The sequence below is a fragment of the Juglans microcarpa x Juglans regia genome, chromosome 8D, assembly GCF_004785595.1.
Source record: "Juglans microcarpa x Juglans regia isolate MS1-56 chromosome 8D, Jm3101_v1.0, whole genome shotgun sequence".
Lineage (NCBI taxonomy): Eukaryota > Viridiplantae > Streptophyta > Magnoliopsida > Fagales > Juglandaceae > Juglans > Juglans microcarpa x Juglans regia.
This window is the reverse complement of record NC_054608.1, coordinates 34,330,186-34,400,939: the sequence shown is the minus strand read 5'-3', so window position 1 is coordinate 34,400,939 and position 70,754 is coordinate 34,330,186. Positions and strand designations below refer to the sequence as shown.

Below are 70,754 nucleotides of genomic sequence, written 5' to 3'. Positions count from 1 at the left end.
GCCTAAAGCAGCCGCCTCCAGAGACAGCTGGAAGACACAGAGACGACCGAATGTTATTTTGTCATCTTGTACCCAAAGCAGCCGCCCACAAAGACAGCTGGAGAGACACAATGATGATACTCTGAGCCCCATGCCTAAACAGTTCCCACAGTTCACTCAAGAGTTGATTTACTGTTTTACTTTAATAATTATAAATAGGAACTCCTTATGCTATAAAAATAGAACCTTATTCTGAGCTGAGGCAGAACTCAAACCAGAACTCACTCGAGAGAAACACTTCTGATCCTCTCTACCCTGTTCTTGAGTCTCCTTATTTACCCTGATTTCTGTAAATACAAATTTGCACTACCTTGCGCCTGTAATTACTTTAAGCTTGTTAATTTAATAAAGCTTATATGTTTTTACAATTAATTTTGCATACTCATACATGCATATCACTACAACACAATTGGTTTTTAGTGACGGTTAGGAAATTGTGACGGTCTCTAGACCGTCACTAAAAGGTATTTTCTGTGACAGTTTCTGGAAACCGTCACTAAAGATAGAATGAGATTTTTTTACGTTCCAACGTATGGGAAATATGCGTTCGAACGTTACATATACGTTCGAACATTATGTCTGTTTACGTTTGAACGTAAAATGTTTTGGCGCAACCGTTCGAATGTTATTAATTTTACGTTCGAACGTAAAATGTTTGCACCAATGTTCGAACGTTAAGTAATAACATTCGAACGTTCATTGTAAATTTAAATTAAATGACTTTAATTTAAAAATTATGTGGTTTTTATTGTGCATAATTTGTGAACAAGTCTAAAAAATTGAATTGTATATATTTATATATACACACTTTGTAATATATAAATATATATTATTGATTTATATATATTTGAAATGCAGTGATTTAGTATTAAAGTTGAAAAATATAACATCAAAGAAGGTTAAAAATTGAAATTAAAAAACGATAGAAATATTCAATAATATTTTTCATTACAAATATTAAAAATAAAATACAAAATTTGATATTAACAGTCAGATGATAACGTTATCCGCAAAAGTCGAACTCCGTACCTCCTCAGTCAAGGTATCAACCTTGTCGTTGAGGATAGTTACACGATGGGTGAGTTCGGCAACAGACGCCGATATAGCCTCGAGCGATCAATCGATCTTATGATCGATATGCGCAGTCAGCTGTGAGATGACCGCATCAACCCAAGCAGGCCGCACATCTCCTGCAGATGTACTCGGCGTATGCTGACTACTACTCCCGACATGACCTGGCTCAGGCTGCGTCGGAGGAACTAGATCCTCTACAGGGGGTGGCTGACGTCCCCTCGCCTGTCCAATGCTACGTCGATGCGTGGTCATGTCGAGGGGGCTCATCTGATCTTTGACCCGGTCCTCTGGCTGGGTCGGCACTCCCCGTGCAAGTAATAGTCGGCTGATGAGGACATCATATGGGAGATTATCCGTGGAGACGATGCTCGCCTCGTAACGGATCCTCTGAAAGATGTGCAATGGCAAATCTATAGGATCTCCACGTGCCACTCGTATCAAAAATTGTGCCCGAAGCCGACTAAATGTGGTTTTATGAGCCACAGGATCGACATTTGTTGCAACAATAAGGTGCAACATGCGGAAGAAATGCAGCAGATGGTTCTGGTTGAAGGCGTTCTTCCGCTCGATCTGCATGCGATCCCTCCCGGTGAGGATGTAGAAATCCTCGTCTCGGTCATCATCCCGAGCCTCGACGCCAGTATCCTCAGCCTCTGACTGGCCTGCATCTCTGGCTGATACTGGCTCACATCCCCGACCAGTAGATGATGTAGAATTGCCTACATCCTCACGGGGTGTCGAGTGTGCAAATGTCTCCACTCCTCGACGAATCCCAAGGTGCTCGCCGATGACATCTGCTGATACCTCAATGGAAACACCGCGTACAGTCACGGTGTGAGAGGATGCATCCTGAGGCATGTCACACATCCCCATATAGAATTCTTGAACCATTGAGGGTATACCTTCCCCCTCAATGTGCAGATATTTCCCCAGCCTCTACTGAGGAAAACATCTCTCAGGTTCGTCTGCTGCCAACAGAGTTCGTCGAACTCATTAATTAAGATCTCTCGCTCTACCATAACAGTACGAGCTCCAATACGGGCAGTGTCCGACGTGGCTCCATCCCTCCCTCGTTTCCTAGTATGCAGTGGAAGAGCCATATCCTGAAAATAGAAAAGGAAAAAAAAAATTATTTACAATAATGCATTTTTTTGTATTAATTCTAAGATGCTCTGCCGTAACGTTCGAACGTTTTGTCTATAACGTTCGAACGTAAAGATAAAACGTTCGGATGTTTATTTATACATTCGCACGTAAAATAATGTCAATATATTTACATTCGAACGTAAAACAAATACGTTCGAATGTAACAATGTACGTTCGAACATAAGCAGTAAATAAATATTGGCTGACGTACGTTCGGACGTTAAAACAAATACGTTCGAACGTATTTGTTTTACGTGTGAACATAAATATGGACGTCCGAACGTCGAAGAATGAATAATGTAGAAAATCATTACGTTCGGATGTTATAATCAAACGTTCGAACGTGGAAGCCGTAACGGTTGTGTAATTTAAACGTCGTACGTTCGAACGTCTTGGTGAAACGTTCGAACGTTTCGACGCAGAATGGCTGAGTCGACTCAGCCATTATTGAAATCTCAAAAATTTCTCTACACGGTTCTAAATACCGAAATGTCACCGTGGAAATGAAGTATACACTTCAAGAAATATTTCTACGGTGACTATTCGGCAAATGACTAGCCGTGGTGGCCGGAAAATGAAGTTGAAAATCCGGCATCACTTATCCTGTTTAACACAAAACTCAATCCAAATTTCAAAAAAATACATGTTACTTGAATAAAAGATGAATGCCTACCTTTAGTGACGGTTGTGGCGGAGTTGACGGCGGCGGCGAAGGAGGCGTGGCGGCGTGAAACGGAGTAGACGATGAACGTAATAGAAATGTCGTTTCGACGTTCGGTTTTGGCCTTATATACACATAACGTTCGAACGTAATTATTATTACGTTCGAAAGTTTTTCAATTTAATATTATATTATAAATGTTTATGTTATAGATTACGATGTTATATAATATTATTGACAATTAGATTATTGGTTTTTTTGCGAGTGCTTGTTATATTTCTAAAGTTTAGCAATATGTTTATACATGCATGTTGTTGTGATTTTATGCTTACTCTTGAAATAATTGTGATTATTGTTTGTGAATTTTGTGAATAGTTTATGAGCTTGTGGTGTTTATTGATTATTTAATAAGTAGTATATAGATATAAATAGATATATAAAATGTAGAATACATATTATATTATAGATTAGTATATAATAAAGAATTTAATAAGTAACAATTTAATATATATTATTCATTTATATATATGGTATAATTTATATATTATATACATTTATGTTCTCATTTAAAGTATTATGCTATCATACTATACAATGTAGTATATAGTTATAGATATATAAAATGTAGAATACATATTATAGTATAAGTTAGTATATAATAAAGAATTTAATAAATAACAATTTAATATATATTATTCATTTATATATATGGTATAGTTTATATATTATATACATTTATGTTCTCATTTAAAGTATTATGCTATCATACTATACAATGTAGTATATAGTTATAGATATATAAAATGTAGAATACATATTATAGTATAAGTTAGTATATAATAAAGAATTTAATAAGTAATAATTTAATATATATTATTCATTTATATATATGGTATAGTTTATATATTATATACATTTATGTTCTCATTTAAAGTATTATGCTATCATACTATACAATGTAGTATATAGTTATAGATATATAAAATGTAGAATACATATTATAGTATAAGTTAGTATATAATAAAGAATTTAATAAGTAACAATTTAATATATATTATTCATTTATATATATGGTATAGTTTATATATTATATACATTTATGTTCTCATTTAAAGTATTATGCTATCATACTATACAATGTAGTATATAGTTATAGATATATAAAATGTAGAATACATATTATAGTATAAGTTAGTATATAATAAAGAATTTAATAAGTAACAATTTAATATATATTATTCATTTATATATATGGTATAGTTTATATATTATATACATTTATGTTCTCATTTAAAGTATTATGCTATCATACTATACAATGTAGTATATAGTTATAGATATATAAAATGTAGAATACATATTATAGTATAAGTTAGTATATAATAAAGAATTTAATAAGTAACAATTTAATATATATTATTCATTTATATATATGGTATAGTTTATATATTACGTTCGAACGTTAAATAAGAGTAGGACTATTACGTTCGAACGTTTAAGGTTAACGTTCGAACGTTAAATAAGAGCGGGAAATTTCCCGCTCGATTAAGGTATGTGTGTGATTATTCAGACGTTCGAACGTTTAGACTATGCGTTCGAACGTTATTTAATGAAAATCACCAGAAAATTATGTACATCCGAACACCAAATATGTTAACGTTCGAACGTTACTTAAATTAGTGCGGAAAATTTAACTCTGAAATATGGTGACACTTTGATGAAATAAACGTTCGGACGTTTAAGTTAAATGTTCGAACGTTTATCTCTAAATTTACAAACGTTCGAACGATAAATTGTGATACATTCGAACATATATGAGGAAAGTGCGGGAACTTTCCCGCTAGATTTTATGATATAAATAAGAAGGGTACGTTCGAACGTGTACTGTAAACGTCCGAACGTTATGAGCGGGTGAAATTTTAGCATATAACGTTCGGACGTACAACTTAAACGTTCGAACGTTTAAACTAATAATTTGCGGTATTAATCAGTACGCGCACGGGAGGAAGCGGATCATTTCTTCTTCTCCCGTGCGCGCAACAGAGCGAGAGAGAGAGAGCGAGAGAGAGAGAGAGACAGAGAGAGAGAGAGAGAGAGGGTGTTAGTGTGAGAGAGAGTTGAGTTAGAGAGTTAGAGAGAGTTGAGTTTTGGTAAGAAAATATTTTTATTTCTTATCTTTATTTTAATTTTATGATATTTATAGAATGTGTTTTTGTTATAGAATATTTCTAATAAGTTAGTGTTGTATTTTTTTGAAGGATTGCTTGTTTTGGGAAGTTGGAAGATTTTGATTTGTAAGAGGATATTGTGAGTGCTAGGTATATTTCTAAACTTTATCAATATATTGTTGTGATTTTATACTTACTCTTGAAATATTGTGATTATTATTTGTATAGTTTGTAAATAGTTTGTGAGTTTTTGTAAATATGTTGTGATATGAATTTGAAATATTGTGTTTCTTATTAGAAATATATTTTCATTAGGCTTTGTTAATACATGTTTATTACTTACTCAATTTTAAAAATATGTTAATACATGTGGCATGTTATTTTGTGAATATATTGTGAGTTTTTTCTAGTATGTTGTGATATGAATTTTAAATATTTAAATTATTATTTGTGAATGACGTTTGAATATATTTAGATTATTACAAATAAGTAAGAAGTTCGTATGGTAGGAATCGTACGTTCGAACGTTTCAAGTTAACGTTCGAACGTTAAATAAGAGCGGGAAATTTCCCGCTCGATTAAGGTATGTGTGTGATTATTCAGACGTTCGAACGTGTAGACTATGCGTTCGAACGTTATTTGATGAAAATCACCAGAAAATTATGTACATCCAAACACCAAATATGTTAACGTTCGAACGTTACTTAAATTAGTGCGGAAAATTTAACTCTCAAATATGGTAACACTTTGATGAAATAAACGTTCGGACGTTTAAGTTAAATGTTCGAACGTTTATCTCTAAATTTAGAAACGTTCGAACGAAAACTTGTGATACATTCGAACATATATGATTAAAGTGCGGGAACTTTCCCGCTAGATTTTATGTTATAAAGATATTATTACGTTCGAACGTGTACTGTAAACGTCCGAACGCTACGAGCATTTTATCAAATAACGTTCGGACGTAAAACTTAAACGTTCGAACGTTTAAGTTAACGTTCGGACGTACAACTTAAACGTTCGAACGTTTAAACAAATAATTTTAGAACTTAAGCAGTGCGCGCACGGGAGCGCCATTGAACATTTTTTCTTCTCCCGTGCGCGCAACACAGAGAGAGAGAGAGTTGAGTTGGAGAGTTAGAGAGAGTTGAGTTTGGTAAGAAAAAATTTTTATTTCTTGTCTTTATTTGAATTTTATGATATTTATACAATGTGTTTTTGTGATATGGATTTGAAAAATTGTGATAATAATATTTTAAATTAAGTAATAATAAATAAAAGTAACTCTTTAAGAATTATAATAATTAAAATTATTATAATACCATTGAAATTTAAGAATGATAGTGTAAGTATAACAATTAAAGTTATATTTTAAGAATGATAATAATTAAAATTATAATATAACCTTTAAAATACTCTTCAATAAAAAAGTCTTGAAACTACTAAATAAGTAGAGTTTGAATATGTAAATATACTTATTTATTATAAACTAAAGAGAAAGGAAATAAGGATCAAATAGATTCTTATATAAAAATTATATACTTATTGTCTATATAAGTAAATAACTCACTAAATTAAGTATAAGAATTAAGATTATAATTGTAGAATGATAATAATTAAAATTATATAATAACATTTAAAATTATATATAACAATTATAATCTCTAAATTTCGGTCTAATTGCTTGACTGTCATAGTCTCTTCGGCCTTGAGAGGAGTGTCGAGGTCGGACAGTTTGTGACGGTTAAGTAATTAGACCAAAATTTCAACATTTCTTCAAGATCATTCTCCTTCGTTGTGTACAAGACACGAAACAGGGGGTCACATAATCTTCCATCCCTCTTTAGTTTAACAAATATGGAGATATTGTTGTATGATTATATTGCTAGATGCGTGTGTCATTGCATAAATACCCTTAGACCCGTTTGGGAATCAGTGTACATTTATGTGTCCACTGATTCCTGAATTGTCCAGTGTGGACAGTTTGAGATTATATTATCTGTATTGCACATTTTTGTTACTCGCTACTTTCCACGTTTAATATGAAGTTTCGGTGTCTTCTTCATTGTTCTTCGGGTATACTGTTCGTCGGGTGACAATCCCGATATTTGAACATGTATACTTGGAGAATTATGGGGAGGTGCTGCCGAAATTTCTACTAACGTAGAAATTAGTAGAGTGACGAGATTTGTGCAATATGGAGAATATAATCTCGAATGGGATAGGACCAACTACCTTATCAACAAAGTAATGAGAATTGGAGCATGACATGCATGTGAATTTTCAATGTACGTGTTATTAATATATAAATGTTTTTAGAAATGGATAAAAATTGGATGCGTCTGGACGATAGACTTGGAAAGGATTACGTACCCTATGCATGTGGAGTAAGAACTTTCATTGATTTTGCACGGGCTTCTGCTGATAGTCGTGGTTACATTAAGTGTCCATGTCGAGGGTGTAAAAATTTGTGTGCGATAGGATTGGATGAAGTAGAGCGTCATATATTTGTAAACGGTATGGATCTGGGGTATACGCGATGGGTACTGCATGGTGAGCCGTATGAAGGGTCAGCAGATGTATTGGTCGATCATCACAATTATTTGCGGCACATGGATGATGATTATGAGCATGATGAGATGGAGGAGATGTTGGGTGACATTGGAGCTGGGATGTTTATGGATGAGGTTAACGACAATGCCTCAACTGGTGGATCAGGGACTGATTGTGAAAATTTCCCTTCACTGTGGGAAGATGCAAAGCGCGAGCTTTACCCAGGTTGTACAAAACATTCCAAAATGTCGTTTATTGTGCGGTTGCTTCACATTAAATCATTGTGTGGGATGTCGACGAAAGCAATAAACATGGTATTGGACTTATTTAACGAGGTGCTTCCCGAAGGGTCTGCATTGCCTAAGAACTTTTATGAAGCGAAGCAGTTGAGAAAGGGATTAGGATTTGAGTACAAGTCCATACATGCATGCAAGAATGATTGTGTATTGTTCTGGAAGGAGAACGAGGAGAAACAAGCATGTCCTGTATGTGGAGAGTCGAGGTGGAAAGGTAAGAAAAACGTTCCGGTTAAGGTGTTGCGGTATTTTCCCTTGAAACCTAGGTTGCAAAGACTATATATGTGTAAGAAAACAGCTCATGATATGAGGTGGCACGAGGAGAAAAGAGTTAAGAATGACGGGTATATGAGGCATCCAGCTGATTCACTTGCGTGGCAGTCTTTCGATAATCAGTATCCAGAGTTCGGGTTAGAAGCTCGGAACGTGCGCCTGGGACTCACAACCGATGGATTCAACCCTTTTGGGAATATGAGTACAAGTTATAGCACTTGGCCCGTGGTATTGATTCCGTACAATCTTCCACCATGGAGGTGCATGAAGGCGCCAAACTTTTTGTTAACTTTACTCATCCCTGGCCCTAGATCACCTGGGAATGATATTGACGTATTCATGCAGCCGTTGATTGAAGAGCTGAAAGAGTTATGGGAAACAGGGGTTAGAACTTATGATGCATCTAAGTCGACATCTTTTCAGATGCATGCTGCGGTAATGTGGACCATAAATGATTTTCCGGCGTATGGGAATCTTTCCGGCTGGAGTACGAAAGGGAAGTTAGCGTGTCCGACGTGTAATAAAGAAACTGCTAGTGAGTGGCTAAAATTTTCTCAGCAGTTGTGTTTCATGGGTCATCGACGTTATTTACCAGCAAATCATACATGGAGAAGAGAATGTGCCAAGTTTGATGGGAGAGTAGAGGATAGGATTGCACCAAAAGAGTTATCTGGAGAAGAGATAGTGGAACAACTGGAACATGTTAGAGCGAACAATTTTGGCAAAGGTCGGGGAAAGAACAAGAGAAAACGAGCCATACCAGAATTGAATTGGACAAAGCGTAGTATTTTTTTTGACTTGCCGTATTGGTCGTCATGCAAGTTGCGACATAGTTTGGATGTAATGCATATAGAGAAGAATATTTGTGATAATATACTGGGTACATTGATGAGTATTAACAAAAAGACGAAAGACACGATCAAGACGAGGAAAGATCTTGAGAGAATGAGAATTAAACATAATCTGCATTTACGGGTGGAAGGCAACAGGGTGGTCATGCCGCATGCATGTTTTACGATGACGAGGGAGGAGAGGATGGATTTCTGCAAATGGTTGCAAGGTGTGAAGTTGCCAGATGGTTATGCTTCAAATATTGGTAGATGCGTGAGTCCTGATGATTGGAAAATCAATGGATTGAAAAGTCATGATTGTCACGTATTTTTGCAGAAGTTATTACCTGTGGGAATTCGTGGGAAGCTTACATCTAATGTACGTGTGGCCATATCTGAACTATGTATGTTTTTCAAGGATTTGTACGCTCGGGTAGTAAATCGAGATGTGTTGTCGAAATTGGAAGAAGACATTGCTACTATACTATGTAAATTTGAGCAGATCTTTCCACCATCATTTTTTGATGTCATGGTCGATTTAGCAATACATTTACCGCGAGAGGTACTTCTGGGTGGACCGGTGCAGTTCCGTTGGATGTATCCAGTTGAAAGATATTTGGGTCGATTGAAGCGCACTGTTGGGAATAAAGCCAAAGCTGAGGGTTCAATAGCAGAGGCCTATATACACGATGAATGGTTAACATTTTGCTCTCTATATCTTCGTGGTGTTGAGACACGATTTAATCGTCAAGAGCGAAATGCTGATCTTGCTACTCCGCCTCCTCGTGAGCTATCAGTGTTTTCCCAGAATGTACGACCCTTGGGTGCACAAACAGGTTACGATTTAATTGATGGAGAGTTGGGTAAAGTTCGGTGGTATGTGCTAAATAACTGCCGAGAGATTGATGATTATCTTAGGTATGTCATTTCATTTCTTTGAATAATTATAGTTTTCTTTAAATTAATTAGAATTGTTGTGCTCAAAATATACTTCTTTTGCAACATGTTATAACAGTGATCACATGGACAAACTTAGGACGGAAGGCGTAGAAAATATAGAGGCAAGACACGAGGAAGAATTTCCCGGATGGTTTGAAGAACGTGTATGAACTAAAATTATATATATGTTATATTGTGAAATTTTTAACTCTGGATAATGAAATAATCAATATAATCTATTTCAATTTATAGATTTTGGAACAACGTGCTCGTGATCCCGGATCAATTTCTTCTGAATTGTATGCATTGGCCCGTGGTCCCTCAAATAGAGCACTTCGATATACTGCATGCACGGTCCGAGGTTATAGATTCCATACTTTGGACCGTGAACGTAATAGAAAGACTCAAAATTGTGGTGTGTTGGTAGAGGGGAGTCATGGAACAGATGATATTGACTATTATGGTGTCATACGTGATATTATCGGATTGAAATATCTGGGTGGGTCCGTAACATATGTCTTTAAATGTGATTGGTGGGATCTAGGCGGTGGTCGGGTTTCGATACATAGGGATAATCACTTTACGAGTGTCAATACTGCATCTAAATGGTACGAAGATGATCCATTCGTATTGGCTTGTCAAGCTACCCAAGTCTATTACTTGATTGATCCAATGAAAAGTGCTGATGAAGATAGTGGGGAGATAACTTGGCGAGTCGTACAAAAATTTGTTCCTCGAAATATATATGAAGCAGGAACGGGTGCAGATTACGAGTATAGTGGAGATGAAGATGACACTCCGATTGTTGAGGCATACCAGGAAGATGGAGAGGGTATTAACTTGTTTGTTGACCTCGGTGCACTCAAGTTGCTCCCCTTGTGTAGAGATGATGTCCCACCCGTACATCTCGACCCGTCTGTATTAAATGATCATTCAATTCAAGTCAGTGAGGAGGAAGAAGAAGAAGACGAGTCAGAAGATGAAGACGAATCAGAATCCGGGCAGGAGGTGGATAAAGATGATGAAGAAGAGGTGCATGATGATGATGAAGATGTTATTGATGGAGATTCTGAAACAAGCATGGAAAATTCATCTGAAGAATAAAAGTACTAAATATTTTATTCATATAGGTGAGTATAAAATATCTTGAATTTTCATAATTTCTTCTAATTAATTTTCTTTGATATAATTAATTATTTTCAAGAATGCCGCCAAAACGACAACGAAGAAATGTGCCTCCGCCAAGTCCAAGTCCTGAACCCATTGAGGACTTCCCACTCGAGGAATCCGTTCCTGAAGATCAAGCTAACACAGAAGAGAACAACAGCCAGTCGACACCTACCAGTAAGGAAATATTGTCGTTGATAATTATATATATAGTTAATACTTTTTTCTCAATAACTATATAATTATAATTATAGTATATCTATTATCATGTAGTTGATGCATCTGCACGTCGCGGTCGTGGCTATACACGTGGAATCTCTCTTGAAAAAAATAGAAGGCATGGTAAACTGAAGGTCACAATTCCTGATAATTCCACTGGAGGAGTGGATGATAGTGCAGCAGCGCTTTCCTCCTATATTGGCACATTAGTTCGAGCTTATGCTCCATTTTATGTGCGCTCATGGCGAGATGTTCCGAATGAGATTAAGGAGCACATTCGAAGTCGTGTGCTGGTGAGTTTACTTTTCAGTACATTTTTTTAACCTAGATTAATATATTATATTTTTTTCCTGATTCCCTTATTAGGATGAATTCGACCTCGACTTTGGCCGTAGCGAGGATTTCAGAACCGTGAATGAGTTGATGGCTACACTATTTCGACGTCACAAAGGACGATGTCATGACCACTTCAAGAAGTTTGAAACGTTGGAAGAGGCTGCGCAGTCTCCTTTTCAGCAGATGAAGTTAGATGATTGGAGAAAGTGTTGTGATCTTTTCGCATCTCCAGATTATCAGGTATTTTACATTTATCTCTTTTAATTATTTACATTCATATTCGTTTTATATATTATATGTATACATATTACAATTAACATTTTTAATATATTTTGTAGCACTTGAGTTCTACAAATGCACAGAATAGATCCGTTATGACTGTCCACCATCGTGCCGGTTCAAGGTCATTCCATCGTCTTGCTGAAAAAATGGTAATTAAAAAATTATAGAATTCATTTATTTTCCTGATATTATTTCTGATAAGTACTAATATTATCTTTTTAAAATTGCTAATATTCTCGCTTTTTTAGAAACGTGATGATCCTAAAAACTTTTCCCTCATTCATGTCTATGCTGCTGCTCACACTAATGAGCATAGTGAGTGGATGGATCCTGTCGCTGCAGATAATTATGTAAGCAGTGTTAATTTTGTTAAATAAATAGATATATAATATTTTAATAGTTTATTTCTTATTTCTATTTCTTTTAATACGTTACTAATTATTTACGATCATTACCTTTTAAATTGCAGAGCAAAATGTTGGAGATGCAGTCCGCTTCTGAGGAATCATCTCCTAGTGACATAGACATATTCACGCAAGTGCTCGGGCCGCAGTCTAGTATGGCAAGAGGTTTGGGACGATCTATCAAGCATAAATGTTCATCCTCCTCAACCTCATCGGCTTCACAAATTAATAATCTTACGGCAGATTTAGAAGCTGCACGGCGTGAGAATGAGTATATGAGGTCCAGACAACAAGAGTTAGAGTCTCTCTTAGAACGACAGTCTCATTTAGAGACGCGTTTGCAGGACCAACAGAGAGACCAGGAGGAAAGAATACGCAATGAAGTGTAAGAGCAAGTGCAACGGGAGATGATGGTGCAAATGGAACGTGTTATGTCGTTGCAACAAAATCCCCGTGGGCGAGGGAAAAAGAAGAAATAACTTTTATCAATATTTCTGACTAGTTTTAATATCTAATTTTGTACTTTTATAAGACATTGTTACTTCTTAATTGGGTATGTAATATGATACTATTGGTATTATGTTTTTAAATTTTATGAAATTAGTATTTCTGATCTGTACGTTCGAATGTAAATAAAAATCGTTCGAACGTTGGTTCACACTGTAACAAACGTTCGAACGTAAATACAATTGAATCGTACGAACGTTAAACTATACGTTCGAACGTACTCACGCTTAAACGAACAAACCGTTCGAACGGTAAAGCGACTAACGTTCGAACAGAAAACTTGCATTCGGACGCTCCTTCGTTTACATTCGAGTATACGTCCGAACATTAAACGCGCTACGTTTGAACATTAACGTTTTCGTTCGAACAAATATTCGAACGTTTAATGTAATTAACGTTCGGACGCATTAACATTCGAACGTACATTTTATACGTTCGAACACGATCTCCAACGAACGTCAACTTCTCTCATTCGAACGCCAATCAGTCGGGTATAACGTCCGAACGTTTGATTTTACGTCCGAACGTTATTTTCTGTGACAGTTCATAACCGTCACCAAAAAATGAACGTTCGAACGTTGTACCGAACGGAACACTTCCAACCGTCACTAAAAATATTTTTTGTGACGGTTGTACAGTAAACCGTCACCAAATGTTTTCTGTGACGCACTTTAGGTGACGGTCATGGTGACGGTTTCAAACCGTCACCAAAAATTTTTAGTGACGGTTTGCCATTTTTTTGTGACAGTTTTCTCTGTCACAAAATACACATTCTGTTGTAGTGTATGGTTGGTTTAACCACCTGTTTATTTTGTGCTTACATAATTTAATTATTGTGCAATTTATTCTTCTATTCCCTTCCTTCTCTTCTTCTTCAGTCAGTTTTGACTTTTCTTTCTTTCCGCTGTTTTAATATATATATATATATATATATATATATATATATATATATATATATATATATATATTGGCCGATAATCGGGAAGGTTATAAGCTTCCATCTATGCAGCTAGCTAGCTGCAACTAAGGCCCGGCCGACCCCATATAACATACATATTGAGACATATATAGTTTATGCATGACACAAGCTGACGTTGTTTAATGATATATATGAGAATCGTATTAATTAATCAGGCCTTCAAAGCCTTTGAAATTTAGCTAATTGCGTTGATTTAAATTAGCATTGCAGCCAAAGTTGTTACCAGTTTAAATCTGATTTGAATATATGTGACACCGCACATGAAAATAAGAACTATTCTGGTTGCTAGTTAATCAATAAAAACTAGAGTTCGAGATTGAGAAAATATGTAAAATAGAGAGAAACACTTAAGAGTAAGGTTTATTGATAAAATTCAAGAACTCCTTCTAAAACCCAAGAGCCCACGGACTCAAATAGTTAAGAAAATCTGAGATTTTGAGGATTTTCTCAAAAAAGGAAAAATCTTAATTATTACAGAAAAATAAATGATATAATAAAATAAGAATCTTACAACAAATTCTAGCCCAAATTGAAACAAAAATAATCTCTAAAAATGAAAGATAAGCATTTTCATTAAAAAATAAATAAATAACTTTGATGATTCGGAGGGAAAAAGGGTTGATTTCAAGGTTAAGGTGGGCACCACTAAGTATAGCGTTGTGACTATGACATGCACACGAAGAAAAACTTTTCGAATTGGAGTCATATAAACAATTCTGATGCTTGTAGCCAAAATTATTATTAGAATACTAATACCTACGGAATATTAATATCCTAATCCAACGAATACTCACATTTTACTACCATATTAATTTGCGCTGAACTGCCTTCTCGAGGTAGTCCAACGTTATCAACGTGCATGGAATCTATCATCTCATTATCATCATATCCGGATCCTGATCTACATCAATATGCATGGCTCTTCTTCTCCTGATCATATGTTATTTACTTTCTCCTTACACTTGGGTCATGGATATATCATCTATTTCTTTCACTAGCTGAATCTTTTTCGTGCCACAACATATATGGCACTAACAACCAAAATACTTGCGGTGAGCAGAAGTCGCATTAATTATTTAGCTATTTCTCAGTGACTTTTGCTCGCAACAAAAAGTCCGGACGTTTGTTGTATGCTTTATATCAAGCTCATCTTTATTGCTTACAGTTTTGATATTTTCATTTGATACTATTTTAGGTTGTAAATTGGTTCTTGAAATCCTCTCTCTCTCTCTCTCTCTCTCTCTCTCTCTCTCTCTCTCTCTCCCCAGGTTTTATATATGGTTTAGGGAACAAAACAATCATTCACGTACGCCATTCAACATGTATTTAGAAGATCATTAATAGATATAAAAGCAAACATATTTAATATTATTAGCCATGCATAGTACTGATGATAACACAAGCTTCTAACACACATAACACAACATATATATATATGTCACACCATCATGAGCCATAAGGTTGACCTTATTGTTGAGAATAAAAGCGTCTATATATATATTACGAGCACACCATATATATATGATTCCATGCATGCACGCCTTGTACGTTGTACGTTGATTATTATTGGTACTCCGGCAGCTGCCACACCTTCAGTACTTATAAGTAGCACATGATCATTTATCCCATGTATCGAAAGCTGTGAAGACAAAAATAAAAGTACACGTTAGAAGTTAGAACCAAAAAGACTAATTTTCAGTAAAAGAAAAAAAAAAACTTGCGTGCACGTGCATGCGGACAACTAATAACAAAAGGTTTGTATATATAATATATTTAGAAAAAATCTATTCATCATCTATTTTTTCATCATTTTAAAACGTGGCATTAGATGATAGGTTAAAAAGTAAAATATAATAAATAATCTTCAATAATATAATACTACATAATAAGATGATGAGAGAATTATAAAAATTAATATGATAAGTAGATTACTCTAAATTATACCTCTCTGAGAAAGAGACCAATTATTGTCGGCGCCCACGTGCCATGCAAAGTAACCGAGCAGTTGTTGATCCTTACGTGCATATATAACCTTATCGGTTACACTTTGCAAATCATCGTAACCAATCCAAGTAACACCAGCGTAGCAATAGTTTGTGGAGTAGGTGTCATTATACCCTGTTGTGGCCTTTTGGTCGGTTATGAATACCTTCACTTGGGCAAAAGAAACGGATCCATCTACAGAAACAGCCGGTCCCACAGCTGGTGCAAATAGATCATGCTGCAATGCATTTGTCAGAGTCCATGCCCAGCCAACAAACGGAAGGCATAGGGCTATTTGCTTAGCTTTCAAACCTGCATTAATCCAGCTTTTTATGCTTGCGTCAACGCAAAGTGATCCGTTTTTCTTGTTTTTCAACGCAGCAGGGGGTGCAGTCTCCGTGGGTGACGAACCGGGGCTATAGAAGTTAATGGCCAATACGTTGATCCAGTCCAACATGTTTGAAATAGTCTTGCAGGGATAACTCGCCGAGGCTATTGCTGACGAGTAAAATACCTCTGCCGTTAGAAGCAACGGACATTTGCTGGTCTTCTTGGCCTCGTCGTCCACCGCTGCTCGCCATTCCTTCAGAAGGGACTCGAGGTTGGTCATTTCCGAGGTCGTGGAGGGGTACAACCAGCTGAGGCAAAGACCATGGAAGTTGTTATCCCTGGCTAGAGTTATGGAGGAATCTATGAATATTTTACGGTTTTCTTGCTTGCTAGCCATTGAAGCTAAGGTCGAAGCTACACCAGAGGCTCCACCACCGATGGATAAAAGGGTTTTAACTCCAGGGTTTTTTATTTGCACAGTTTGGGTGAAGCTTTCGAACTGGAGCTTGTATAGGGTAGGAAAGGTAACTTGGTAGCTAGAGTTGACATCCGCAAAGGCGGCAAAAAGATGGGTGAAAAGTGAGGATTTTATGTCGGACACCAGGAATGCGCTTCCGCAGTTCCAGTATCCGGCTTTCACAACGCCAGTTGCAGCCATATTTGAAGAGATCGAAGAGTGAGACAGAGCAGTAGTACGTAGTACTTGATCTTTGGTTGCTAGAGCTATATGTGGGATTTGGTGCGTAGCTTTGAGAAGACAGAGCACGCCTATATATAGCCATTTCAAGACCATAAAGATAAGATCGATCATCGATTAATATCGACTCATGTTGTCCCAAACAGCGACACTGCCAGTACTTCATTGTCCGAATCCAAGACAGCTGGGCTAGGCTTTTAATTAGATCATGGCGAATCTATCTGTGGATGGCTGGCTAGCGTTGGTTACGCTTCCACTTGTGGACGCATGCATGCATGACGTCCATTCCAAATGAGATGCAGACAATTGTGCGAACATGCATCGTCAATCGAAGGAATGAATGCTTTTCTGCAGTCACACGTTTAATTTAGTGATGCTAGCTAACTGCATGTTATATCCAGAAGCCATCTGCAGGGATATACAATTCTCCATCGGAATCGTTGATGACTAACATTATTGGTATTTTATAGCTCGAAGTGGCCCTAAGGAATCAATATCTCATTTTCAGGGCCCATTGATTGCCTGGAAATGGAATAAGCTAGCGCTTTCCCTTGGCTGCTTGTGGGATAAAAATAAAGGTTATAAAGACTTGAAAATTTTAATTCATCACTCCAGTTGGACAAGCAATTAGCTAGGCTTATCCTGTGATCATATGACATTTATGAATTCGCCATCGATTTGGCATTTATAAGGTGGATAAGCTATATATATAAATATGTATGTATATACACTCAAAAAATTTAATTGCTGCTTATTGTTATCTTCGTACTTAATTTGATGGTTCTCGTGAGTTATATATGGTTTTGTTTCAACCTAAACTCGATGACTTTATTAATTAATTCCAAAAAGCAGTAGGGACAACATAAGATATTGAAGAAATTTCATGAGTTTCTAATTTTGAATATCTCCATATATCATGAGCTGTTTTGAAAAGGAGAAAATCTCTTAATTTTGAGCACTTCTTAAGATATATATTATTTTAAACTCAATGTACTGGTCATGATCATGAGGCAAATAAATACAGAATTATTTTTAAACTAGGAAAATGATGGAGCATGGTTGCACCAAAAATTAAAAAGTAAAACAGCTAGCACGCAGCTAACAAAACTCATGACGAAAGCTCCTATGAGAATTAATTGAAATAAGATGAGATGAAATTAATTGAGATAATTTGTATATAATAATAAAATTATTAATTAAAATGATACAAGACAACCCATTTCTGTATCCAAACGGATTAAAGTTAAAACAATTTTCTTATGTATGTGCACTGGATAAAGTATTTGCAGGTCTGGATTACAGTACAAAATGAAATAGAATCATTTTACATCATTTGTCCATATCATGCACATGAGATGTTGCCAACTTCAATACTGTTCAAATTAATAGGATAAGTCTATCCCCTTGATTTTATATATATATATATATATAATATATATATATATATAGGTAATGCTAAATATAATTATGTGTTGTGCAAGTACCACACACTATTTTTTAAAAAGAGTGGGATCCTATTAAAAAATTAATTTTTTCACGTAGATCTCATAAAAAATTACTTACTTTTTACAAAAAGAGTATGTGGTACTTCACACTTTATGACTATAAATATTATTTCAATATATATATATATATATAATACCTTTAAAAAAAGGAAAGTAATGTGGATCAAAACAAAACAAGAAAAATGCATTTAATTGTTTACAGGCTTAGGTCCATAGTGAAATGAAATGAGATGACTTTAGATAAAAAGTTGAATGTTGAATAAAATAATATTAGAATATTATTTTTTAATATTATTATTATTTTAGAATTTAAAAAAGTTTAATTATTTATTATATTTTGTATAAAATTTAAAAAAAATTCTAATGATGAGATGAGATGAAACCGTTTCTCTATCCAACTGCAAGGGTGGTTTGGATTCAAAACTCACTTCAACTCATCTCATATCATCTCGTCATTATAACTTTTTTAAAATTTTCACACAAAATATAATAAACAATTCAACTTTTTCAAATCTCAAAATAATAATAATATTCTAATAATATTTTATTTTACTATTCACAAATTATATCAACTCATCTCTAAATCTAAACTACTGTATTAGTAATGATTATTACCAACCAACTTCGGGCAGAATTGAGTTGGATATTTATGGGCTCGATGGAATATTGGGTCTAGGTAGAAAATCCAGCCGGAATTATTTTATAGGCCTCTAGCTAACAGCTAGCTGCAACCGAGCCCAAGCCCACACCATTGTATTTTCAAAAGAAAATATTGATTTTTTTATGAGAATATTCATAGTTGATCATGCAAGACGCCAAGAATATATTGTTGAAGTTTTCCCACTCTCGTCAAGAGTATAATTTTATTACAGTTTATGATATGATAGACCGAAATATATAGCGCGCATATATATCATCCACATGTCAAGAGTATCTATATATTTTTTTTTTTATCAAGTTATGTTTTTCCTTTTATAAAATCATTAATTTATTGCAACTCAATATAAAATAATACAAGACAATTTTATTAAATTAAAATGCATTTTAATAAAGTGACATGAGTGCATTATTTGATTTAAAATACACTATAAGAAAAATGAGTATTTGTGACGGATTATTTGCGACGAGAATGATTATTTACGATAAAACAAACTCATTTTGACAGGAAATAGTTATTTTAATAAAAAATAACTGACTACAAATAAACAATTTTCCTATAGTGATACATGGATTATAAGATAGGCATACAAGAGTTGTATGCATATCATCGCGGCCCACGAATTTTATAGGCAAAATGAAACTTTAATAGATACATTAGTATAACTCTCAAGTCTCAATATAAATTATTAATCTTATCCATTTATACAAACCACAGTACCCATCAGGCCAGCCTTATTAAATACAACATGTGTATATGATTATTTATTAGCCTTACGTATTCATGATGTGGATAGCATAAGCTTCCACAACCAATATATAGTCTTTATTGCTAATCTAATCTTTATGCTCATCCCCATGTAGTTGAAGCTGCATCAACAGTAAGATTTAGGCATTAGAATTTAGAAGTTAGAAATTCAAAAAAGAAATACAGTACGTATATAGTGATCAAAGATGTCCGAGCACTTGACAAGCTGAACAATTCCAATGACCTATTTTAATATGAGAAATTATTTATACAACTCTCAAATAGATAAGTTTCCTACAAATTTTTGTAAAAAAAGTAAACCCCACTTTGAAAAAGTGTAAAAAAAACTATTTTTTTTAATAGGATCTACTTTTTTACAAAAGACTTATACAAAACTTATTTATTTAAAACTTGTATCTAGTATCACTCTTTTAATATTTAACTCTTAATTCTTTACGTTGTTTTCAAGAATTATTTGTTGAAAATTAACCGAGCAGGCCAATCTGACAAAAGATTGCCCAACTCAATTAGAATGATCACAAATTAAAAGTTATACAAGCATGGGTTTGAATACGTAGAAACTTGGACTAACGAATTCAAACTAACCTGTTGTAGACAGAGCGGAGTCCTTGTCGGCGCCAACATGCCATGCAAAGTAACCGAGCAATCCCTTTCCCTTAGCATATGTAACCTTGGTAGAAACACTCTGGGTATCATCATAACCGATCCATATTGTCTCCTTATAGCAGTAATCTGTAACAAAGGTGGAGTTGTACACTGTTGTATATCCACTCTGAGTTATCAGATCCTGGATTTGGCTGTAAGTCTGGGACCCGTCTGAGGATAGAGCCGATCCATTTGCCGGTGCAAATATTCCATTGTTACTAGCATTTAACAGACGCCATGCGTAGCCATAAAATGGCAAACCGAGAGCTAGTTTGTTGGCCGGTACACCTGCCTGAATCCAAGCTTCAATGCCGCTGTCCCCGCTAACTTGGCTTGTTGGATTGTACAATGCAGCCGGCGGTCCGGTTGTAGAGGGTGACCAACCGGGGCCATAGAAGTCATAGGCCATTACATTGACCCAGTCCAAACTGTTTGATATTGCCTGAATGGGATAAATTAAGGAGTAATAGTCAGAGGAGTAGAAGAATGCTGCGGCTAGAAGCAACGTTTCCTTGCCGGTGGTGTTGGATTCGTTGGCCACGGCTGCTCGCCATTCGTTGAGGAGTAAACCAAGGTTGGTCATATCTGTGGTCGTGGACGGGTATTCCCAATCGAGGTCAAGGCCACTGAAGTTGTTATTCCTGGCTAGCTGTATGGAGGAATCTATGAACGATTTACGAGTACTGGCTTGACTAGCCATTGAAGCAAAGGTTGAAGCACTGGACCCTCCTCCGCCGATGGACAAAAGGGTTTTAACAGCAGGATTCTTTTGCTGCACTGTTTGGGTGAAAGTTGAGAATTGGGCCGCGTTTGAAGAAGAAATGGTGACTTGGTATGTGCTGGCATCGAGATCGGCAAAGGCACAAAAGAGATGGGTGAAAAGGGTGGAATCTATGCTGGACACCGGGAATCCACTGCCGGGAAACCAGTATCCACCTTTCACGACTGTCTGTCCGGCAGAGGAGGAGAGTTGGAGAAGCAAAAGGAGGGCGGAGAATACATATGCAAGGGTTTTTGAAGCCATTGATGAAGGATATTGAAAATCAGACACAGTATTCTGAGATATTGCTAGTAGCTTTGATAAGACCAAAGACCACACGGTACATATATATAGCTAATTTCTTATTTTCTTTTTTCTTATTATTTTTGTCCTCTCTGGCGCATGCGGGTGTCAACTATCTGATTAATTGGTTCTTGGAAGATATCCTCTATCAGGAAAGAAAGTTACGTGTATATATATACATATATATATATATATAGCACAAAGTGGGTTTGAATTTGGAGCTGATGCAATGAATACTGATCTTAATCAGGGAGTTTATTGGCATGGAGAGAGTCCCAAAAATGAAAGGAATTGGAAAGCTATATAGATTGCAGGCCAGTGCCGTTGCCGTCTTGTATTACTTGTAGTTGGGAACGGCATAATTTACGGATTTCTATGGTCCAAAATGTCAGCTCTCTTAAGATTATCCGAAATATGCATCAAGAGTACTATGAGCTCAGCTCAGTCTCGGTCAACGATCAAACCTTGTGTTAATTGTTTCTTCCTCCGGTTTTCGATCATTTTTTTATCTCAACCTCGATCTCGAAGTTTCTAGTCAAAATATATATAAGACCTGCAATTAAGCATCCAATTGAAAACGCAAAACTCTCTACTTTGAACCAATTTCCATATATATATATATATATATATATATATATATATATATATATCTAGGACATTACGTGCAAGACACATCATGCGCTCTGTTGACAAAAAAAAATTATATGAAAAAATATATATTTCTAGATGTTATCATATATGAACCCTACTGGACTTAGAAAAATCAAGATGAACTTTCTATTTTTATAGATTAAAATTATTGAGAGGTTTATTTCATGAAAAATGTTACTTTGTCCACTCAATTTGCCCCCTTATTTTGACACCTCATGTATTTTAATTTTTTTATTTACTTAATAATTAAGGAAGTGACTATTAATGTATTGATATGTTTTTATATTTTTTAAAAATGTTTAAAAAATATGAAAAAAAATACCAATTTGGCCTACTGGTTAAATGGAGCGGTGCTAGTCAGGCACAAAGTAGCACCGCTCTTATTTCATGTATACTTTCTATCTTTGGCATTTTTCAGCGTTTTAGCTAGGAGTGAACCCTAGTGGAGACTACACGTGCAAGGCATGTGCTTAGTTCCATATATCCACGACATATCATACTTGAATTACTATTTCAGTATCTAAAATACTGAAATGATATATGAAAAATATTTAATATAAATTAGAAGTCATTGGCAATTTAATACAAGAATTATATAGTAAACATCAAAATATAAGCAAAGTACAATAAAAATGCAGTTGGATACTGGGGTACTCTCAAACACTCTTATTATTATTTTTTATTTTATTATTATTTTTCTCTTACTTTTTATTATTATTTATTATTTTTTACTACTATTTAATATTTCTATTATTACTTTTTTATTACTTTTTCACTACTATTTACAAATATTCTCAAACATTTTCAAATATTTTCTCTAGAATATCACGTGATATACAAAGTACAAAAAGCATAAATTCGGTTACAACAAATTTTAACAAATTTTTAATGACGTAGTTAATTCTCTATCTTAACAGTAAATATGTGGAACAGTCCATCATAAGCACAAGTAATACTTAAAATTTTATTATTTACAAAAGAAACCCTGCCAATAGAAAATGATATTTAAAAGATAGCAAACAACACAAACAAAAAGATAATAACAAATTAATGTATGCATGTTAGAGCTCTTTAAGGCAAATCATCGTCAAACAATCCAACAAAGAAAAATGGGAAAAATATGAGACACAACGTAAAGTAAAAGACGACTCCCAAAGTAACGAAGAAAATGAAAAACCCAACCAGATGAGACTACTCGTTAGTGCTACCTCAAAGTGGACATGGCTTCGTAACTTCAAACCATCTTAAATTGTGTCCAAAGATTTTGAGTCCAAACCATTTTCAACTTCCAAAAAAAGCCTAATTAGGACAATAACTGATCAGTGAAGTGCATTAAGCAAGTCCACTTTAATTTATGTTAGTAAAGACGTTGTATATGCATGTCTAAAATTAAGTTCAAATAGGAAATACTCTAATTATAAAGAGATTATATAGAAGTAATCTCACAAACTAATATAATTTGATGTGATTCGGCATATTATAAAATTATTTTTATTGTTAAGTAAGTAATCTAATTGATCATATGAAATCACGTCAATTTATAAGATTATTTTGTATAATCTCTTTAGTGACTGTAGCATCCCTCAATTTAAAATATAAAAATAATACTTTTAATAAGCATACATATTTAAATTGGATAATGATAGGCCACGCCATTCAAAAAGGTCGCGTAAACCAAATCTCAAATATTTGGGATAATCTGGGACGTGAAGGACCATGCATGTGATGCATGCGGCATGCATCCAACAAGGAAGGCAGACGAGATTGGGTCGTGGCCAGTGGGAATTTACGCATGAAAAGGTCTTCGGTAGTTATGCATTTTACGTCATTTTCTTTCCGTTAATTTTATTCTGTTTTTATGCTCTATTTTACGGGCATTGCGTTCAGTTATTAGTCCGCACGTTTTCCTTTTATTTCAGTTTGCAATGTACATGATTATGCTATTTAAGCATACGTGAATCATTAATGAATATTATGGAAGTTAATTCAAATCTGTGGTACATTCTCACCCGAAGAGAAAATAAATTATCTTAGTATTTTTACTCTCTAAATTTGAGACCTATCAAATAAGATTTATGATCTAGCATGTAGATGTCATACTTTTTAGTTTACAAAATTGAGTATAAGTTACAATAACAGCATAAAATTAAAAAAAAAAAAAAAAAAGTTTGAAAAATTGTAAGCAGGTTGTGACCCCGGCTGAAAAGAGACCGAAATAAAAGCACCTTAGAATGCCCCCAACAAAAGGAAAAATGGCAAAAATATAATTTGACATGTCAAACAAAATCTACTAGACACTTTTATATGTAGAATAGATATATGAAAAGAATTAATCAACCCATCAATCAGTATTTACTACTCCAAACTCTACATCCTATAGAAAAAAAAAAATGTCAAGTGTGGAATGTGGGGTGAATAATAGCTGATGTATTGCAAAACTTATATGAAAAATAGTGCACATAAAATCATTTTCACAATTCTTTATACAATTATGATTTAAACTATATATGGGCATTTTTGTAGAACAACTTATAAAAGTAATGTCATTTTATAAAAACATTCTCATTAATTTAGTGATTGTGTAAAGAGTTGTGAAAGTGGTTGTGTATATTATTACTATATGAGTTATTCTATTCACAAGCAGGTATGGATAACTCATTGTCATCCACATCATTAATATGACAAGATTTAATTTACAAGATTCAAATTTATAATTTTTTCTTGAAATAAAATTCTGCTACGTCAGTAGTATTTGGTGTGTGTATTCCTTACTGGCTTTCTTGAAATGGCCAACGAAGTTATCTATATGAGCGGTGCTACTCAGGCGAAGTTACCGGCTTCCTTACCTCTAGTTGCTTTTGCAACTTCTTCTTTTTTTTTTCTATTCAGATTTTTTTAATATATTTAAATATTTTTTAAAAAATAAAAAAAATACATCAATACACTTAAAATTACTTCCTTAATCACTAAATAAAAAAAAAATTTTATCAAGTAATACATTTGAACGGTACAATTGGAGAGGCAAAATAGCTTTTCTCTGTCTATACAAAGACTATATTAAAGCCAATTTGAGGGTGTCTGTAAATAAAGCCAATTATGTTCATGTTTACCGAGTATGCAATGATCATACATAGCTTCATTAGCACAGCAAGATATTATTCTGAATGCCTGATTTTTTTGCTACCTTTATATATTGGAAAATGATATATATAAAATCCTTTTTACAATTTTTTATATAAATATATTTTAAATTAGAGATTTTTGTATAAAATAACTTATAAAAATAATATCACTTTACATAAATATCCTTATTTTAAAATATAATTATATAAAAAATTATAAAAAGAGTTGTATATTATAAAAAGAGTTGTATATTATTATTAGTTAAACTGCGATTGAAGCTCCATATGAGTAACTTTGTTGACCTATTGTCATGACCGGCTCAGTGGAAGAGCCCAAGCCCAATAAAACCCAGCCCGCCGAAAAAAACGAGATTCAAAACGACTTCGTTTGGACAAACCCTAAAACCCATATATACTTTTTAGTTTTTCCCCTTCCTTCCGTCCAGCGCCCCCAGCCCCCGACTCTCTCATTCTCTGCGTCTCTCCTTCAGTTTTTCGTTTCTCTCTCGTTCTGCGTCTCCAAGCAGCCGCCCTTCGCTCCTGGTTTCCGTTGCCGCTCGTCGCCGGTATGTACTCTCCGTTCGACTCTCTTTTTCGCTCATCTGTCTCTCTCTCTCTCATCCTGTGTGATTTTCTGCAGCGCCTTGTCCCACGCCGCCCATCCCTGTTAGTGCCACGCAGGCTCGCAGCTCCTCGCCGTTCCGACCACCACACGCTGCAGGTAAAACTCTCTCCTTCTCTCGCCCTGTCTCGGCTTTTCTCTCTCTCTCTCCCTGTCACTTTCTCATTTTGTGTTTCCGGAGAGCAGAGGGGATCAACGCACTAGTAGCACGTCCAACACCCACGGAACCCATCGCACTACTGTCCGCAAGCACACGACTCTCTGTCCCTCTCTATCTATGTCTCTAGCCTCCCGGTGTGCCACCGGCCAGCCCAGCCCGACCATGTAACAATTCCAGCTACTCGATAATTTTGGTAACTCTTTGGGCTTGTTACACTCTCTTCCCGATTTCTAAATGTAGAGTTGAGTAACGGGTCACAAGTAAATGCGTCTTTTAGGGATTGATATGTTATTTGATAGCAACAGTGATGTGGATTGATGGTTTGAGAGTTAAATGGGTTGAACGGTCATTTGTTATCGGTTTCTCGGGTGTAAGTTTTTAAACCTTGGAGGAAGATTTAAAAACTTACACCCGAATAATTATCTAAGGATGATTTGTTTGGAGAATAAAATTAAGAGAAATTAGTTAATTTTGTGTAAGGGTACTTCGAGTGTTATATGGATACTCGCTTTTGAGGAGAAAGAATTATCCAGGTGTTACAAATATATTATTGATTAATGCTAGATATCCTAGGGTGTGCAAACCCTGTGCCCTCCCTTTGAAAAGAAGTGGGGTTCACCATTAAAAGAATGAATGATTTTTTCATGTGGGTCTTAGATTTACTCACTTTTTTTTCGAAGGAGGTGCTCGGGGCTTGAGCACCCGAAGCCTGCAAATATCATTTCTTCTTCTTTATTAGATCGTATTGGTGTATTTAGAAGCACGAATGCCTTTTTACAAGCAATCTGTTGGAGTTTATTAATGTTATGCATTTGTTTTTACGTCGGAATCTATCTTATGCATTGTTTATAAATTCTCAGCCAAATTTATTTTGTTATATGTTCTATAATCTGATGCAAGTAGCCCCTAAAATCTATATTCGTGTTGGTATACAATTGACTGCGTTTTTATTCAGTGTTGTTATAGAATTGAACCCCTTTCTAATTATGAATTTCTAGAAAAAAGAAAAAACTGTTGTTTCATGTAGTCATGAAAGAATTGTGCGAGACCATTCCTCAAAGTTTGACTTATCCATGCTTTACAATTCATTCATGGGGATGTTTAAATTTAATTTCTCTGTTTTGCAGGTCTTGCTCATATCCACACTCCCAGGCCCATCTGAAATTGTGGGAGCAGTAGGGTCTGGGTCAAAGACCATGGGAGCCGAGGAATTAGCTAACTACGGGGCAGGGTTTCATGAAATGGATAATGATGATAATTTTAGTGATTCTGAGGTAGTCTATCATGTCAAGGATGCTCTTAATTCAGTCTCATTGGTAAGCATTCTTCCAAATGCAGCATTTTTATTTCTTTATGACGGCTTTTTTTTTTTTTGAAGTACTTGGCTTTATTTTCTTTAATTATTTAAGGTTTAAATGATCTATACGAGATCATCATGGTAATAGTAAGACTTGGAAAGCTGGTATAGCACATCTCTTTATCTTGCCACTCATCATATGATAATGAATTTAGCATTAGTGTGGACCTTGTGATGGATGAATTATGAGAGATAACGTGCGGATGAGTTATCATGGTTTTATAAAAAATATATTTGGTTTTCCTTAATGGTATGTGGATTATCTGATTGCCTCATGTGCTGAAGGGAGTTTATTTTGTGGAGCTTTTGATGGATGAATTTTGAGGGATAACCTGCGGATATGAGTCAGTACGGTTCTATCAAAAATATAATTGAGAGGTCTTGGTCCAGTTGTTAATTGTTTGTATGGGCAATGAGTTGCAACTGTTTACTTGCTGTTTGTTGTGAATGCCAAACCAATTTTAAAGTGCTTGTGGTTTTCCTTTTTCTAAGTATTTTGTTTAGTTCCTGCTGTCTTTTCTTATTTTTCTTGTGGCTTTTATGTTTATTGGTGCAAATCATTAAGCAGATTTTTCTAACATTTTGATATTTTCAGCAGGATTTTGAATATGTTTGTCTGGCATATGATTATGTTGTTTTTCTTCCATCGTTATATGGCCTAATATTGAATACACAATATCAGGGTCTTTCGAACTATATATTAGCAACATTTTCTACATAGCAACCTAAAAATGAAAATTCTATTATGGAGTTGCCCGTTTTAATGTCTTGGCTCTGTTCTAGTTTATTAAAGAAAACGTCATATACCACACTTTCATCCCATTCCCATCTCATCTTGTTGAAGTGACATTATCCAATAATCCTTAATTTTTAGACGAGCTACTCTAAGGGTTAACTGGCAGTGCCACATCAGCATGGTCAGATGAGTGTAATGTGGTTTTTGTGAGATGAGAATGAAACATGTAACTCACTTGCTAAAACCTTATCTTTAAGCATAAATTCTACTTTCTCAGGGTGACAGTGACAGTTACGACCAGCTTGTTGGGGTTATGCATCACAATGAACGACTTGCCCCTGAGGAGGTGGCATTGCTTGTGGTAGGCTCTTTACCTATATTTAGTTTTTTTTTTTCTTTTTTCCGGGGGGGATGATTGAGGCAGTAGTTCAAAGCTTCAATGCTCCTATTAACCTCATAATTCATTTCTCCAAATCATGTTCTTTTTATATATGCTCGGCAGACCAGTTTAAAGGCACTATCTGGAGCAGTTTCTCATATAGATGTCGTTCTCCATGACTCTCTTCTTACTTCAGTGAGTATATGAATGCTTTGATGTTTGTGTTTTTATTCTGTTATACTTGTTAGATTTAATTACTCGTCGAAAGTTTTGTTAAAATTAATGAAATTTTGTTATGAATGTTCAGATTTTTAGAATGAACATGTGGAACTACAGACCTGATGTGATGGATGCGTTGCTTGAACTAATCATATCCTTGGTATGTGGGCTTTAGGCATCCTTCTATTTATGATTTATGACGGATAGATTTTTTTGCCCCCTTACTTTCAGAGGACATTTTGGTGAACCTTTAGTGATTCACTTTCACTATCAATATTGTAGGCTGCTTCAAATGGAAAACATGTCAATTCATGTTTGGAAATGCTTGTGAGCAACTTCACACCACCATACTCATTCGTAGATACATTGAAGCAGCCACGTGGTCTTGCAAGAAAGGAACAAGTTCTTTCTCGTGTGCACTCAGCCCTGAAACACATAGCTGATTTGGTGCCTCTTGCTCCCTCTATACTATCTCCAATTGTTTCTCAAAGAATGCCAATTTATGCAAAGGAACCTGTGAGTTCAACAAGTGCTTCCCAATCTTAAATTCAAGCTTAAATGTGATACAGTTTTGTGCAGTGTCAAATGCTTGGGGCAATGTGGTGTGCCTCCCGACAGCACCCATGTCAATCAACTAGCTTTATGATTCATAACTGTTTTTTTTTTGTACCTCCCCTTGGTCAGTATCAGTTCAGCCTTGTGGTTGTGCATTTTTTCTGGGGCAGGAAGATTAACAGACAAATTTTAGAGCAAGGCTTGTGTTTTTCAGCTGCTTTTTTGTATATACTGGCATCTGTGTTTCACCATGTGTCCCTGTTTAAAATTTGGATTTTTCTATTTTCTTTTTCAATTTTTTTAATTTTCCTGTACACCGTTGTGCCTTTTGCACTTTTTAATGAAGCTTTATTAGTTATTAAAAATATTATGTTTTTAATACCTTTTGCACTTTTCCGGATTGAAATTCCAATACCATATGCTCGTGACTTGTTTTCTGCATTAATTTGTCTGCTATTATGGATCAAACTGTAACTGAAATTATAACCACCTCTTCTTGTAGTTGGCAGTCATATATGTTGAGAACATGTTAAAGCTTGAGAGTGGTGCAATTGGAGAATTTGTTAGGAGCACGATGCTTATGGCACTGATGGATATGCTGATAGAGTTGGATGTAAGTAGATTGAATTTCTCGAACTAATTAGTTGCCAAAAAATTGATAATGTATTTGTGTAATCACGTATCAAGTGTCTTATAGGTGGAGATTGGATGGGATGACATTTTGCGAGATGATTCTAGTAAAGGAATATTTCAGATGGAGCTTGAGAATGCGGATGAAATTGCAGATTATGACGAGGAAGATGATTATGAGGTATGGTCCATACGATGCTCAAAACTGACCTATATCTTTCATCTGTTAATCTTTTTAACTAAGAAATGGTAGCAGATTGTTGGAAATGCCTTGCTGGCTTTGACTATTGTAGTATTTTGACCGTGTTTCAAATATATGGCCTAATAAATTTGATTTGGGCCCACTTTCAATTATTGTTGGCCAGATCTTTGAGGACTGGGAACACTCATTGGATGATCTTAGATGTTTCTTTTTCCACACTTTATTCTTGTTGGCTTCTGTTATTGTTATCAATGGGACTAGTTTTCATGATTTTCTTATTTATTACCCGAAAAAGGTTTTCATTTCTTGCTCCTAACTTATAACTAGGTGTTCCTTTTGTATATTTCCTTTGTACTCAGGCTTCTTCTTTTTCCTTGATTTGAGAAAATCCTATTGACCTATTAAAAAAATAAATTTGATTAGTTGGCAATCATGTTGGTCATGTCTAGCTCTGAGTGTTCTAAACATGTGATAGCAGCTAATGATGAATGTACTAGGATGAGGTAAAAATAATATGTACAAAGGAAATTTAATGTTCGGCCCGCTTTCAAACCTATTTCATATTATATTGGTTGGGGTGGGATTTTATTTATCATATTATTTATTCCTGTTCTTTTAGAATGCTTATGATTATTTGGCCTCATATTTAACATAATATGAAATTTTTTTTGCAGCTTCCAAGAGAATTAAGTCGGAAGAGTTTAGGAGGAAATTTAATTGCTGAAAAATTGGATAGCTTGATGGCTCTAACTTTTGAGCATCTTGAATCATGTAAAGCCAATGGTCGTTTGAGCGAGGTACATTTGGATGTTCAATTTTTCTCTGCATTTGATCTGTTGTTATCCTTGTCTCATTCCTAATATTATTATATTTTTAAATGTGGTGATTAGGTCTTTGAACCTCTTTTAGACTCATTCCGAATTACGGTTTTGACTACATACAAGTCAAAATTTGCTCAGGTAAATATACCTTTTTCTAGTTAATTGCCCTGTTTATCTTATTCATACTGAGATAAATTGCATAGTAGCTTTTTTTTTGGTAATGCTGGCATTAAAACCCATTGCTTTTGCTTATTTGTATTGCAGTTTGTGATGTTCTATGCCTGTGCTCTAGATCCTGAAAACTGCGGTGTGAGATTTGCGACATTGCTTGTAGATATTTTTGTTAGCAAAGACTACCCAATGCCATTCAGGTAATATTAAAATATTTTATATTAAAAAATTTGGATTATTGGTTTTTATGCTTCTGTTTTGGGGAACATTAATTTTGCGTTGGTTATGGTTTGTGGTCTTTGAACCACTTAAAGTTGGTCCAGACTTCTATTTTTCAGATTTTTCTTTTTATACTTCTAATACATGATTTTTTTTTTTTTTTTTTTTTATTTTGTGGTTTTTATCTGTACTTATATTGTTACAACACTAGAGGTATATATTTTGTTTTAGCACTTTGTTAAGGAATGCGTCATTGAATTGTGAGATTGAACTTTTTTATCAGTGAAACAAGGATTTTATTGATATTATGAGATTTAACTTTATGGTTGTTGCATGGAAAACTCAGTGTGAAATTTAAATTATCTTGTCGTGTTAATTGTATATCTCAAGGGCTTCTCATAAGACTTATTTTGTGTAATTGCCTTGGGATGAGGATCAATTAGTTGTTGTATCTGGAAGGAAAAATCATTTGTTAGGCTCTGCAGGAAGGATATGCTTTCCCATCTGGACCGGTTGTAGGAGACACATGAATATTGTTGTTCTGAATCAATGTTTAATAGAAGTTAAGCTTTTACTTGCCTAATTCCACTTTTGATCAGAAGATAGCTGTCCCTTTACCTCGACACTTGAAGATGACATTTTTCTCAGTTATTTCAATGACACCGAGTTCTATGCCCAAGTCCAGGATAACCAAATGCAAGTTTAAAGAACATATCAGCCGCCTTTCTTTACTCACAAATGCAAGGCCTTTACCTTCATCTCCATCTAAGGCTTATCTAATGATGTATTCTCACAAACACAACCAAAAGTTTTCATGTGGGTCCCGTATTTATTCACCTATGTCAAAATGATTGTACGGCGCTTGCGGATTGTAACATACCTTGGGTTTAGCATGAGAAGATGGTGAATTAAATCTCACATTGTTTGGGAGTGAGAAGTTCTTGTTGAATATAAACTAAGATTTGACTTGGGCTTTACTTGCATCGTTACAAATGGGACTAGAGGCAATCTTAGCCAGAAGTGTAGGACTTGGCTGCTGCACCTACAATTGAATGGCCTCGCGATGACATCAATTAAGGGGGAAATTGTATTACTGTAGATTTAGCATAAGAGTGGTGATTAGTAGACATCAAGGGTTTAAGTTCTTGCAGCTCCCTTTCCCCTATACTAGATTCTGTTCTTGTCTACATTTATGGTCACTGTTTAGTTCCCTCAAAGTTTTGTAATATGGGTTCAGGTGTTAGATGAGCATCAAAGCGTAATCTATGTTTCTAACCTTTTTTTTTCCCTTGTGCTGTGCAGGATGAGTGCTGTTGCTTATCTTGCTAGCTTTTTATCACGTGCAAATTTTCTGTCAGCCCCTTTCGTTGCTATCATGTTGAAAAGGTTGAGAGGCATGATATTTTCTTAGAATATGATCTATATTGATGTTGCAACAACTAAAGATTAACTTGGTTACCTTGTGATTTTGAGTTCTCAGGTTAGTAGATTGGTGCTTGGAATATTGCAAAACAGGTGGTGAAATAAACCCAGTATCCCATAGACTTTTCTACTCTGCATGCCAGGTATATTATGCTTTGGCAATATTTGGATTGTAAACTTAAAGGTTTTAGACCTTTCATTATTGACAGGAAAGAATTTGGATAGAGTATGGTATCAAACAAATTTGCATTCTGGAATCGTGATTTCTCAATTTTGTATTAAATATTATCTTCCAACACTTTTGAGTACTAGAATTCAAGAAATCGAGCTATACTAAACAATCAGGCCTCGTTTGGTTACATAGTTTAGATGAGATAAGATGAGATATTTTATTGAAGGTGGAATAAAATATTGTTATAATATTATTTTTGTGAAATTTGAAAAACTTGAATTGTTTATTATATTGTGTGGGAGTTTGAAAAAGTCGTAATGATTATATATGATATGAGATGAGATAGTTTGGTTTTGTGTAACCAAACCAGCCCTCTGTTATTTAGCTACATAATATGTAGTTTCAACCATTTCATTGTGTCCACTGCAAAGTTTTGATGGCATCTTATGTATGGATAATATCTGGTGAAATGAAGCACTAGATACATTTTAAATTGTTAACATTTTTATTGGAGGTTACTGAATTTTAAAAAAAAAAAAAATTATTCGAGGTGACCCGACTATAACCTCATTTCTTTATCCTAATGTTGCTTGTTTACTAAACAATACATGTTTGACAGTTATTAGCCAATTGTGCAGGAAGCTGATGTACTGCTTTTGACTAATAGCAAATTGATGGCTTCTATTTTGTCCACAGGCCATCATGTATGTGCTTTGCTTCCGAATGAAATCAATGATGGATGTTGCTTGGTTCAAGTCTCATCTGCTCTTTATAGAGCCGATCTTGAAGCATGCATTGAGCCCATTGAAGGTGAGGTGATGTTTTGGGACAGCCAAATACTTTAAAAGATTAATCAGTATATACAATTACAATTTTGATGTGTCCTAGTTATGTTTCCTTTGATGCTGAGAAGGATTCATACTTATCTATGATTAGTGTGCCTTGTTTGATCCTTATTCTTCAATCTTTTCCATTTATTTTAAGGGTGAAAATGCACTTATGATCGTTCTAATAGGTTAAAAGTATGTGTACATTGTACCATCCGATTAATAGCACCATTGTCCAATTTGACGCAGAAGTGAATGAAAAAAATCTGGACCTTCAGATCTTAATAGAGGGTATATTGAAACCTTTTTTGGAGTTTGGAAGTGCAATGTGTTAGCCTTTGTACTTTGGGGTTTAAGGTGTAAAATGTTTGTTAGTGGGAGGGTGAAAATTGTATTTTTTTCCCCTTTTCAATTTTACTGTATTTCGTTGGTGCATTTTTAGTCATTAATAAAACTTCTTTTATAAGAAAGAGGAATGTACATGGTCTAATTTCAGCTGCATTTCTGCCAGGTATGTCTGCCTTCTATTGTTGATGAGTTTTGCCAACAAGCAGAAGTAGCCAATCTATTCTCTTCATCTGAGGAATTTGTTTTTAGCGACTCACTGGAGTCCGAAAATTCAAAGGCTTTTGGTGGGATGGAAAGGCTTGACATGTTCTTCCCATTTGACCCATGTTTGCTTAGAAAAAGTGACAGGTATGCATTATCAGTGTTGGCATCAACTCTATTTTTGTTTTTTTCTATAATGAATAGCATTGATTGCAAATTCAGGCTGTTATTAAAATGCAAGGGATGGACACAAGTCATTTTCATGCCTTTTTATCTTTTGAGGGGCTGTTTCGAAAACTAAAATTTATGCGGGATGTTCAGTGGCTCATTTAAGAACCATGCAAGGCTGGAAAATATATTTAATGCACATTCAGAATGGTGAATGGGTGTTTCTTTTGTCCATTTCTGCTGAGTTATTTTTATAAGGATTCTCACCAACTTTGTGTTGACTACTCTTCTTGTGGGAAATTTGCCATTTACTAATGTGCTTTTGAACGGCCTACTGAACTAACCTCGTTTCCTGATTATCTGAAGATTCATCCGACCATACTTCGTGTATTGGTCAATGGTCAGACCTCCGTGCGATGAAGCTGAAGGCATTAGTGATGAAGACATTGGTGAGCAAGAGATTGATCTTGATGTGAGCAAAATGTCAATCACACCCGGGAAGTCTTCAGCTTATTGGATTCAGGATGGATTTGAGGAGCCTAGAGGAATGCCCGCAAGAATTAGACCCTCAACAAGTCCAGAGTCTTTGTGATATGAAGATAGTCATGTTTTTTTTTTAAAAGGAAAAAAGAGCGGGCTGCCAAAGGGGTGTGCTGGCTCAGCACGAGAGTTTTGCCATTACAGTTTTTGGCATTATAATTATGATTTAAGTTTTGTGTTTTTTCATTTTTATTTATTTCTTAATTTTACTTCAAGGTTCGTAAAATTAAGCCAAGAGGACACGTTACGCACACTTGGGATATATATTTTGATCAGTCAATATTGGATGTTTATTTTAGATAAGATTATATCGCCCATTAGCTTTTCCAAGAGAATACATCCTTGTTGACTATTATGTGAAGTGCCCATCTGTTTTCCCAATTTGGATGCGTGAGTTATGGGGTTTACAGCCTTACAGGAGGTCTCTACCCCCCAGCATTTTGTTAAATCTGTCTTAAGATTTCATTTCAAATCTTTTATAAGGTCAATGTAATAGCCAAGAAGCTGCCCAAATCTCCCAATTCAGCGTCCTCTAGCCCAATGGATGATTGGCAATCTTTGTCTTTGAGGTCCAACGTAGACTGACAAACAACCTTCTGGAACTACTTGACATGCCTTTTGCTGAATATGTTGTCCTTGGCCTCGGAACGGTTCCATGGTTTGGACTTTGGAGAGCCGGGGGGAGAAATGGAGAAGAGAGAGAGAAATAGAGGCTTCAGGAGAGGGGTGGAAGAGAGAGAAAGAGAGGCTTCGGGAGAAGAGAGAGAAAAAAGTTGGGAATATATTCCCTCAATCGATTTTACAGGTGAATAATATAAATCTCCTACGTGTCTATATTTTATCGGAGGATGTAAAATATAATTATACACACATCAATGTGTGTTTAAATACAATGATGAAAATAATAAATCACATGTTGGTATGTGATGTGAAATTTTTCATCCATTTCCTTCTCATTCATCAATCTATTTTATTTCATAAGACATCATTTCATAACATTTAAGCACAAAATATAACCATATCATTTCATGGATCATAAAAACAATAATTATTATATATAACATTCATTTCATTATGCATACATTTATTATAGAGATGCATAAAAATGGGTTGCCAAATACAGGTCATAAGGTCATTACATACATGTACTTCAAAGCATTAATAATTTAGCATAGATTCACATAAAACACCATTTCATTTTCTTTCATTGCATAAAAAGATATTTTCTCATTAAAAGCATTTCATTTCATTTTCATTGAAAGAAACATTTCATTTTGTTTTTGAAAAATTTTATTCATCACCCCTATACCACACATCTACTTTTATTTTTTTATCTTTTTATTTTTGTCCTTAGCAAGTGTGTGATGTAAGGATGATGAATAAAATAACTCTTTATTTTTACATCATATAGAAAACTCTAGAAGAGTATGAACATAATACTAACTTAGACTACATGCCATTTTCATTTTATACAATTCATTTATGTGCATGTCAGATGTCAACTTACATTCATACATAGCTTTATGTCACTCCTTTTTTTAAGTTCATACGCAACTTAAACTTAGAACTTGCATAATAAAAACACTCTTGATGCGTCTTCTTTTTCACCCAGCTTTAACCTTCAATTGATTCCTTACTTATACCTCCTTTAACTATTTACTTGCATACTTTTTCATAACACGTTGTGAAAAGCAATGCATGAACAATAAGGTAAAACAAGAAATCAATCACTTGACACAAAGGTTTACATGATTCGATAAGCCTACGTCAAATGATTTTATTCTCTTGAGGAATATCAAAGCACAATGTACGGCGAAATTATAATGTTCAAAATGACCAAATTGTTCATAATAAACATATATATGGAATTGTACAACGAAAGCCTTAATTTTTCAATTATTGCGTTACTCGCTCGAACAAGGTGTCGAGCAACCTCTTTACTAGAGTTTTGCTCGAGTGAACGTCGAATGAACTCTCTGTCTGACTCATTGAAAATCTATCAAAAAATCTTAACGAATCTTCGTTAGGTAAGGTCATTGAATCGAGCCGACAGAAGAAAAAACTAAGCTTCACAAACTCAACATAACATTCATAATTGTAAAAATATATACCTCTAGGCATTCATAGCATCCCATTCATATCACTTATACAAGTCATAACTTGTGAACTACTTTGAGGTCACCTTTCTAAAACATAGCTTTCAACTTCATGACTGGTCACAACATTTGGTCACAAGCTTGTAAGGTGGCTCTTTAACTGTAAAGGCCGGTTGCTTTCGAGGTTTTAATTTCAAAAGTGACTTAAGATTTTCTGTAATTATCCTGCTGTGCCTGTTGACTTGCTGTACTCGGTGACCTTGTCAACAAATTGAGGCCGACTATGGAAAGGAGCAAAATGAAGTTCTTTGTATAGCAGCAGTTTGCCCAGGTATTTTAATATGAAATAGATCATCTTAACTTCTTTTACCTAGCAATATCTTTTGGTGCAGAGCTAGCGCAAGCTAGCCTTATCCCTCCTAAAAGGGTCTGGCCAAGCTCTCTATCCCACTGGTTGTGTTCGGTCACATGCATAAAGAGCAAGCTGGCATATAAAAATGGTCTTCGGAAAATGATGGCAGTTGGGTATGACAACACTATACACCTGAATGGGGCCATTGTTCCTAGGGTCAAAAGATTGATCAATGAACAAGGAACTGATGAGAAAGGCTTAATGAATAATGACATCCCTCCACCAGAGTCTAGTGCATGGCACAAAGCGAGCTAGCCTTCACTTTAGTTGAAATTACGGATGCAAAGATCAAAATAATTTTGTAGAGGGGGCCAAGATAACACTCTTTTTTTTTTTATCAAAATCTGTATTTCGAGTTATTCTATTATCAAATCGGTACGTAAATCACATTATCCACATCACTTAAAATAGAAATATTTAATTTATAAGATTCAAATTCTATAAATCAAATCTTAAAATTTATCTTCTAAATTAAATTATGTTACGTAAAGTAGTGTGTGGTGTAGAGATCTTAGAATAGTACACAGTACAGTTTGTACTTTTATTTTTTTGTCTAATAATTGGTTTGCTAACTTGGAATATCCGTACTAATCTGATCAGTTCGGAGTGGTTTGCTAACTTGAACAAAATGCAGTATTAACGAATAGAACTTCAAAGGATAATCTTAAACTAATTGCTTGAATGTGCAGCAATGTGTCACAGATTCAATGTCCCATCTAATCCTACATTATCTTGACAACCTAAGGTTCATAGTTCGCATGCACATTGCTTTTCCTGAAACACTTTAAGTTGCTGTGCACATGGGTTTGGATCAGGTTGGGTCAAAAAATGGCATTTATGGGGTTCTAGCTCCTTTACAGGTAAGATGTAGTAGTGCAGAAGGTTGACCCTTCTTTTGTTGATGTGATGCTCACAAATCCATCTTTTTCCTTACAGCAATTCAGCCTTCTTTTTTCCCCCATCTGATGATATTATTCAATATCTGCCATGAAAAGGTAATATTCACCTGAAAAAGTGATGTTCCATTTCCTAGATTTCTTCAATGATATATCTTTAAATAATGGCTAGTCAGTCTCTGTAAACCAGTAATCATATGTTATCAGTATGATGGGCAGATTTGTTTTAAATTTTGTTAGCATTCTAAAGCAGTTTTGTAATGTTTCCGGTCAGTGCTTGAAGAGTAATCTCTCAAATTATCTCTGCTTAGAACATTCATTTCAATTAAATACTCTAATAATATAAATATATATGATTAGAATATGGGCAAATTGCATTTGATGGACATGACAGACATAACATCACAAATTTGATTTGTCTATAAATATTAATTTAGACCTGCCTTTTTCTATTTTGCTTTCTCTTTGGTTAGTGCACCAACTTCTAAGCAGTCATGGGCTTTTTGACCCATTATTTTCTTTGGACTAAACTTTACTACTTGCTTGTATTAATTTTTATACAGAAAATTTTGATTTAATTATTTAAGAAATACTACGCCTATGAAATAAACAAAAGTATAAAAAATAAGTTTATAAATTAATATGATATTATGTGTTACGTCAGATCTATTTTATAATAAAACAAATTACAATCCCAAAGAATTTGTGAACCAAGCATTTTTTTTTTTAATTAAGAAAGAATTTGAACTTGTAAAGCTTTACTAAATAGTTTTTACAAATTACACAGTCACATTCAAACCAACCATCCCACCAAATAAGACTTATATTAAATATTATTTGTCTGATGGATACTATTATTGCTGATGCAAACATTTCATCTGAAAAATGGAGAATATTTACTATCTTTATTCCATTCAGAGTTTTAAATGTCCCCTGCTTTTAAAGCCCCAGAGGTCCCCTACTTTTATAATGCTAGTGAATTTAATTTCTTTACCTACTCCAATTTCCATATCCAAAGCCAAAACTTTCCTACACATTTACTTCACATAAAAGATGGGGTTGGTTCAAGTAGTGAAAGTCTCGATTTTTGAGATATTATTCTCTTCTAGGTTTAAATTTCAACACCTCATAAATGTAAATAATTCTTTAGAATTACACCCCTGGCAAAAAGCCACCGATTTAACCATTTTTGCATAGGAAAATTTTTGAAGATGTAGTGCACGGGACTTAGATTTACTCTGTATGAGTAGATCCGAAGAACCCTACCTTAGAGAGGTTCTGACAAAATAAAAATAAAAATAAGCTTTATACACTAAGGACTGCAACATAACATTGCAATTGAAATGTGAAATCCATCTGACAAAATGGAGGATATTTACTATCTTTAAGTGTCTGCAGATTTTGTGTTTTCACCAAAACTATGATGAGGCTCTGTTTTTGTTCAAAATTTTCATTAGAAACTGAAAAATATCATGAGTCCTTAATTCAGCGACCCTCTTCAGTTGGACCTCAATCAAATATATTTTCACTAACTTAGTCCAAATTAAAACTAATAATAATTATTTCATCCATTAAATAAAGTGTTTGCAGCTATAAACTAATTATCAGCAGACATATAAAACAGTTTTGCCTTTATCCTTGAAGATAATGCTGCAACCAAAATGTGCTTAAAAATAGAAACTAATTTCCAAACTAAGATAAAATGGGTTATTGTGGATGGTCAAAGTAGAAAAATAAGGATAGTTATGGAATTGACTCAATCTCCAAAGCAGGAAAACCCTCCCCCAAACCGACGTCCACGAGTAAATAACATTAGCTGCGCAAAGCGAAATGAGGAATGTCTGACTCTCTGACTCTGACATTTTTGACCGCCCAATCTGCCAACCTCTCTTTCCCCCCTGTCTCTCTGAAGATCCCGTTAGTCTTTGACCAAATCATAGCCGTTCAGCTCTTCATCTTGTGATCTTTCCCATTCTGCATTCATCACAACCCTCTAATTTAGTTCTCATGGTTTTGTTGCAGTTAAGTTAAGCGCCACCTGTTTTAGATAATCTCTTCATACAACTTCAAGGTTTTCATGAAACGTCAAAATCTTCTATAATTTTAAAAGGAAAAATCTAATTGTAAGTAATTATGCATACTAATACGTGTTCTCATTCAATATAATTAGTCAGAAAGTAGATTTTATTAAAAATAATGTTAATTTGAATTTGAAATATGAAGACAACAATATTAGTACACAGATTAATACACAAACTTACTTATATATAATAAAACTCATTTTAAAATACTTCTGGTGAGGTAGCTGAATTGAACACCTTCTAATAGGTGGTGGTATTTGCATAAACAATTTTTATGTCATTATCAAGTTATAGTTTTATCATCAAATGATGGAATGCAAAATATATCATATCACAATATAATTGATTTGTGCAATAGTTGTTTAGGGGTTACTCTCAGTGAAAAGAAAACATGTCAATGGGAATATTCAAAATCTCAATTATAGTTATGTGAAGGGAATATCCTTTGTGTAACTTTGAAATAAACTAGGACATATATAGAGTATAGACCAAGGGATACACCTATCTTAGCACAAAAGGACACACAGATTTTGACAAATCTTACTACATGCATTACTCTTATAATGCAATGGCCCCAAGCTTTTGGACAAACCCATAGAACCATTTTCCAACAAATTGAACCATCTAATGAAGGCTAAAACAGTCATTCTGTAACTTCTTCCTCAAAGTCACAAAAACAGAGCTGTACAGATCATCACCATCACCACCAAGAACTCCCTCTATGGTTTCCAACTTTCTATGTTCCTAAAAAACATAGCCAATTCTTTCATTGGTTTAGTTTTTTTTTTTTTTTTTTTCAAATTTTTTCAGGGTCTTTGTTCCTCTCTAGATAACACCATTTCCAGCTCACCCGCTTAGATCGGATCTATTCTCTGTCAACCCTCCCGTTAGTTTCATCATCCCCAGTAAAAGAAAAAAAAAATCACAAAAACCGAAAACACGAAAAGGAAACAATTTTTGTTTATTTTCCTGAAAACCCAAGAGAAAGCCTCAATCCCATATGCTGAAACAATAACGGGGTTGTGTTGCTGACCTCCATTTCTGAACTGGGTACGTGTTAAATGGGCAATGTGACGTCGAGCGTGGCTGCCAAATTCGCTTTCTTTCCACCAGACCCGCCAACCTATGACATATACAGGGAAGAGGATGGGAGGCTGGCGTTCCCCGGGGTGACGGCGGACAAGAATGTGGACGTGCATTTGCTGGACACCAAGGGCGGGAACAAAATCGTTGCCATGCTTTGGAGGCACCCTTTTGCGCGGTTCACGTTGCTGTACTCACATGGCAACGCTGCTGACTTGGGTCAGATGCACGAGCTCTTTATCGAGCTTAGGGCTCACCTGCGTGTCAATATCATGAGGTATTTTGGGTTTTGGCAGGTTGGTTGGTTTGTGATCATAGCCGTAATGGGTGGTCTTTGTTCTCTTCTATGCTCTGTTGGGTGCTTTTTTATTTTTCTTCTCGGGGTTGGATTATTGGAGCAACTTATTTTTTATTTTTGAGGATTAATTGATTCAATTCCCAGTTTGTAAAGTCTATCAATTGTTGTATTACGGGTTTTTGAATCCCTTGCTTCTGATAGCGTCCCATAAAAAAATGAGTTTTTTATTTTGCCGTTTTGCTTGTGTAATTGCTTAGAAACCTATTTTCTGGTTTTGATTCTCCAACTTTTTCTTCACTGCTTTCTTTCTTTCTTTCTTTTTCCCCATCTAAGCTTCCAAAATATTCTCCGTTTTCATGTTTATGGGTTTTTTTCTTTGATTTCTGATCCTTTTTTTTACCTCCCTCCTGTTGCTTCTCTGCCCTTGCACATATGAGAATTATTTGATGCATGAGTTTTATTGATTGAGAAGGCGATCCATGGAACCATACGTGATGTGGTGCTGTGTTCAGCATTAATGCCGACGGTTTTATAACTATACACGTTTATTTACTTGGCTTTAGGAGTCTACTTGTCGGGAAAAAACTGACGCAGAATAAAAAGGAGTATAATAGTATTATTCTGATTGAACTTTTAAGAAGATGCCTATTAAATATGGGAGAATAGAGCGTGTATGGTTCTGGTCTGATTTTTTCAAAACTTTGCAGTCTACAATTTCTCCCTGTTAATCATGGATAATTTTACATAAAGGTGTTTGAAAGCCACTTCAATTTTTTGGCTGTTATTTATTTTCTATTGACTGTGGTTGCATATGGAGAAGATGTTCTGGGATGCGATTATTCAAAACCTAATTTTGGCGCCTGATTGTATTCATTTGTTCATTAAAAGCAGTAGGACGAACCTTTCCTTCATTAATTACTTGGTATCGATTATTATATTGCAGCTATGATTATTCAGGATATGGAGCATCGACTGGTAAGGTAAGATAGTTTGCATTTGCTGTTTTCTTTTGCCTCGAAAATCTAGTGCAGAGTTTGAGTTAATTACTAAAGAATAATATCTCTCTAGATTATTTGTCTATATGTTCACCTTCTAAGTGTTGTCTCTTCAATCGTGGTAGCCTTCTGAGTTCAACACCTATTACGACATAGAGGCTGTGTACAATTGTTTGAAAAGCGAATATGGAATTAAGCAAGAGGATTTGATTTTGTATGGCCAATCCGTTGGAAGTGGACCAACTGTGCATTTGGCTTCTCGGTTACAGAAGTTGAGAGGTGTTGTTCTTCATAGCGCCATTCTTTCGGGCATACGGGTGTTATATCCAGTCAAGATGACATTTTGGTTTGACATTTTTAAAGTAAGTTTGATTAAAGTATTCTTTGGATCTCTTTTTTTTTTCTTCTTTATAACCTTTATTAATTGGTTTTGTATTGAGGAAGACTCCTTCATTCTTTTCAGAATATAGACAAAATACGGAATGTCAGCTGTCCAGTTTTAGTTATACATGTAAGTTTTTTTATTTCTTGCCAAAACTTTAATTAGTCTGTCAAATTCTCCGTTTGTTTATATACCCACAGAACTTTATATTCTAGTTCTTATCTATTTTCTTAGTGCAGTTTATACAAATTAATTTTTCCTAAAATCTTAGGTTAAAAGTCTAGAGCTTAGTGCTTACTACCAGTTACTTTCTAGATATGATTCGATCGCATTTCTAGTTTCATTTTACTCATTAGATGTTTTGGTTTTGTAAACGTTCTTTCATAAACTGCATGCTTTATACCATGCCAAGTAATTTACTGACAATTCCATTTGATGCGGTCACTAAGAAACCCCCAAGCACTGTTATATTTTGTCCTTTTGGTCGTTAACTATGTTTGAATTTTGAATCCTTGATTTTTTTTTTTCCCCTCTTTTTCAGCTCTTTTCCTCCCGCTTTCATAAATTCACTGTTTGTATAGTCATAATAGAATGTTTAATCACCTTCTGTTCTGTTGAATCTTATCCAAATGTATTTGTTTCTAATACAATGGAATAGGTTCTGTTGAATCTCTCTCTTATCAAAATGTATTTATTTCTAATACAATGCAACAGAAGAATAGAATTAGTTCCCAAGTTTCAGGAGTCTCTGAACTTGTGGCAATAAAGGCAGAGTCTTTTAAGATTTGGAATCTCCAATAAGCAAAAAGAAATCTGGTGGATCTATTCCTTTCAAACCAAAAAATAGGGTTAAAAATTTTCAAGTTTTCCCTCTAGATACAGGAAAATGCAAAGAAATCATTGACAGAATTATTTTCATTTGATTGGACTTCTCATTAACCCTTTAGTAACTTCTCATCTTGTCAAAGATGAGAGAGAACCGAAGTGTATTTTCAAGAGTTGAAACTGACAATGCAGAACTTTTAGAGAGAGTGAACGGCTTATTTTGCATGAATTGTAAACCTTCAAGGAGTTCTTGTTGGAAGTTGATGACCTTGAGGTGATACATCTGATGCCAATCAATTAATGAGAGGGGGAAGTACAAGAAGTAGAAATGGTCGTCAATCTCTTTGTGGTAGGAAGTTAGTCTGTAATTCTATCAGATTTTAAGGATGTGGCTGTTGCGAAAATATCAAGAACTTGGACTTGTGTTGGATTTGCTTTTTTTTTTCTCGGTTTCCAGTTGGTTAGATGGTGGTTTTATGGATTTATTATTTTTCAAATACCAGAAATTCACATGTGGGGAGGTTTTCATTTATCAACAATGAGAACTCTTCTTGTTTCTTCGTTTATTTTGTACTTTGTATGAAGAAGAGTCTGGAGTGACCAGCAAGTGCCAGCTGCTGTACTTTGTCACTGTAGTTATGCTGGTGAAATGAGTAAAACCCCATAGCCAGCCTATGTTTCGGGAAGCAAATCCAATCAGGAACAATAAACTGAATTTCTTCTGCTTCATTCATAAGGAATATCTATTTTCTTCTTCTTTGTCCTTAGAACCCTATTATGTCATCCCTATGGTATTCTCTATCCGGCCTTACTTCCTACAATAGCTTTCTGTCTTGCCCATTACAAATTGATTTAAGGTATGGTTCTAATTTGATTTATACTGACTGCTATTGGTATGGGCGAATGGCATCTCCCATGATGGATCATTTGCAGGGAACAAATGATGACATTGTTGATTGGTCCCATGGAAAGCGTTTATGGGAACTTTCCAAGGAAAAATACGATCCCTTATGGGTCAAGGGTGGGGGGCATTGCAACCTTGAAACTTATCCCGAATATATTAAGCACTTGCGCAAGTTTGTAAACGCAATGGAGAAACTCTCACTCACAAGACCGACGAAACAACTCACTTCTAACTCAAGCTTTACGGAAGACAGACACAACAAATGCTTGAGATTTGGAAAACGATAGCTGGTTCTTTCTCATCATTTGATTATTAGAGAATCGAAACGGATAGGCTCCTTTTTTTCTCCAAGTATAGCTATGCTTGCGTGCTTCATGGACCCGTTGTTCAGCGTCTAAGCTGTTTGGTTCGGTAAGTTTCTTGAAATCGCAAAATGATAGAAATCATATATAATTTGTTTGATCCAGATCCTGTCCAGCAACCATTTTTGAGGTAGCAATCTGCTGCTGTTGTTTTTTCCCATGAGAAGTGCAAAAATTGATATCAGCTAGTCCCAGAGACTGTGCTTGATCTGGATTTCATGTATAATTAACAAACTTGAGCTTTATGTAAAGACTATCAGCAGTTTCAGAAATGAAATACATGTGTTTGTTTCATTTACTTATTGGCCAATGATCTTTTCACTTGCTGAACTGCACACTTGGACTGAAAATACACTATTTATTCTTTTCTTTTCCTTGCTGTATTTATCTTCAATCAGCTACGTTAATTTATATCATTGTTTGAGTCACACAAATCAAGCTTTCCATTGCTTGTTAGCTTCTTCTTAAAATTATGGATATGGCTTTGGATAGATAAATGTAATTAACAGACAGTTAATATAGGGCGATGCTACTCTGCTCTCGCAATCGTACCGCTCAAAATTACAGTTAGTTGTATTTTTTTTAATATTAGAAAACACAAACACAAATACACTAACGGTAAATTTTGAGTGGTACACTTAGAAGGATTGAAATTTATCTCGATCTATACAACCTCACCTTTGCCTGAAAAATCAACATACAATAGACTCAAAAAACAACCTCATTTCAATAGAATGGAATATGTAATTGTGTGTGTTTTAACCGTTGTTTTTAAGTGTTTTTATCACCAACAACTTGTTGAAAGTGAAGGGCCCATCATTCGAAGATCGTTTTTCCCCTTACACCTTTCTTTTGGTCCATTTCTTTCGGTCAAGTTTGTTCATGGGCTGGGCCAAGCTTGGGTTTCAAATTTCAACTTTAAAAAAAAAAAAAAAAATTATTTGCAATTTAATTATTCTTAAAAACATATGGATAAAAAGTTAAAAATATCATATGTTTTATATTTAATAAATATCTAAGCATTTCCGAGAGAGGAAAGGGAAAAGTTGAGTTTTTTCTTTTTTTAATTGGCTCCAAGTGTCCATGAACAGCCTTCTGACTAATCTAGAGGGTGCCCAGGCCATCAACAAGGAATTTACAAAAAGTGCATTTCAAATAATTCAAGAGAAAAATTTTCTAATTCGATGGCTCCTCGTATAATTATTCTTAAAAACATATGGATAAAAAGTTAAAAACATCATATGTTTTATATTTAATAAATATATAAGCATTTCCGAGAGAGGAAAGGGAAAAGTTGAGTTTTTTTTTTTTTTTTTTTTTTTTTGGCACAAAGTGTCCAGGAACAGCTTTTTGACTAATCCTAAGGGTGCACAGGCTATCGACAAGGAGTTTTTAGAAAGTGCACCTCAGATAATTCAAGAGAAAAATTTTCTAGTTCAATGACTCCTAGAGATTATTTGCATCCAAAGAGATTTGAACCTTAGACTGGGGGAGCATACTCACAAGCACAAGGCATTTACCACTTGAACCAGCCCGTAGGGGTTAAGTTGAGTTTCATGGCAGAAAGGGCCAAACCAATATTTTGGATAAAAATGGAGTGGGTTGGACATGAAAGCTTTATCTTATTCTCTCTCCTTACTTGGTAATCTCTCTTCTTTTATAAGATTTGTTACTCATTATCTCTATACACTATATTTATTTTTATTTTTTTATTTTTTATTTTTGGTTTTATTCTTCCTAAACTAATTGAGTTTTTCTACTCATCATCTATACACCAAATTTGGTAAGAGAAAAAAAAATTATTTATGATGTGTGGTATGCGAAATTTTTCTTCTTTTATTCATTAGCATTTATCGTTTGCAAATCGAGCCTCTAATAAAATCAGGAAAAAAAAATGTTATTTACAAGTCATTGTGGATAAAAACCTAACAAAACACTTACATGACATGATTTGATTTGAAAGATAAATTATAAAATTTAAATCTTACAAATTAAATTTTATTATTTAAATAATATAGATAATATGTTCTACATATCGACTTGCAAGTAGAAGAACAAAATAAAAAAAAAAAATAAGGGCTTAACTCCAAATTGCAGATTATCTACCAACTGAGTGTTAAAAAAAGGCTTGCGTATATAATTTTTCTTTTAGTTCGGGTTTCCTAGTTGAGGATTTTTCTTCTAAAGATTAGGGATTTTATATGGCAATTAGGAGACATACTAATCTCACATGTGACTGTGACATGAATAAGATGAGCAGAAAAAGAACCTTTTTCTGGATCACAAGGTCCCACATGTTGTATCAATTGAAACCCGACTGAGCTGTCTGCCAATATTTATTAGTTGTCAAGGAAGAATAAGTGTTAACCAATTGCAATGCAACCTAGTTTCACACGTGAATTTGTGTCTAATTTCCTTTGAAGACTTCCTCAAGGTCTTGCTGTACAATTTTTTATTTTTATTTTTAAAAAAGTCTTTCTATGACTATCTATACTATATACATCATATGTTATTTTCTTACTATTGCTAATATAAGCATAAAAATGTTGATATGATCTACACAACTTTGCCCAACAGATTTCTTTCTTTTAAAGCAATACTTGAAGAGGTTTTGGCTGAAACTAAATTTTGACTGAAATTTGAGGTTTTGACTAAAACTAAAACTTTTAAAGAGGTTAATTTATACTGGACTAATTATTTTAAAGTCAAAATAATAATATAATATTATATATTTCAATAATTTTTTTATTTTTATTTTTATATTTTACAAATACACTCTATATTAATTAATAATTTAATTTTTATTATCCAAACAAATTATTTAACGCAATAACCACCTCACTCTCTCATGTCTTGTTTTCTTTCTTTTGGTGATGAAATTTTGTTTGTTCTGTTCTACCAAGAATTGGATTTTTTTTGTACTATTTTTAAACAGTTTTCAAAGAAAGGAAGAGAAATGGAAGGAAGGGAGAGAGGGACGCGGGAGTGAGTGAGAAAAGTGAGAATACTTTTTAATAAAATATTTTTTTACCTCGTGAATAATAACTCACCAAATATACTTTGATTTTACCATTTACTATAGCTCATAACTTGACTCGGCTAGACTAATGCAACAAATTTTGAGAAAATTTAGTCAAAATTTAAACTGGGCTGGCATTTGACTATTCCAATACTAATACTCTAACAAATTACTTACATAGCATAATTTGATTTAGAAAAAAAATTTTAAAATTTGAATTTCATGTTTACAAATCACATACTAGCTTTCAAACAGAAAAACTCTTGTTATATTTTGAATAATGCTATTCATAGTCTTTTTTATCATCTTTTTCTTATCCTCTTATAAAATAATTTAAAATAATTTATTATATTTTATTTATAAAACTATAATTAGATATCATTTGTATCATTTTAACAAGAAAGAAAAAGAAAAAGAAGTTTGTGGGGGTCCTCCCAAGTCCCAACTGGATAGGTCTATATCAGTGATATCATGGTACCAACTGACGCTGCATTTGATCAGAAAAAGGCTGCATTATATGACTTTCGGGGGTCCGGAATCTCAATTTGTGTATTACATATAGGTTGGGAGTTGTGGCCAGCCAATCAGATTTAGAAACGTGGTAACATCTCATGGTCATCATCTTCTGAAACAACTTCACATGACAATTATACTTTTGGCAACTTTTTAGTTATTTGGATCTGACCTAATTGCAGAGAAAGAGCAGAGAGTTGTGGATGTAATTCCTCAAATCCCCCCAATTCCGGAACAGTTTTTGGTTAATTATGGTGTTATTTACACCTAATATATAGAAAATAATCATCATAATTTTCCCAACACAAATTTAGCAAGTAATTATGAATCAAGATTCTTTTGAGTTAATGGGTCTATCTATGCATCTAAATCCTAAAATTTGGGTTCAATTTCTTTAAGAAAAATGTATTAATTTTCCTTGCATTCACCATTAAAAAAGGCCAATGAAAAAAAAAATATATTTGAACAATGAAAAAAAATATATTTCAAGTGTCACAAGGTCACGTGATAAAAAAAGTGGTTTTTTCTTAGTGGGATAAAAATGTATATATATATATATATGAGAAATGATATTTACAATTGTGGAGTGCGCAAGCGCTATATTTACATAAAAAAATAATTTTTTAATAATAAATTTTACTATTTTTTAAAATAATGACGCGATACTTACATACTAGACGATTATATATAGCATTCTTAGTATAAATTACAAAAATGTAGTTGCTACCAGCTTGCCATACAAGGAATATTCGAGACTCAACTTTAGAGTTCTATGAGAATCATTTTATTTTATACATTAATTATATGATGGCATTAAAGGAACCTGACATGAAAGCTTAGCTAACTGGACAAGTTAGAACCACATCACCCAATTTTATTTTTTAAAAAAAAAAAAAAAAAAAAAAAAAACTATCAATCATGGTTTGCTTGTACCCTATCATAATAGAACCTTATTCCTTTAAAAAAAATTAAAATGAAGTAAAAATATGAAGACCTCATTCTAAATATCTCTCATGAAATAGAGACAAATATCATTAAGCCTCTCATTGGAATGATCGCACATTTGTGATTGAGAGATAAAGTTACTTTCTTTTATGCATTCGAAAAATATAGGATGGATGAACCATGCATGCATGCATGAACATGGATATTGGATAATGGATGAATGAATCATGAACATAATTTTTTTTATTAACTAATTCCGAGAATGCATAGACGGTAAGACTTAGAAATTGTTTACATTCAAAATAATCCAAACCTTAGATTTTGAGGAAGCATACCATCAAAATCAAGAACCCTACCGCTTGAACTAACCCGTAAGAGTTCATGCATATGGACATAAATCTCAAAACCTTATGGATAGCTGCAACCAAACTATAGTCTATATCATCCACCAGTAACTTATGAACATAAATCTTATAACCTTATGTTTATGGCCACCAATTTAAATAAAAAAAATAGGAAAAAAAGATGTAACAAAACCAACATGCAAGAACAAAAATGTTTTCCTGATCTAGAACTTGAAACATGACAATTATTTAAGAAGGTCTCCTCCAGTCACGGGTCCCCAACACCTAATAGGAAAGAAAATAAGAATTATATGAGCTGTAAATATACTTCCAGAAATGGGAAATTCGAAAATCATTAGCATTTAAGGCTTAAAAGGAATGTTTTATGGTATTAATTAATGATTTGGAATTAAATATTTATGAACCTTAATGACCATTATATTCATACACCCGTAAAAGAAATATATACTTATAATGGGTATGATTAAATCATTGCTTCAATGAAATTTAGCAATGGAGGGACCCATGGAATTAACATAGCAAGAACAATTCACTGGAGATAAAGGGGTTCTTCTTCTTATTTCTTCTTTTCTTTTCTTTTTTTTCTTCTCTAGTTTTTGAATGTATCTAAAGAAATGAAAGGCTTTATAATTTGTCTTCTTATCATTTATCTTGCAGCGATTTTGCGAAGTGACCTTAAATTTATTTTATAATAAAAATAATTTTACAAGATAACATATCAAATCAAGTTATGTCATTTTGTAAAAATATTTTTAGGAGATGTTTTTATAATTAAAGTATTTTTCTTTATTATCACTCTATGTTATTAAACATACTAAGTATGATACTTAGTAAGACCATCATTGGATAGAAAGATAGATGGAGGGGAATGATCAATTTCATGCCTACACATATAAAAAGTTTAATTATTGAAAAATATAAGAAAAATGGATTTTATAATTAAGCAGAGTAATTTTATGATAACTGAATATTCCACATTGGTGATTTTTTTTTTTTTTTTTTTCTTTTCTGTTTAGACTTTAGACTAGTTTTCAAAAGAGAAATGGTAGGGTCTATCAAGCTGTTGTGGACGTCAGACCTATATTATCAAGCCCTAGAAGTCTTCCACTTCCGTATATAGACCAGAGAAAGAAAGACTGAAAGACAGAGGGAGAGAGAGACAGAGTTTACCAAAAAAATAATTTATGAGAGAGAGAGAGAGAGAGAGAGGGTTTCAAAGAGGGAGTAAGAGACAAAAGGAGCTCAATGACAAAAATATTAATGTACAAAATTAAATAATAAAAAAACAAAAGGCTTTTCTGTTCAGTTGGAAAGGAAAAGCTAAAGACAAAATACACAGAAGAGAGAACAATTCTACCAGAAGGGAGGGGGGGAGAGAGTCTTTCGCTAAAATACTGAAAAGATGTCTGTTTTGTTGGGTTGAATCCCTTCACCCTGTTCTGGCCATCACCATCATTATGCATCTCGTACAGCCTTAACTTACTCTCCATTCCCATCTCTCTCTCTCTCTCTCTCTCTCTCCCCACTTTCTCAGAATCTCAGTTGCTCCTTTGGACCCCTCTCTCTGCGAGTCTCTTGCTCATGTCTTTATCTTCTGGGTTTGGTGAAAAAGGCACGGAAACTTGAGTCCCAGCATTCAAAGTTGACACTTTGCTCTGTGATCTCTGTTTGGTGCTCTGTTTCTCATCTGGGTCCATCTGGAGTTGTTGATTCACGATGACTGTGGAGGACCAAAAAAGTGGTTTGGCGGGTGAAGATGTAGCACGGGACCGTTTTCCGTTGGGTATGCGTGTTCTGGCTGTGGATGACGACCCAATTTGCCTCAAATTGTTGGACACCCTGCTTCGTAAATGCCAGTATCAGGGTCTGTTCCCTTTGTTTTCGGTCTTTAGGGAGTTGTGTTTGATTTTATGAGCATTCGGATGGTTTTCGAATTCATATTGGTTTTCCGGTTTTTCAAAAGTTATCAGTTTTGTGAGGTATTGCCTGTAGTTTGTTGAACCGTGTCCATTTAGGTGTTGTGTGAATCAAGTTTTGAATGTTTTTGTTAATCTGAAGAGTGATTCCATACTACAATTCATGTTCTACTGAACGTTTAGGCATCGTTTTTAATGGGATTGCACCTCTCCCCTTGAGTATTTTGGTATAATTCTGAATTTCTTTGATTTTAGTGGGCCGTTACGTACTGTTAGATACTCTTGCCGTTACGCAGATTATGTTGTGGATTATGGGTTACATATAAATTCTTCAAAAAGAATTTTGCGATTACAAATTCTTCATGTTTGATTGTAGCATTTGAGTTTCGAATTTCACATTCGTTTCAATTTGGCTTATTAGATGTGTTTTCTGGTTTATGTAGTTACAACAACTAACCAGGCGGTAATGGCTCTGAAAATGTTGAGGGAGAACAAAGATAAGTTTGACCTTGTTATCAGTGATGTGAATATGCCCGACATGGATGGTTTTAAGCTCCTTGAGCTTTTGGGGCTCGAAATGGACCTACCTGTCATTAGTAAGCTTGAGCTGTGCTTTCTTCTTTAGAATTATGGAATGGGATGTTTAATTGACTTAATAGTCTTTTAATGTCTTTCCAGTGTTGTCAGCCCATAGTGATACCCAGCTTGTGATGAAGGGAGTTACTCATGGTGCATGTGACTATTTGTTGAAGCCTGTTCGAATTGAAGAGCTAAAAAACATATGGCAACATGTAATTCGAAGAAAGAAATTTGACTCCAAGGACCAAAATAAGTCCCTGAATGAAGACAGGGCTCTTTATGGTACTGAAGATGGACGGGGGTTCACATCAACAGGTAATGCAGATCAGGATGACAGACTCAGTAGGAAGCGGAAGGAACAAAATGAAGACGAGGAAGAAGATGATGAAGAAAATGAACACGAGAATGACGATGCTTCAAACCAGAAGAAGCCTCGGGTAGTTTGGTCAGTAGAGCTACACAGAAAGTTTGTTGCAGCTGTAAATCAATTGGGACTTGAAAGTAAGTCTCTGCTACAAAGAGGTGAAAAGTTGTAATTGTTGCTTATGGATTTTCATTCCTGATTCCTTTTGAATTTACTTCTAATGCAGAGGCTGTTCCTAAGAAAATTCTTGACCTGATGAATGTAGAAGGACTTACAAGGGAAAATGTGGCAAGCCATCTGCAGGCATAAATCTTTCCTTTTTTCTTCTTTGCCTTTAGAAATAAATATATCCTTATGCCTTTGTACCTAGAGTTGTTGAATTAGAAAGCTTTCGGACCCATGAAAATAACATGCATTTGGGTTAGATGGAATAATATTGTTTGTAATTTGAAGGCCATTACTATTATCGAAGTTTGGCATGAAGTACTTGGAAACAATTGAAGAATAAATCTGAAAGGTAAATTATTTCTTGTTAAATATATATATATGTTTATTTGATTTATTTGTGAAGTTTTTTTATAGGATTAGGATCCCACAAAAATTCTTGATATTGAAAAACTACGTTTGTAAATCAAGAATAGGAGAGTCATTTTAGACTTCTTTAAGTAGTACAACTAATGGGCGGGTTAGGAGATAATGTTTACATTTGAATTTATTAATTGAGAGGATTCTTTACTTTATTGTAGATAGGGTCCTTTAAGCTTACTGTCTCATCTTATGCTGCAGAAATATAGACTCTACCTGAAAAGAATCAACAGTGTGGCAGCACAGCAAGCTAGTATGGTTGCTGCATTGGGGGGTAAAGATTCCTCTTACTTGCGAATGGGTTCACTAGATGGATTTGGGGAGTTTCGCTCATTGGCTGGATCAGGAAGGCTCTCAAGCTCAGCTTTATCATCATATACACCAGGTGGTATGTTTGGTAGACTAAACTCCCCTGCTGGTTTGACACTTCGTGGAATTACTTCTTCTGGACTTGTACAACCGACTGGTCAAAACTTGAGCAGCTCCATCAATACTCTTGGGAAGTTCCAGCCAGCTCTATTGCCTTCAAACCAAAGTGCAAGTTTATTTCAAGGGATTCCTACATCATTAGAGCTCAACCAGTTGCAACAGAACAAGTGCACTACGCGGATCAGAGATTTCAATCCCATTAAGGATTCAAGAGGTTTCACTGTCACTACTAGCTTCTCTGACTCGAGAGTGAATGTTGGCAATTCACCCAGTTTATTGCCTGGTCTCTCAAGCAATTCTTTGGTGTTACAAGGGAATCCACATCAAGTGCACAATAGAGGAGCATTTGGAAGTCAATCTTCACTTGGAGTGGCTTCACTGACTGCAGATGCTTTTGAGAATTGCAGTGGTGGCTCTTCTAATTCTTTGGTTCATAATCAAAGTAATGAAAGCTGGCAGGGTACAGTTCAGTCATCCAGATTTTCATTGAATGCTTTGCCATTGAACGAGCCTTTTAATCATGATCAATTGCCTTCTAATAACTTGAGTAAATCTTCTACCAGCCCTCATATTGGTAACAGTTCAATTGATTTTCCTTCAACAAGTGCTGTTTTAGCCCCTCTAGAGGATTCAAGAGGAGATGTTCAATGCCATGAAGGCATGATTGGTAATGTCGTCCACAATATGAATTACCCATCAAATCAAAACTGGGAAGAACAAAAACAGGATTACAACCATAACTTGAATCATACCGTCAGTGCCTTAAATTCTCTGGTTCCTGCCAATAGTATAGTGAATCCTTTGAGCCAGAGTTTGGACCAAAATACTGCAATCTGCAGCAAGAGTTTTGATGTGTCTTTGATTTCCCAATTACATGATGGTGCTCTGTCCATTGATCAAAACAGTGAGGTTGAGAGATATGCTCTAGGCACAAAGATGACGCCCAATGAGGACTACCTCTTCGAGCAAACAAGGTCACTGGATGGTTTCACTCAAAACAGCTTTGGTTCTTTGGATGATATAATGAATACATTGATGAAACGGGTACGATAAATTTCATGCTTTTTCTACTGCTGATTCATTTCTTCTGTGCTCATTTTTTTGTTCAAATCATAATTTTAGATGGGGTTCAGATAATCAGATTTAGTGAATTGCAGAAACTAAGATTCTGGTTAAGTTATAATCCTTGATTCAATAGTGATTGACATGAAACGTCTCACATGCTTTCTACTGAGACATACAAGAATGTCTTCTGCTTCCTTACTTGGCGGGCCATTGCATATATTAGTTGGAAAGTTGCAGCAAGACTTGTCAACAAAACTTTACATGTGTGGGAATTATTTTGAGTTTCAAACCTATTCTTTCTTGGTAATGATTCCTAAGTCATTGTTGCACAGAAGTAATATTACGAAGGTATCAGCTCTAGATTTGTGACCAAATAAAGCTGCCTATTTGGGCAGCATGTGAGCAAGTTATAAGTATCTGAGTATTTCTGAAAAAATAGGGGTCCTTGGAAATCATTCATATCATCAAAGCACACCTGACAACTTGCTAATCAATCCTCTTCATTCATATCATCGAAGTGAGCCTCATTGGTTTTTGTACAGTACCCTGATCTTTACAAAATATTTTTTACTTCTGTTTGTGTCCTACCAGTTTTATGTTTTCTGCATCTTCAGCTCCATTAAAACATGAAAATACCATTTGCATATGCAAAGAGGCATCTGATTTCCAGTTACTACTAATTTTAGATCATTCTAGTTTATTGCACCATGAATCTCTTTTGCGTCCATGTATTTCTAATTTAACTTTGGCTCAATTTCTGTTGATCATTTGTGATAAGATCATGTGCACCTGATACAGGAACAGAATCAGACGATGCTGTGTGATGGGGAATTCGCATCTGATGCTTACTCTCTTGGGTCGTGTATGTGAGAGTTCTGGTTTTTCAGATAATTGAAGGGCATCAACGTCATAAATTTACTCCTCTTGGAGGAGCTTGTATCATCATTATGTATTTTCTTCATCTTTTTTCTATTTATTATTCTCTTTGCTACCAAATATTATTTTCTGGTTACAATTGCTAATATCAAACCTTTTTCTTAATTAACTCTTTTGACTTATCTTCTTTTTGTTGAGGGAACGATGGCATCGTGCTTGTTGTAGACGTGTCCTATGTGAAGGTTTAAAACGAGAGAAATGTTTTAGCCACAAATGAGTTTCACAAAAATAAACTCACAAATTGACGTGAATTGATGTGGTACATTAAACTGTAAAGTTACGTTTATTGTAAAATAGATCTAACGTATCACAAGAAATTACGTCAGTTTGTGAGTTTATTTTTTATAGCTGTAGCACTACTCTTAAAATTTATTAAATAAAAAAATACTAAATGTAACTAAGTTAGCATACCTTTATTATCTTACACTAAATAAAACCTTTAACTAAGTTGGAGTGGAGGGTTGAGCACATCCCTCTACTCTGTTCTTTTATTTTTGTTAGTTGCAGTGTAACTTTGGCGTTCAAGTTGACTACTTCTGCATTAAGTACTTTCTCGTGGCATATTTTCAAACAACACTACGAAAAAAGAATGTCAAAACTGACGTCAATCATTATGCAAAATCTATTGCAATTCAATGTTTGGCAAAATTTCATGACAACACTCGTTTGCCGCTATATGCTTTCAGGATTAAAGGTAACCCCGGATAAGCATATGCAAAGAGGATATGTGCCTGTCTTCAAAAGCATAATAGAGAATAAAAAGATTATTATTATTGAGAAACGCTATATCGTGAATTACTTTGGATAAAAAGAATAATGATATTACAAACAGATGAAAGGAAATAAGTTGTGGTAATTCATAGGAGAAGGAAAATAAACAAAGAGAAAGGTGCTGCTTGGAACAAGTAAATAGAGGTAAACACATCCAGCAAACTTGATGTATGACTCTTCTTTCTCCTCTCTTTACAGGTATATCTTCGGTTTCAAGAAAGAGTAAGGAGGAAAAGTGAAATCATTTGTAGCCCTTCAATCTTAATACAAATAAATTCCATCCTTTCATTTCTTTATGTGTCTTCCGGAAAATTAGATGGTTAGGCACTGAATTATATTATCTCACTGGAACCCGAGATGACATCAATCTATCTCAGTAAGCTGAGCTCTCCTCTCTGCAGCTCTCTTCCTCACGAATATCCCCCACCTTAAAGCGGCTTTAAGTTTAAGCCATCCAACAACAGCTTTCCCTGAGCTCCGGCCATGCTCATGCCTAGATGTCCCATCCATCTGAGGCGCATATTCTACACTGTAAGAGAAACAAGCCTCATCGGGATGACCAAAACCAACCCCCATTCCAACATCGACGCCCATACTATATGTCTTTAGCAGCCTCTGCATGTCATCACTCTCCAACATCTCCGAACTCCTAAGGCGGATTTCCTCAGCAAAAACATCTTCTGATCCCTGTTCATTAGTCGGTTGAGACCAATCTCCCGAAAAATATGAACCACCAACTGCAGGAGTTCCAGCTGACATACAATCTATGTTGCCTGATAATACTGCTTGTTTACTTAATGTCATAACTGGTGTTTGACTAGACCTCACAAATGGAAATTCAATCAACTGAGGGACTGATTGGTTGTTATAGTGACTTTGTGTGCTCAATTCAGAGCTATATTGCTGCCTGTTCTGAAGAGTTGTTATATTCTGATCTGTGGCATAGTTGTGTTCAGCTATTGGTGCAGGTGAGGCGCTTATCCCCTTCTTAGTACCGGTGAGGGAGTTCAGGACTTTGCTATCATATTCCACAACTTGATGCCAATTCTCGTATGCTCTCTTCACCAGAGTATCCACTGAAATCTGTATGAAGTTGTAAATACATGGGCTGATTTACTTGATGAGACAGTATAAAAAATGCCTATTAAACTAGAACGATAGATGTTTTAATCGGAGTACAAATCATTCAGTCTCTAAAGAGGATTTGGAGCGAATTCTGTGAAAAAATGTTTGACAAAATCGAGCATAGAAGCACAGAACAGCCAAGCCACTGTCATTCCATTTATGTAATCCCTCATGCCAGAGGAGCCAAAAATATTGATTATCACCATACAACAAAATATATAATCATTACTTCACAAATTTTCGGAATCCCAAATAATAAATGTACAAATTGACCTTCAGATGCTGTTCAACGCTTCCTGTGACCTTGGCTCATTCTATTTGTTAATTGTTAGTTAAATACCCAAGTTAGATCGTATTTGAGTATACTAATTATCTAGTGGTGTTAGTTTTTGTACTTCTGTCGAACTTTGTATTTTTTGTGTACAATAATGTAACGAAGAACATGTGATAAATTAAATCTGGATGAATTAATAGATAAGTAAGGTTGATTAACTTCTTTTTTTATGAATAGTAGCGTTGATTAACATTCCTGAAAATTCAAGTCCTACCTTTTGACTGTGGGAAAGCAACTCCAGAGGGAGGAACTGCCCATCAGTTATAAGGCCTCTGAGCTCATAAATATCGTCGAACACAATACCAGTGCTCCGGATTTCATCAGTGTAGTAAATGTAAAGCTTCCCACCCAAGACACATGTCTTTGCATGCTCCACTGTATTCTCCCACATCCTGTTGGACATTCCACTTCCAAGGATCTATATTGTGATCGACACCATGAGAAACAGAAAATGAAGAAAAACAAAACTCAAAGAAAGAATGAGCATTGGAAAAGGAAAGAGAAATGTGTTTATGGTATTGAAAACGAGATAAATCCTTACACTTCTTAGTCTCTGTGGATCCTTGACAAGAAGGCGGAGGAAATCTTCAACAGTAACAATTTCAGCATTGATTAACTTTTTGTGCAGTGCTCCATCCTTTGCTATTCTATCCAATCTCCAAACTTCGTCATGCAAAGCAGGAGGGTAATGCTTCTTGTATACTGAATTACAAAAGATATCATTTACTTTAAATAAGTTTTGCACGAATTTCATGAAAGAAAGAGACATTTCTGAATTCACTTAGAACCTAAATATATGCATAGCCATAGAACTAGCAACAGAAAACTCGTACTAAAATATGAGAGCTCTCAGAACTTTACAAAAAAAAAGTTGTATAAGAAAATTTCTGCGGAAGATCTGACTTCTTTACTTTTAACTGTATGTGCTCAAGTAATCCTATAGTAATCCTCATTTAAAATTGAAAATATAAGGCGAGGTCGCTCTCTCCCTACTGCAATTAATAGACATTACCAACCATCATCTGCCAGATCATACCATAAAGCACGGCGCCTTCCCTACGACATCACCAAAGAGAGAGCAGTTGGGAAATTCAACTGTTTCTCATTTAAATGAAGTTCTTATTGATAGCTGGTTTTGTATACGATAGAAACCAACTTATTCTTAGATAAAGGAATCACTCGACCCTTGATCCTGACTGGCATAAAATGCAAAGTGTTCCATCTAGGGTGAAGTAGGCTAGTAGCAACAATTTAAAAACTTACATTCACCCCTGTGATCTTTCACCGCAAAAGCCTCTGTTTTAGCCTCACGAATTTGAATTCCCTCACAATATCCAGGGGCAACCTTAATGCCAAGCCTAAACTTCCTGCTCCTTATCCAGCTAGAATTGTCAGTGAAAGTAAGATCTCCCAGAGTTCCTATGCCTTCCTTGAGGATCACCTGTATATCCCCAGTTAGAAGTGGTCTTTTCCCTTCACGTTCCTTTACTTCATGGCTTTCAAACTGCTCTTTGGTCCAAGCCTCATCAGCCTCCTCATTGAAATCTCCTTCAAGCACCACAACGTTCAGTTTGGCTACTGATTCCAGCCCAGTTTGCACAACACTGCCTGTATTCAGGTCTAGCAACACAACATGGATGGCTGCTCCTTGCTCTCCCTCAACTTTTCCACCTGTGAATAGGTGAGGTGGCATTCTTGTTTTGAAATGAAGGTGCAGTTTTTTTTCACATGGGCCTTGTATTCTTGGCGGAGACCTACCATTGGGAAAGACACGATCATTCAGTTTATAATTGGTTGATATAATCATTCGGACAAAGTCACATGAAAAACTTGTATGTCACAATTTTATATATTCTTCTCTTTGTCTAGCAGTTCATATATGCCATGCATAAACTTAAACTACAAGTTGCAGTCGTGAATTCTTCATTAACTTAATCCACAAATAATTATCAAGGAACCATCTGAATATCAAACATATAGGTTTGAACATCTTATCTCCCACTAGGATTACAACTATCATATCTTGGATAAGTTATACAAACTTTTATTTCATTAGCTTGCCTCAGCACTCATGAGTCATGAGGAAGATCACAAAGAGGTCAATGAAACACAGGAAGTTGAGTGTATGTCTGGCTTTGCTTCTGTAATTAACCTTTAGCAGGCTCATTAAAGTGACTTCAGTTGATTCTCTAACTATTATCATTAAATTTTAATGCTGGAACTCACCTTCCAGCCAGTGGAGAATGTCCTAGTTTTGTCAAAGCACGCTCCACTTCTTCACTGACCTGTATTTATGAAAATAGCAGAATTAATGAGAAACCTCAACGTAGTTGGGCCAAAGTGGAAGTATTGATGCCTAAGAAAAGCTATAGACATAATTCACGATGGCCTATACATGTGAATGTACAATCCATGGAAGAATGTTATCGATTTAATGTGGTATATTTCTTGATCTATTGTGGATGCTGTAAAATGAGTAAGTAAAAGAGCAGCAATGCTTTCTGTTCTTATGATTTGCCATTTCATGGGGCTAAATAGTAAAGAAACATGCACGATATGAACAATTTGATGCTGGTTCCCGTCCATTAGGTGATTGATTGATAACTTTATGACTCACAATTTTGCGGAGAAGAGGCTCCAAAGATGAGCAAAGTCTTTGCAAACTATCTACCTTCACAGCTTCCACAATTACACTGCACATAAAGCTGAACATTTTAGAAATGGACTCTAGAAAACTGAAGTTGAATACTTGCACGCATAACATCAAACCAAAACATTGTAATGAAAATAGAAACAGCATTAGCTGGAGATATTGAACTATGATGTTGATCAAATTCCAGAAATTTAAGGAGGTTGAGACGCAAAATCAAATCCTTCAGATAATACTTACGAGTTGACAAAAATAAGTCTGGAACATATCATTAGCATCTAGAGCACAAAAATAAGTTGACAAAATTTACAGGGTGGTAGTCTTCAATATCTTCTTCCGACACCATCCCCTGCTATCTCATCTCTCATAAGATTTATTGACCGCATCAAAGAGACAAGGACTAGTCTAGCATTTCACCTTCCTTTTCTTGTTAAATACCAAGTTTCAGTTCTCAATGCAATTTTGGATTTCAATCCCCCAATCATCTCACAATTTCCTTAACTTCTCATGCAAAACCAAATCCACAAAACCTTAAAAATGTCCATAGGCACAACTATACAACTATTCAATAATCAAACTAAGAATACATATAGAGTAAGAATACAAATCGACAAAAAAGTAACGTATTCAATGAAAACAATTCTACAAAACAAACCTCGCCAAAGCCGGCAACTTTGGCTTCTTCGCTCCATGAACATGCTCGTCATCATCCTCCACACCCTGCTCAAGCCCTCTCTTCTCCACTCTATTACTCCTTGAACTTTCCATCTAATCTGACAATATGCTTTTATTAAAACTTTCCAAATCGAGAAACCCAAAGACTGTCACCCAAAATCCGTATATACTCCAAGAAGCTTCACGGAAACAACAATATACCTCGGATATCAGACCCAAAAAACAAAAGGCTTCTCTTTTGACAAATTTGGATCTGGGTAGTATATGATAGATCCGTTGAATCAGTCTCAAGATAGATCTAAATAATTCTTTTTATTCTAATATTAAATTTAAGGAATATATATTTTTAATTTGTATATGCCTTTGTGATGACTGTATGGAAGTATAAAAATGAAACCACAGCTGTGTTGGGTGTGTTGTTGTCGCGTAAGTGCACGAACTTTGCAGGTTGAAGCCGCGTTTTTCGGTGCCTTTTTTTTTTTCTTTCGACAATTCAGCTGTAGGGATCTCGATTCCCTTTACTGGACCGGTTTTCATATCCAGAAAGTCAACCGCGGTGGAGCCGACAAAAACGACCCAACGTATCTTATTTAACATGTCGGTGTCTGAAAGAATACTCGAAGCTTGTTTGGATAGCGGGAAAATGTATCTTGGGACTTGTTTCACAGTCCGTACTCAGCAGCTTATGTACAGCAACAACAGTCTGGCTACCAGTCTCACTTAATAGCTCATGCATTGATATTTGAGATAGCTATAAATTCAAGGGTGGCGTAGTCAGAAATTAATTGGAACTTAGACACTAGTTGCATGTAACTATAGTTATCTTCTCGAACTCACCATCCTTCTCGGATAGCACGGCCAGTTTGGCAACGCGTTGGGATCAGAAAATTAAGATGGTAGGCCAAGCTTAGTTAGTAGAGGATTTGGCAACCGATACGCTTATGGGTTCAGATTACCACTGATTATGGTGTAGCAATTTACAACGTGCAACCTTTATCCCCAAAAGGCATCTTACTTGATTGTGTCAAAAGTTAACCCTCACCGAAGAGAGAGAGAGAGAGAGAGAGAGTATTTTAATACATATAGAAACCCCAAATGGGTCATGACCCATGTGTAGTGTTGTTGTGGAGAGATGATGATAGGAACTACACAAGGCTAGACCATCTTTTTCCAGGAGATAAAAGATGACAAAGCTACATAATAACTTCGTCTTTTTAAAAGATGACAACCTGGACCACCACTCCACACTTATGTTACAATCTTCATCCACACGTTTATGCTTAAGTAGTTTTGACTTTTGAGATCCATAATTCTGTCTGCATCAAACATTCAAACTTAAATTTCTCAAACTATATTATAATCCAAGTTTTTTTTTTTACCTTCCCGAGCCGGAAGCCAAAGTTGGTTAATTTGGTTAAATATAAGCCGAAATGAAATGCATACGTGAAGAAACATATGAAAATGTGGTCCTGACCAGAAAGGATATGCTTGGAACGATATATATATATATATATATATATATTACCGGATCATCAGAATATGATTGTATTAGTGAATGGTAGAACCGAGAAAACCTTTACATTGTCATTTATAGCTTAAAGACTAATGCACACATGACATAAAAGGCCAATGCAACAACTACAAGGAGAGAGAGAGAGAGAGAGAGAGAGAGAGAGAGGAGTTCTGCTTCCACAAAATGACAACTCAGGCACCTTGCTTTCCTGCCTATATAAATAAACCGAGGGTGGAACAATTCACTGCTTGGTCTGAAAAAAAAAATATATCACGTCCTGCAGTCAATTACTCCATTTCCCAACCCCTTTGACGGGCGCGTCGCTCCCACAATGAAGTCGCCTTTCTTTCCTTGATCAGCAATGCCTCAGCCCGCTCTCTGGCCTCCTCACAGGTTTCAGTGGCAGCATTGCATTTTTCCGCCTCCCTCTGGTACTGGGAAGCCACCCGTTTAGCTTCAGCAAAGGTAATGTTCATATGGTGAGCATGCTCCTGAGCAACAGCCTCTTGCAGCTTCAACTCCTCTGACAGAAGGTCAACAAATTGCTTCTCCATCTCCTGCTTGAGGTCTGGGTCATTACTTCCACAATCTGTTCATAAGCATGATTAACATTAGATTCATGGGATAAAAAAACATAACTAGAAAGATAACCCGGTCGGCAAGCAATGCAAAGGAAGGGTTCAGTCTTTTAGAATGGTAAAAGAAGGACCGACTTGGCAGCTAAGAACATCACGAGGAAACCTTTGAGTGTTCCTTGTGCAAAGGTTATAAAAATACAACTACATCTACCGAAAGGATTCCCTTGACTTTTAATTTGGAAGATGGCATGACAGAGGCTATGGTATAATAAGCTGTTTATATTTTCAACTTCTTTTATTGTAACATCAAGAAGAATCTACTGCAAGAAGGACCTATGGATATAAAAATCCCAGACAAAAGAGCCATTTGGCAAAGAGCTAAATGAAAATACTAAGGTTGGAGCTCCATAGTTGGCAAAATTAACCTTACACAAACATCGAAGTTAATAAGAAATAAATACAAACATAAGAGAAAAAAAAAAAAAACATTATTTTTGTAGTATATCCACATTTTTAATCTAGAAATACAACCTAAGCTGTGGATGGACAGTATAGATTACATGGTATGCACAGTCTAAAGCATAAGCACAAGAAGTCAAGGAAACCACATAAATGGACAGCTCCCATCACCCTTTTCATGAAAGAAAGCAGAGAATGAAAGATAAAAGATGGAATTCGATTCGTATAAAATATTACATAGATGTATCAGGAATTTCTTCACCAAAGTAACAGATCTCAGAAATTGACTCAGAAAGATGAAATCTAACCTGTGATGGACAGATTGACCAACCCTGCAAAAGAATTCAAAGCACAGAGATGAACAATGTTAGGACACATGCAAAAATCATTTCCCGAATACTACAAAGAAGGCTGTAACGAAAAGAAAAACAACAGAAAAGACAAAGAAATGGATAGTAAAAATCCCAGATCTGCATGCGATTTTGGCAGCCAAATTAGTTTGTGCAAATCCTGGAATAAGAAGGCTGCAGGCAGCTAAATAAAAAATAACAGGATCAAAATTTGATTTTTCTTTTCAGCCAACTCTTGGGTTCATTATCATAAATAGTTGGACTGCAATAGGCAGATTGCCATCTGATATAACCTTAACATTCAGAAAAGTAGCCAGTAAAATCTTTCATTATTTTAACATCAAAGACAGATAACAATGATGAAACATCTTACCAAACTATAAAGAGGACTGAATACAAATCACAGCCAAACGCATACAGAATCATTGAAGTTATACAATCACATAAGCGCTTGGCATCTATGTGAAATATTTCTGAAGTTCAACATCCAATGTCATAATCATTCATAAGAAAGCACCTAGGTAGGACCCCATTTGGGTGAGACCAGAACTGGGTAATGACCCTATTCATAATATAAAAATATACCAATGCCAGAATTTTGAAGGAAGTGAAATGATGAGACAATAGACGTTGAACCCAATACCTAATAACATTATTTTAGCAGTGCAAGTGTATAACATTATCTATTGAATGCTATAACATAATAGTTCAGGAAAATACTGATGGACACAAATCAGTTAACAAAACATGAATGCTAAACTCGTATGGAGCTAAGACTTGAAACATGGTTTTAAGCCACCAGCAGCAAGAGTGCTTAGGCTTCTTAATCAAGGCAATAAAACTGAGTACGCAATCATTTGTAAGTTCAAATTTAGAAAGGACTTTATGGAACCTGGCTGATAATCATTTGCACATAAGATGTGATATAAAGTTGCATTCTCAAGGCAATAACCATTAAAAGGTTGTGAGACGTGTAAGTAGAGCAAATTAGATCAGAAAAGGCCAGATCTTAATGATTCTCCTATGGTTATAATGGCATGTAGATGAGATAAAGATGAAATTCAGAACAAACAACAGAACAGATCTCTCAAACACAAACTGAGTTCCATCCAATTTCCACATCAAACACCAGAAACTGAAGTGGGTTACCTTTAACTTCAACAAGCTTAAGATACCCAGAATAGACAAAAAGCAATCGAAAACAAGAATCCCTAAATTTGAACTTACAATAAATGAAAATCACAAATGGAAAATATTAAGTTCCTAGTTAATTGCGATTAAAATGCAACAAAAGAATACAGAATTACACCTTTGAACCTGTACTTGTATTCATACTTCGAAAACTATTCTAAAAAGAAAGCCCAGAATCCAAAATTATCAATAGACGTCAAATCAACGAATTGGCAGCACCCCTCAATCTCAAGTGTTTCAGCACATAATGAAACAGAAGAAGAAAACAAAACCAAATCTGAATTGGGTTTAACTTTCTCAACCTAATCGAATATCAAACAAAGAGAGAGCTCCAAAACTAAAATCGCAACGACAATAGAAGCAATACATGGGTACTGCTTAATTTTCATTTCCAACAATATACAGTCAATCAAAAACAGATTTATACAGCATCCCACGGGGAAAAACACAAGAATTTCATTCCAATCAATATACAGTCAATCAAAAATCTGTTTTTACAGCATCCCACAGGCAAAAACACCAAGACCATTTTTTTTAAGGCAAGACCCAGAGAGAGAGATTTTATACCAGGAGAAATCTTGAGAAGGGACAGAGGAGGAGGACAATCACAGATGCAAGGAGGGCAAGAGGCTGTGGTACCCCCCAGCCTCATAGTCTTTTTGAACCTCCAATACAGAGCCGGCCCACACACTCCCAGAGCTGATACCACTGCAAAAACCACCAAACACCACCTCAAGCATGCCCCAGATCGCCTCGACATCTCTCTCTCTCTCTCTCTCTCTGCGTGAGACAGTGCGAGAGAGTAAGATCCAAAGGACAAATTGGTTTTATGAAAGTGAACTAGTTTTCATGTATTTAACTACGCTGTTCCATTTTGTCGAAGAAGTTAGATGTTACCACTCCAGAACGACGCTCAGATAGTCAATTTAGTCAGATACCTTTATTCAGTCAAATCAGTTTTTATTACAAAATCTCGTGAGGTAACAACCGAGTGGTCCAAAATGGAAGCACTGTAAATGAATCCGACTGTTGGTAGATGGTTCTAAGTTAGATTGGAATTAAATTCGATTCATTAATAAAACAAAAAACAAAACAAAACAAAATAAACAAAATAAATAATCGCCAGTAAAAACAAATACTCGTTCTATTAATAAATAATATATACTTGACAAAACTTAACTCAATTAAAACTTATTAATACCTACTCGTTTATATCCGAAGTGACCCATTACCTAGCCTTGATTAAAGTTGGTTCATATATTAATAAATATATACATCTATGTATATGTACGTATATATATATTAGTTAATACTATAAGCATGTCTATATATTGAATATATTTTATAATTATATTTTATAATTTATATAATAATTATTTGATAAGATTTAATATTTGTACATGAGAACTAGAAATAGATATATACTATCATATTACATGTATGTATTAATAATTTTTGTAGGTATATAATATATTGTTATTATAGATAAGTATCAGCTAGTTAGATATTAATTATTTATAAATTTTTAAAATATTATAATTCAATAGTAGTTTTAATTATTAGTTGTATAAATATAATATTAGATTTATTGTTTATATTATTTATTAATTATTAAATATTATTTAAAAATTAAACAATCTAAACCGAGTTCAAATTGAGAATTTAACTTATTAAATCGAGTTCGAATAAAAAATAAATAAAAATTTTGAACTCGAATATTTTGAATCTAACCGAATTCGACAATTCAAAAACTAACTTGACTCGACTCAGCTCGATTAGAGTTTTAACTCGAAGCTTCTATGTTCTCACACCTCAACTATTTTTATTCTTATTTTGGCTTATAAGTTATTTCTATTTATTTTTCTTTTTTTCTCCTTTTTTAATTTATTTTTCTGTTTATTTCACTTTGTGACTTTCTGCTGATGGGTTATATTTTGTATAATTTTCATTCGGATTCAATTTTTATTTATAGAAGCAAAAAGACTTGCTTCAAATATAATGCTAAAGTATTTTTTGAGAAGTACTACAGATATAAAAAAAAAAAAAAATTATATAAAAATAAATCTATAAATTGATATGTTATTCGTTCGATCTATTTTATGATAAAAATATAGTTTGATATATTGCGTTAAGTCATATCACTTTTTAAATTTACTTTTATAAATTCATTTGTAGCCTCAACGGGCAGAAAAGTACCACTAAGCATCTCTAGAAAAGGCTAAAAATGTGAAAAGAGAATTAGGAATGGTTTGGAAAGTAAGTTGAGATGGGATGAAAGTTGAATAGAATATTGTTAGAATATTATTTTTAATGTTATTTTTATTTTGAAATTTAAAAAGTTAATTATTTATTGTATTTTATTTGAAAGTTTAAAAAAATTGTAATGATTAAGGTTGCATTTGGATGTTAAACTAAACTCAGCTAAGTTGAGTTTTTTATAAATAGTAGTGAGTTGAGTAGTAAAGATAATTATGTGAGACCCATCTAAACTGAGTTTAAAGTGTGTTTTGATATTAATATAAGCTTAGTATTTTTTATGAGAAATTAAAAAAGGTTGTGGGTCTCACTTATTAAGATGTTTTAAGTTGAAAAAAATTTTGAGTCTCATATATAAGAATGTTTTGAGTTGGAATGAATTTAAATTTAAGAGTTGAGTATTTATATATTTGTCTCAGCTTAAAATTAGACTGAATTTAACTAAACTCAGTTGAATTCAGTAACTAAACAAATCCTAAATAAGATAAATTGAAATGATTTCACTATCTAAACTAGACTTTAACCTCCGGTTGAAAATACAGCCCAATGAGGACTACTTAGAGGGATCCTTGTCTGGTCTTTTGGGTCCATATTGAGTTGGGCTGGTTTCTTTTCTTTTTTTTTGTCTTTTTTAATTACATAATCAAGGAAGAAATTACATTAAAGTCTCGTTTAGATATATAAATAGTTTCGTTTTATTTTATTTCATTATTATAATTTTATTAAATTTTTGCATAAAATATAATAAATAATTCAAATTTTTTAAATTCTAAAATAATAATAATATTAAAAAATAATAATCTATTAATATTTTATTTAATTTACTTTCTTCTATGTGGGGACAAAATCACGTAATAAGTGTACCTTTTTCTTTTCTTAGGCAAATTCATTGATATGGAACAAAAATATATGAAAGGGGTTAAAGAAAAGACATATCCAATCTAATTATTTGTAGAATCATCACTTATCTAAAAAATTTAAATTTATAGAAAAATATAGATTTAATTATTTATATTATATTCTTAATATTTATTCTCACATGTATGTCAGACTTTATTTCAATAAATGAACCCAATACATTAAATATTTAATTAAACAGAATAGAGTAAAAAGTCAAGGTTTAAACTTAAGACCTATGTTATGATACCATATAAAATCACAATTTATCTCAAAAGTTTAAAAAGTTTAAACTAATTGAAATAAATAGATTTAGTTATTTATTTTTATCTTAACACTCTCCTTCATGTGTGGGCTAAACTTTTCTTCAATAAATAGGTCCAACACGTGAGATATTTAATTAAAAATATAAAGTATAGAATTAGAGTTTGAACTTGGGAGCTCTACTTTAATACTATATAAAATCATCATTTATTCTAAAAATTTAGATTTACTAAAAATATAAATTTAATTATTTATATTATATTCTTCAAATTGTATTACTACTCAATTTAAAAAAAAAAAAAAAAAAGGCCTAAAACTGGCATATATAGGACACAAAGGCCTAAATAGTCTGATCAGAAACAAACCCAAGAGGAGGGTGAATGCTGGGGCCATGATGATTGTCGCTTGTAATCATCTGCATCAACTGGCGCTATGCTCATGTCTCTGTAAATTTATGCTGTAAAACTCTTTTTCTCCTTGTCAAGTGGTAGATCTAATTCTACAAAGACAAATCTAAGAGAGAGCAATGAAAAATAAAGATAGAAAAAAAAAAAAAAAATAGGAAAGGAGGAATGGATAATGAAAGGGAAAAGAAAGAAAGGAGGAGCATGCTAATCGTGAGAGGTGGTTGGACTGATGGTTAACCTCAAGGGAAGGCAAAGATGAGAGAGATTTTAGTTAGAGAAGTGTTTTAGCCGCAAAATTCTGTCTAATTAAATTTATAAATTGATATAATTTCATACGATATATTAAATTTATTTTATAATAAAAGTAATTTTATAATCTAATATACTAAATCAAGTCACGTTAATTTGTAAATTTTTTTTGTAAAAACTCTATGTAATTAAAACATTTATTTTTTAGATACAAGATGTATAAAACAAAGAATTTATTTTAGAAAATTTCTATTTATTATTATTTTTTTTATTATTCCATCAACATTTCTTAACGTGACATTAAATAATTAGCTCGTAGGTAGAATATAATAAATAATTTTTAATCATTAAATATAGTATCATGAGATTATGAGAGTATGATAGTAAAATAGATAATTGATTTCATGTTAGTATCTTAGTTGATTAGATTTCACGTGGATCTCTAAAAACGTATTAAATTTTTAATAATATTAATAAAGTTTTTTTTAATATTTATCATTTTCCCAATTCTAAAATATTAGAGTTATCCAAACTTCAAAAGATCTCGATCCTTTTAACAATGCGTATCATACTCCTCATCCATCTTGTGATGCTTGTTGGGCTTTCATACCATCAAGTGCATATGGAAAATTGCCAGTAAGTTTCAAGGATGCTGATCCACAACTTAAATTTGGTAAAAGTTTAGGCTGTTTTAGTCACACAAAATTAATTATCTCATTTCATCTCATATCATCATTATAATTTTTTTAAATTTCTACATAAAATATAATAAATAATTTAATTTTTTTAAATTTTAAAATAAAAATTATATTATAATAATATTTTATTTAATTTTTAACAAAACATCTAATCTAAACCTTGTAACCGAACGAGACGAATAAACTTGATGAACATTGTACCATTCTTTTTGTTTTCTTTGCAAGGTTAGGGCATTGCATCTT

At 34.4% G+C, this 70,754-nt stretch overlaps 7 protein-coding genes and 1 long non-coding RNA gene across 11 annotated transcripts; 3 read left to right on the top strand and 5 right to left on the bottom strand.

The window, feature by feature from the left end:
* Window positions 1-15,222: 15,222 nt before the first annotated feature.
* LOC121243534 (class V chitinase-like) lies at window positions 15,223-16,946 on the bottom strand. Its single transcript, XM_041141661.1, has 2 exons — window positions 15,818-16,946; window positions 15,223-15,512 (listed from the first exon to the last, which is right to left on the bottom strand). Exons 1-2 carry the CDS (start codon window positions 16,842-16,844, stop codon window positions 15,490-15,492), a joined length of 1,050 nt encoding a protein of 349 aa, XP_040997595.1. The 5' UTR covers window positions 16,845-16,946; the 3' UTR covers window positions 15,223-15,489.
* A 2,711-nt stretch (window positions 16,947-19,657) lies between these two features.
* On the bottom strand, window positions 19,658-21,558 carry LOC121242737 (class V chitinase-like). The gene is made up of 2 exons (XM_041140683.1): window positions 20,400-21,558; window positions 19,658-19,915 (listed from the first exon to the last, which is right to left on the bottom strand). The coding sequence occupies exons 1-2, from the start codon at window positions 21,481-21,483 to the stop codon at window positions 19,896-19,898; spliced, it is 1,104 nt and encodes a 367-aa protein (XP_040996617.1). The 5' UTR covers window positions 21,484-21,558; the 3' UTR covers window positions 19,658-19,895.
* A 4,539-nt stretch (window positions 21,559-26,097) lies between these two features.
* Window positions 26,098-35,347, top strand: LOC121242736 (RNA polymerase I-specific transcription initiation factor RRN3). Of its 2 annotated transcripts, none has more exons than XM_041140681.1 (16): window positions 26,098-26,270; window positions 27,205-27,393; window positions 28,448-28,531; window positions 28,673-28,744; window positions 28,857-28,928; window positions 29,051-29,284; window positions 29,826-29,936; window positions 30,021-30,134; window positions 30,830-30,952; window positions 31,046-31,114; window positions 31,241-31,347; window positions 32,669-32,752; window positions 32,847-32,931; window positions 33,657-33,770; window positions 34,299-34,483; window positions 34,871-35,347. In XM_041140681.1, the coding sequence occupies exons 2-16, from the start codon at window positions 27,274-27,276 to the stop codon at window positions 35,094-35,096; spliced, it is 1,800 nt and encodes a 599-aa protein (XP_040996615.1). In that variant the 5' UTR covers window positions 26,098-26,270; window positions 27,205-27,273; the 3' UTR covers window positions 35,097-35,347. The 2 variants fall into 2 exon arrangements, with proteins under 2 accessions (XP_040996615.1, XP_040996616.1); XM_041140682.1 differs by having other exon boundaries at window positions 26,098-26,287.
* On the bottom strand, window positions 29,536-29,862 carry LOC121242739. Its single transcript, XR_005935954.1, has 2 exons — window positions 29,706-29,862; window positions 29,536-29,648 (listed from the first exon to the last, which is right to left on the bottom strand). It is a non-coding gene; the product is annotated as an uncharacterized LOC121242739 (long non-coding RNA).
* Window positions 35,348-41,108: 5,761 nt separating the features above from the next.
* LOC121243406 (alpha/beta hydrolase domain-containing protein 17B-like) lies at window positions 41,109-45,676 on the top strand. Its single transcript, XM_041141527.1, has 5 exons — window positions 41,109-41,889; window positions 42,854-42,890; window positions 43,031-43,267; window positions 43,369-43,416; window positions 45,046-45,676. The coding sequence occupies exons 1-5, from the start codon at window positions 41,591-41,593 to the stop codon at window positions 45,301-45,303; spliced, it is 879 nt and encodes a 292-aa protein (XP_040997461.1). The 5' UTR covers window positions 41,109-41,590; the 3' UTR covers window positions 45,304-45,676.
* Window positions 45,677-51,506: 5,830 nt separating this feature from the next.
* On the top strand, window positions 51,507-56,203 carry LOC121242654 (two-component response regulator ARR12-like). Its single transcript, XM_041140561.1, has 6 exons — window positions 51,507-52,084; window positions 52,580-52,732; window positions 52,815-53,216; window positions 53,306-53,382; window positions 53,866-55,137; window positions 55,957-56,203. The coding sequence occupies exons 1-6, from the start codon at window positions 51,937-51,939 to the stop codon at window positions 56,026-56,028; spliced, it is 2,124 nt and encodes a 707-aa protein (XP_040996495.1). The 5' UTR covers window positions 51,507-51,936; the 3' UTR covers window positions 56,029-56,203.
* Window positions 56,204-56,845: 642 nt separating this feature from the next.
* On the bottom strand, window positions 56,846-62,362 carry LOC121242655 (calmodulin-binding protein 60 E-like). Of its 3 annotated transcripts, none has more exons than XM_041140563.1 (8): window positions 61,851-62,362; window positions 61,630-61,747; window positions 60,942-61,017; window positions 60,551-60,609; window positions 59,588-60,078; window positions 58,866-59,026; window positions 58,539-58,742; window positions 56,846-57,948 (listed from the first exon to the last, which is right to left on the bottom strand). In XM_041140563.1, the coding sequence occupies exons 2-8, from the start codon at window positions 61,740-61,742 to the stop codon at window positions 57,229-57,231; spliced, it is 1,824 nt and encodes a 607-aa protein (XP_040996497.1). In that variant the 5' UTR covers window positions 61,743-61,747; window positions 61,851-62,362; the 3' UTR covers window positions 56,846-57,228. The 3 variants fall into 3 exon arrangements, with proteins under 3 accessions (XP_040996497.1, XP_040996496.1, XP_040996498.1); XM_041140562.1 differs by having other exon boundaries at window positions 61,630-61,742; XM_041140564.1 differs by lacking the exons at window positions 60,942-61,017; window positions 61,851-62,362 and having other exon boundaries at window positions 61,630-61,745.
* An 816-nt stretch (window positions 62,363-63,178) lies between these two features.
* On the bottom strand, window positions 63,179-66,654 carry LOC121243716. The gene is made up of 3 exons (XM_041141853.1): window positions 66,308-66,654; window positions 64,508-64,531; window positions 63,179-63,751 (listed from the first exon to the last, which is right to left on the bottom strand). The coding sequence occupies exons 1-3, from the start codon at window positions 66,498-66,500 to the stop codon at window positions 63,450-63,452; spliced, it is 519 nt and encodes a 172-aa protein (XP_040997787.1). The 5' UTR covers window positions 66,501-66,654; the 3' UTR covers window positions 63,179-63,449.
* Window positions 66,655-70,754: the final 4,100 nt, after the last annotated feature.

Bases quoted from the DNA above. Each gene is read 5' to 3' on its own strand.
- LOC121243534 (XM_041141661.1), bottom strand. From the start codon at position 16,844: ATGGCTGCAACTGGCGTTGTGAAAGCCGGATACTGGAACTGCGGAAGC. The intron at 15,513-15,817 runs GTATAATTTAGA...TTGTCTTCACAG, and splicing joins TTGGTCTCTTTCTCAGAGAG to CTTTCGATACATGGGATAAA.
- LOC121242737 (XM_041140683.1), bottom strand. From the start codon at position 21,483: ATGGCTTCAAAAACCCTTGCATATGTATTCTCCGCCCTCCTTTTGCTT. The intron at 19,916-20,399 runs GTTAGTTTGAAT...CTGTTGATGCAG, and splicing joins CTCCGCTCTGTCTACAACAG to CTTCAACTACATGGGGATGA.
- LOC121242736 (XM_041140681.1), top strand. From the start codon at position 27,274: ATGGGAGCCGAGGAATTAGCTAACTACGGGGCAGGGTTTCATGAAATG. The intron at 32,932-33,656 runs GTATATTATGCT...TTTTGTCCACAG, and splicing joins TTTTCTACTCTGCATGCCAG to GCCATCATGTATGTGCTTTG. The intron at 34,484-34,870 runs GTATGCATTATC...GATTATCTGAAG, and splicing joins TTGCTTAGAAAAAGTGACAG to ATTCATCCGACCATACTTCG.
- LOC121243406 (XM_041141527.1), top strand. From the start codon at position 41,591: ATGGGCAATGTGACGTCGAGCGTGGCTGCCAAATTCGCTTTCTTTCCA. The intron at 41,890-42,853 runs GTATTTTGGGTT...ATTATATTGCAG, and splicing joins CTGCGTGTCAATATCATGAG to CTATGATTATTCAGGATATG. The intron at 43,268-43,368 runs GTAAGTTTGATT...CATTCTTTTCAG, and splicing joins TTTGGTTTGACATTTTTAAA to AATATAGACAAAATACGGAA.
- LOC121242654 (XM_041140561.1), top strand. From the start codon at position 51,937: ATGACTGTGGAGGACCAAAAAAGTGGTTTGGCGGGTGAAGATGTAGCA. The intron at 53,217-53,305 runs GTAAGTCTCTGC...CTTCTAATGCAG, and splicing joins AAATCAATTGGGACTTGAAA to AGGCTGTTCCTAAGAAAATT. The intron at 55,138-55,956 runs GTACGATAAATT...CACCTGATACAG, and splicing joins TGAATACATTGATGAAACGG to GAACAGAATCAGACGATGCT.
- LOC121242655 (XM_041140563.1), bottom strand. From the start codon at position 61,742: ATGGAAAGTTCAAGGAGTAATAGAGTGGAGAAGAGAGGGCTTGAGCAG. The intron at 61,018-61,629 runs GTTTGTTTTGTA...CTTTATGTGCAG, and splicing joins AAGTTGCCGGCTTTGGCGAG to TGTAATTGTGGAAGCTGTGA. The intron at 57,949-58,538 runs GTAGGACTTGAA...AACTTCATACAG, and splicing joins TGCTTTCCCACAGTCAAAAG to ATTTCAGTGGATACTCTGGT.
- LOC121243716 (XM_041141853.1), bottom strand. From the start codon at position 66,500: ATGTCGAGGCGATCTGGGGCATGCTTGAGGTGGTGTTTGGTGGTTTTT. The intron at 64,532-66,307 runs GTATAAAATCTC...ATTCTTTTGCAG, and splicing joins CCTTCTCAAGATTTCTCCTG to GGTTGGTCAATCTGTCCATC. The intron at 63,752-64,507 runs GTTAGATTTCAT...GCTTATGAACAG, and splicing joins GGTCAATCTGTCCATCACAG to ATTGTGGAAGTAATGACCCA.